The sequence below is a fragment of the Odocoileus virginianus genome, chromosome 3, assembly GCF_023699985.2.
Source record: "Odocoileus virginianus isolate 20LAN1187 ecotype Illinois chromosome 3, Ovbor_1.2, whole genome shotgun sequence".
Taxonomy (NCBI): domain Eukaryota; kingdom Metazoa; phylum Chordata; class Mammalia; order Artiodactyla; family Cervidae; genus Odocoileus; species Odocoileus virginianus.
Genome location: NC_069676.1, coordinates 59,829,030 through 59,901,118, shown reverse-complemented (window position 1 = coordinate 59,901,118; position 72,089 = coordinate 59,829,030). Strand labels below are relative to the sequence as shown.

At 39.4% G+C, this 72,089-nt stretch overlaps 1 protein-coding gene and 1 non-coding gene across 2 annotated transcripts; one reads left to right on the top strand and one right to left on the bottom strand.

Moving 5' to 3' along the window:
- Positions 1–21,912: 21,912 nt before the first annotated feature.
- On the bottom strand, positions 21,913–21,984 carry TRNAC-GCA (transfer RNA cysteine (anticodon GCA)). The gene has a single exon. It is a non-coding gene; the product is annotated as a tRNA-Cys (tRNA).
- Positions 21,985–32,605: 10,621 nt separating this feature from the next.
- On the top strand, positions 32,606–47,771 carry NMUR2 (neuromedin U receptor 2). Its single transcript, XM_020916291.2, is given in 5 exon segments — positions 32,606–33,422; positions 40,343–40,427; positions 42,503–42,628; positions 46,303–46,335; positions 46,338–47,771. Coding segments are annotated over 5 exon segments (1,221 nt in total). The 5' UTR covers positions 32,606–32,705; the 3' UTR covers positions 46,598–47,771.
- Positions 47,772–72,089: the final 24,318 nt, after the last annotated feature.

Genomic DNA, 72,089 nt, shown 5'->3' with positions numbered 1-72,089 from the left:
TATTGAACTTCCAGCTCTTGTTCTCACCTCGACATTAATGGTTTTTTATAGCAGCACTCTTCTCAAGGCTGCAGCCAGTTCCTTCCCAACTCTTATTGCTGTCAGCTGCTATTCAATCTCTCAGCAGAAGCTTGGGTGGGGGGATGCTGGGGGTGGGGGGTGTGGATATTCTAATGCAAGGGGCACTAGCTGGGATCTGGCAAGTAGTGAAGTCTACCATTGCAAGTATTGGGTGGGGCAAAAAGATCTGAACCAGGATCTGAAGGTGGGTAAGAACTAAATTGTTCTGAACAGGCATGGTCTATTTGAGATACTGACACTGGCAAATGCACCACTAGGCACTTGCTCTGCTGCTCTTAACTTCTGATTCTGCCACCACCCAAACTGTACTTGCATGTCTGTGTTACTCTCTCAAAATTTCCCATTTGGCAGGAGCACTAAGCTAGCAGTCTGAAATCCTATGCCCATACTCAGAGAGCAGGGAACAGTCCTAGCACCTTTAGGAAGAAATATGTCCTACTTTCCACCAACAACCCCTAAAGAGGAATTCTCCCATAACATGAAGAAGGCTGAGTGGCCAAAAATAATAAACATATTTGTAACACAGTAATTGACTTGACTATACCTCTGAGCAGATTTTGAGCCTCATGAGAGCAGGAGTTGGACTTTTCTGGTTGCTGAAGGATGCCTAACTCCTAATCTAAATTCTGTGTCATAAAAGCTACCCAAGGACTTTCATTAAAAAATCCACAAACAATAAAGGCTGGAAAGGAAAAGGAAAAAAGGGTAATAAATTCTTACTGTTGGTGGGAATTTAACTTGGTACAGCCACTATGGAAAACAGTATGGAGGTTCCTGAAAAAGCTAAAAATAGAGCTGGTAAAGAATCTGCCACAATGCAGGAGACCTGGGTTCAACCCCTGGGTTGGGAAGATCCCCTGGAGAAGGGAAAGGCTACCCACTCCAGTATTCTGGCCTGGAGAAGTCCATGGACGGTATAGCCCATGGGGTCGCAAAGAGTCAGACATTACTGAGCAACTTTCACTTTCAGAGCTAATATATGATCCTGTAATCCCACTCCTGGGCATACATCCAGAGAAAAGCAGGGTTCAAAAGGATACATACACCCCAAACACTTTAGCATGGTTTACAATAGCCAAGACATGGAAGCAACCCAAATATCCATCAAAAGAGGAGTGGATAAAGCAGACATGGTACATACACACAATGAAATATTACTAAGCCATTAAAAAGAATGAAATAATGTCATTTACAGCATCATAGATGGACCTAGAGATTGTCATACTGAGTGAAGTGAGTCAGGGAAGGAGAAATATCATATGACATCCCTTATATGTGGAATCTAAAAATAAATGATACACATGAACTTATTTAAAAAACAGATACAGACTCACAGGCCTAGAGAAGCAATTTATGGTTTCCGGGGGAAGGATGGGTGGAAGGGATAGGTAGGGAGTTTGTGATCTACATACAGACTGCTACATTTAAAATGAATAACCAACAAAGTCCTACTGTATAGCATAGGGAACTCTGCTCAATGTTATGTGGCAGCCTGGATGGGAGGGGAATTTGTGTGAGAATGGATACATATTATATGTGTGGTTGAGTTCCTTGCTGTCCACCTGAATTACCATAATATTGTTAATCAGCTATACTCCAATATACAATAAAAAGTTAACAAAATAAAATTACAAATATGAGAAAAAAAGTACCCAAGAACGTATGATTAATGAACAAAAGAAGTGTTTTGGGGGTGGTCTCTAGAAAGGGGTATATTTGTCAGGATAAGAAAGAAGTAGGTCTTACACTCAGGGGTAACACCATGACCAGAGAGGCAGAAAGGCAGGAGCTCACAGGGGAAGGGAGGAAGAAAATGGTCTCAGTGAGCAGAAGGTTCAGTAACAGATGAGGCTAATCAGTAAGACAGGATCAAATTAAGGAGAGTCTTCCAGCCTCAGAAGCATTGGAAAGGCAGTGAAGGCGGCAGCCACCATGCGTTCTTTTCTGTTAACAGCTTTTTAATGGTATCATCGACCACTATGCTTAATGTTTAAATTTTGATAAGTTTAACAAATGTATACACCTGTAAAACTATTACTATAAGAAACATAATCAAGATAATGAACATATTTATTGTCCTAAAAATTTCCCCATATCCCTCTCTAATTCCTCTGTCCTGCCTTTTCTTATTGTCTTATTACCACATTCACAGGCAACACTGATGTGCTTTTGGTCACTACAGCCTGCACTTTATAGAATTTCATATAAATGGAATACACAATAAGTGCATTTTTTGGTCTGGCTTCTTTTACTCAGCACAATTATGTTGAGATGCATCTATCCTGGTGTGTGTATCAGTAAATTAAATTCCTTTCATTGTTGATTAGTATTACATTGTATGGATATACTACAATATGTTTATCCATTAAACTATTGGGAATTTGGGTTGTTCACAATGTTTGGCTATTATAAATGAACATATGCATGTTTGTATATAAAGCACTATTTGGACATACATTTTAGTTCTCTTGGGTAAATACCTAGGAGAAGCAAGTTTGGGTTATGTGGTAGTGGTATCTTTAGCTTTTAAGAAAGTGCCAGATTCTTTTCTAAAGTGGCTTTACAATGTGCATTCCCATCAAAAGTATATGAGAACTCCAGTTGCTCCATATCTTTGCCAATACTTACTATAGTCATTAGTACTGTTAATTGGTATTACAATTTTAGCCATTCTGAGAGGTATGAAGTGGTACCTCTACATATAAGTTATGCAGAATACATATAACTTATATGCAGAGTACATTATGTGAAATGCTGGATGGGATGAAGCACGAGCTGGAATCAAGATTGCCAGGAGAAATATCAATAACCTCAGATATGGAGATGACACCATCCTTATGGCAGAAAGTGAAGAAGAACTAAAGAGCCTCTTGATGAAAGTGAAAGAGGAGAGTGAAAAGGTTGGCTTAAAGCTCAACATTCAGAAAACTAAGATCACGGCATCTGGTGCCATCACTTCATGGCAAATAGATGAGGAAACAGTGGCTGACTTTATTTTGGGGGGCTCCAAAGTCACTGCAGATGGTGATTGCAGCCATGAAATTAAAAGACGCTTGCTCCTTGGAAGGAAAGTTATGACCAACCTAAAGAGCATACTAAAAAGCAGATTTTTTTTATACAGCATATAAAAAGCAGATTAAAAAGCAAAGTAATGTTGACATTACTTTGTCAACAAAGGTCCACCTAGTCAAGGCTATGGTTTTTCCAGTAGTCACATATGGATGTGAGAGTTGGACTATAAGGAAAGTTGAGTGCTGAAGAATTGATGCTTTTGAACTGTGGTGTTGGAGAAGACTCTTGAGAGTCCCTTAGACTGCAAGGAGATCAAACCAGTCAATCCTAAAGGAAATCAGTCCTGAATATTCATTGGAAGGACTGATGCTGAAGCTCAAACTCCAATACTTTGGCCACCTGATAAGAGCTGACTCACCGAAAAGACCCAGATACTGGGAAAGATTGAAGGTGGGAGGAGAAGGGGACGACACAGGATGAAATGGCTGGATGGCATCACCAACTCAATGAATGTGAATCTGAGTAAACTCCGGGAGTTGGTGATGGATAGGGAGGTCTGGCGTACTATAATCCATGGGGTCTCAAAGAGTTGGACATGACTGAATGACTGAACTAAACTGAAACTGGTACTTCATTATGGTTTTTATCTGCATTTCCTTAATGAATAATAATGTCGAGCATCTTTTTTGTATGCCTGTTTTCCATCTGTACACCTTATAAAGTCTTTTTAAATCTTTCATCCATCTTAATTGGGTTGTTTTTTTGTTTTGTTTTTAACCACTGAATATAGACAATTTTTAATAAATACTGGAATCAAGCCCTACATCCAGGTTTTTTTTTTTTTAACAGTAGTTGTAGTAATAGTACAAGAACTAACAGTAACCAAGAACTAATATTTATTTAGGACTAATGCTATGTTACTTACTTCAAACACATTGTCTCAACATTTCCAACAATCCTATAAGGAAGATACCACAACTATTCCAGTCTGGCATGTGAGAATCCCAAGCCTTGCAGAGATTAGGTAATGTTCAAGATCTCACTACTAATAAGAGGTGGAACCAGAACTTGAACTCCAAAATCCTTGCTTTTTATCTCTTCTCCAGAGACACAGGAAAACCAATCCTTGCTTAAGCAAGCTCTCCAAGGCGTGGGGGGTGGGGAGGGGGGGACAATATACTTCTATCATGAGAGAACAAACTGTTTGTATGTTTGTATTTTCCCATATACCTAGGAAGTCTTTTCCTAAAATATCTAGTAGGTCTTTGAAGAACTTTGGACCTGAGTGCCCAAAATCCATTTTAGAACAGAGAGTTCTGTTCCAGAACCAAACGGGTAAGGTTAATCATAGCTTGGCTGTGCTCAACCTTGTTCCCTAGCTGAGGACATCTGCATGAATCAATCATCAGTCAGCAGCAATGCTGATGAAAGGTATAATCTTAAAAGGAAGACGACATAAGAAACTGTGATGAGGGCGCTTTAAAATTTAGGGAACAAAAACTGACATCTTAATGCTTCCTGGTAAAAGTGACTTAACTGTCCTTAGAAACAACTCATTTCACAGACTTTTGAAATTACCTTCATTTGCACTCAGCGTGCCCTGGGGTAGATGTTCATATATCTACCCACCTTTAATTCAACCACAACTATTTCATGCCCATTTTTCTGCTAGCACTGTAAAGAGACACAGCATATAATAAGAATTATGAAACATAATATTCAAGATAATAAATAATAAATTTATTTAAATAAATAAATAAATAATAATACTTTCAATAAATAAAATTTATTTTATTTAATACATTTCTATTAAAAATATTTAAACACTGGTATAGCAATGTGCACTGATCAATCAGACCAGTGACTACCAGAATGCCATGCTGATACATACCAGAGAAACACAAGCCTTGTAGTAAGCATTATCATATTACTATATTGTTTTACAGGTCACAAAGACTTTTTTATATCAAGCATCTCATTTGAATTTCATAAAAGGCAGTTAGGCATGATTATCCCCACTTCACATATAAAAATGATCAGAAAGGTAAATGATTTTTTCCATTGCTTTTTTTAGAGCTAGTAAATGGTATAGATGGGAATTGTCACGTGTTATGTATGACTCAATGATCCACAAATGTTCTACTATTCCCCACAGTCTTTGGCTCTAAGGAATGATCCTGTTGGAATAATACACACGTACCTAAGAAACAAAGATAATACACGGAGTGGGACAAACGTATGTTAAAAACAGGTGCTTTGGGCTCAGAGAAGGAACAAAGAGGATCGAAGATTAAAAACTGACCTTCCAAAAATGGTGGGAACTACTAAATAGTTCTGGAGGATATTCAGAGCTCCAAACATCCTTGGTCAAATGAACCTCTGACATCCCCTCCCAACCTTGATGCTCTCACACTCACACTAGTCCAAGCCTACAGAGCCTCACTCCTCAAAGTGCAGTCCTCAAGCCAGCAGCCTCAGCATCAGCTTGCCTCATGTTTGAAAAGCAGAATCTCAACCCCTGTCTCCTCTTCTCCCTAAGACATACTCAGTCTGAATTTTCACAATATCCCAAGGAGACTTGTAGGTGCCTTGAAGTTTGAGAAGTATTATTCTGGATCAACAATCATTACTCAGATAAGCTATGGACCTCCTCTAATATGATTTCACAGCCATTATTCACCACCACCACCATCCATCTGAGCTTTTCTAGAACTCATAGTCTATGAGTTCTCTAGAACGCATAGTCTATCCCAGAAAACCCTGGTTCTTCCAAGTTCTTTTTAGCTTCTCCATCACATAATCATGCGTGTGCTCCTTGTGAAACCAGGTTCCTTCCTGCAGAACTCCTGCCCCCTGCAGGGCTCTCAGGTGAAGGGTGTTTTTCCTTCCACATTGCACAGAACCTGAAAGTGAGACTGGGCACTCTCCATGTTCCTCACGATCATTCATAGTCAAATTATTTCCTCCTTCTTTCTTTAAAAACCCACCATTTTTAAAGCATCTACCAGCCATCAAGCTCTACCAGTCATCATCCTGCTTTGTTGCAGTCACAAGCCACCTCCTTAGCTTCCTTAGTCACTGCAGACCTAACCTCAATGCACTGTCTTACTCTGCACCCTTTCAGACTACTCCCTCACAGCTGTATCACTACTCTTCACCTCCTCCACTCTATAACTACATCTACAGTTTTGATATTTTCCACATAAATGTCAATGTCACCATTTAACTCCTGAGCTTCTCCACCCTTTACTATCTCATCTCTAGTTTTATCCTTCATCTCTATGGCCACCCAATACCAAGGCCATAGTTTGTCGTTGTTACTAGACTTTGTTGTTACTAATAACTGCATTGCTTGTGAAATATTTTTTCAAACATCTGCTCTTATTTTTTCAACTATGTTAATTTTATACCCTCCCTTATTCTCCTTCACAAATCATTGACCTACATCAGGGCCTCCAGCCCACTGGACCCACCACTTTTCATTGTCCATCACCTGTCTCATGTCCCCAGTTCCTTCCTTATTTTTCTCCAATTCAATGATCAGTCTCTACAACCACTCCTTTTATATCTTCCCCAAATTCCTGTCTCTCTCTCCTCTTTTACCCTAGCTTGGCAAAACCCCAAGTTTAGTTTAACTCAATCCTCCCCCTAGTTTGCAACAACATTCAAGCAGCAGAAAGGGGCTGGAGAAAAACTCACTAACAGTCTAACTTGTCTCTCAGTAAATGTATGACCAATACATCAAAGTGGGCTTCTGGTACTACCCAGCAATTTCACTCTATGTCCCTAACCAACCCACTCTTTCAGCCTCTGAGATGGATGTTCACATGTTCTCATCTCTTCTGAAATCTTCCGCACTCTCTCCTTTTTCTCTCTCTCAGCTTCTGACATTTTATTTCCGTATGAAAACCAAAGAAAACAAGAGAACCACTGCGTCTTTCTACCACCTAGTTTCTCAAGCCACCTGCCTCTTCTCTCATAAACTCTGCTTTCACACCTGTATAAAACCAAATCCTCTCTGCGTGTACCGGATCACATCCCTCTCACAGACCCAAGAGTTTGCCCTTGTGGCCCACATTTCCTTCTCCTCAGAATCAATTTCCTCCTAAATATGGGCTCATTCCCAAGAGCACACAAGTAGACTGTGCTTTAATCTGTATTTTGAAAGATCCCTTCATTGGCCGCATGTCTTTCTCTAGCTATTTCATTTCTCTACTCATCTTAGGGAAAAATTCTATGAAATGTCAGTATTCTTTCACTTCCTCACATCCTATACTCTTTTTAACCCACTTTGGAGAGGTTTTCCTTCCCCATCACACAGAAGCTACTATAATCAGAATCACTAACAAATCCCATCTTGCCAAACCCAGGGCTAGTTCACAGCTCCAGTCTGTGCTCTGCACTCCTTCCCCCACTTTCTGGTCCCTCTTGTGCCTCAGGCATCTTGGTAGGCCTTGGTGTGACCTCAATAACAACTGATTCTCAACGAACCTGAATGAAGTATTAATATTTCCAATTTAGCACACTCCTTATCCTAGAGAAAAGCAAATTTAATAACAGGCTTTTATTAAAAACAAAAACAGATAATAAAAAAGCAGCATGCTCCAAGGAATGTATCATATAATGATATTTTGGGTATTATTACAGAAAGCTTTGTCATTTATTCACTGTGGAGACATAAAGAATTTCATGTCATCTCTCCAGGCCTCCATTTATCCATTAGTAAAATGAGAATGTTAGAACAATTCTAAGATAGTTGAAGTGTGAGAGAGAAATTTTCTAGGCATCCCTGAAAATGAAACGTGTCATTGGTCAGTGGCTAAAGTCAGAACCAGTTACATGTGAAGAGTAAAGAACTGGTCATATCACTGGTGTGAGGGGGTGTGTCCTAATTCCTTGTCAAATATGAAAAATATGAGAGCCACCAATCTAGATTTATATCAGGGCCCTGGAAATTATGGTCCAATCACAGAACTTCATGGAAATACGCTCCCTCCTCACTTCTAAGAGCATGAAATTTATTTAGTAGGAAACAAGAGCTCTCATTTCACAGTTAGAGAGAAGGTGTGTGACTCAGAGATCCAGGCCCGTGGGAGAAGAGAGAAGGAGAGTGGGTGAAGGAGGCTAGAAATGCAGGAGAGACATCTCAGGAAGGATGAAGAGTGGGAAGGTCTGAGTTTCCAAAAAATGCTACCTACTTCATAGTTTACGGTTTACTCACTTTCTGACTTCTATATTGTAACTGAGAAAGCATAGCTATCTTTCACCAGGGCTCAAGAGTTCTTAAATATTTTAGGAAAAAAAAGTCAATTGTTTATCTTCTTACAATGCCACATATGCCTTATTCTATTCACTTTAGCATTTCAGAGCAGGAAGGATCTTAAAGATTACAATCCAAGCATCAGCTTTACAGATGAGGACACAGAAGGTCAATATATCAAAAACAGATAAAGCAAAGACTCTCGATGGAGCTGAAAATTCTCCAGTTTTTACTCAAACAACAAATAAAAACTGTAAATAATGGCTATCTCTTATGGATGCATAACTAAAATGTTAGTAGTAGTTACCTCCTGGCAGAAGGGGAAAAAGGGTGATATTTTTCCTTCAAATTTTCTGCAAAGTCTGCAGTAACTCTTTCTAATTAGAAAATATGACATGGTTGTTAAGATTTTCATTAAGATAGTTTAATGAAATAAGTAATAAATAAACTCATCCTTTTAGGTATTGACTTAAATACCTTATTTTGTTAGTGTCAGTATAGAAGTTTTCCAGTTTCCAGTGACTTCATCATTTTTTGTACTTGTAACTCCCTCCAAAACTGAATTTACTCACTGTAGATAATTTTATTTCAAACTATATGCATCACTTGGGAGTTGACAACATATTTAAATGACTGAAATTTGAAAACAAAACACAAAATCTCCAAGTAATGCATACCGATTGCTTATCATGGGCCAAGTATATTAGGCCCTGAATACTCTAAAATTTTAGTATTTTTAGATAGGCTAGTATTTTACACGATTATTTCATTTAACCTTGTCAACAACTTATGACTTTGTTACTATTATTTTGCTTCTCTCATAGACAAGGTAACTTATCCTAGAATGATTAAGTCTTGTCAAACTCAAATCCAGGCTTCTGGTTCCATAGCTTCACCTCTTAAACAAGACCATACCTTCTCTATTTTGCCACTGGATGCAGGGTAGGTAATGAGTACTGAAACCTGAATCTATGTCAAACATTTCCACTATTTCCAAAACTGGCTCTAAATGAGGACCTCCCTGCAAGGGCTGAGATGTGTGTAATCTAGGATGAAATGGGAAATTTGGAGCAGTTTTGCTGGGAAAATTCTGGTGGACCTACAAATAGAACAGATGGAGAACAACGTGAGGACATAATACTATTCCCTTCTATTGGGCCACCATTCTTGGCTCCCAGTGTACTCTTGAAGAGATACATCATGCATCATGGGCAGAGAATATTTTGTTCACTGGCAAGACATTCGGAAACTTGATCTCCCCTCAGGGATTATAAATTTTATGGTGTGAATAATAATTGATTAATGGCAATTCTATTTCAACCAATATACCCGGACATGACTCCAGATGACCACTGCTATTTTAACAGTAATTGCCTTTTGAGGCTGTCCACATGAATTGATGGAAGGGAAGCCAACAATCTAGGTTAGATTTAAACAATGTTCCAGGTGGAAAAAGATCTTTTTGGCTCCTCTGGTCCAATCTTCTCATTATAATCATGGGAGAAATTAAAGGGCCAAAGTAGGCACCTAACTTATCCAATATCATATTGTAAGCAGAAGCCTTTCTAAGTCTAGAATTCAGATTTCCAGACTTCCAGCCTTCTGTTCTCATGACTACAACTTTTGGTTTAGTAAATTCAGTATGCCAAACTGAACACATAGCTCAAGCAAGCAAAGGAAAATATAAGAGAAAAAACAAAGTAGTAGTAGGTCTGAGAGACTAGGAAGTGACAGGCTCAGAAGGGAAGAGGCACATTTCCTCTCCTATTTGTAGCTGAGAGAGTAACTAGGAGAGGTGCTGTTAGAGCATATGTTCATCTATAATGAACCAAAAACTCAGAGAGTGATGTATAGATTCACTCACTTGTCATGTAGCAAATCTTACTGAGTGCTTGCTAGGTGCCAGCCATTGTGCCAGATGCTGGAAACACAGCCATAAGTGGAATATGGTTCTGACTTTCATGAAGCTTACATTCCAAAGGAGTAGACAGACCAAAAAAGATAAAGCCAGCAAACACAATAGAAGAAAGTGATTACTACAAAAGAAATACAAATTGAGATTGCTACAAAGATAAGAAATCAAAGGTTATAACAGAAAACAATATGGTACACTTGTTTTTAGGAAAGGTATTCAGGGAAAATCTCTGAGCAAGGGACATTTAAGCTGAGAACTGAAATAGGAGAAAGGGGCAGTCTCCAAGGGAAGGAACATTAGAGGCTGAAATAGATGCATAGGCAAGACCTGGAGGCAGGAAAGGAAGGTGGATTGGGTGAAATAAAAGAAGTCTTTTGTTGCTGAAATTCATTGAGAAAGAGTGAGAAAGGAGAAAGATGAGGGAGAAGTGGGGAGAGGCCAAACGGTGTGAGATCTTGTAGAACAAGTTGATGGTGTTGGGATTTATTCTAACAGCAAAGGGTAGCTAATGAAGGATTTCAAGTTGGGGAAATTCATGATTCATTTTGCAGTTTATGAAGATGACTTCTTCAAGATCAGATGGGCTACCTTAAACTCCAGTCAGAAAAAAACAAATATCATATATTAACACATATATGGAATGAAATTTAGGAAATCAAATATAGGAAAAATGTATAGATGATCTTATTTACAAAGCAGAAGTAGAGAACTCAGATATAGAAAACAAATGTATGAATACCAAGGGGGAAAGAAGGGGTGGGATGAACTGGGAGATTGGGATTGACATATATACACTATTGATACTATGTATAAACTAGATAGCTAATGAGAACCTACTGTATTGCACAGAGAAATATAGTCAGTGCTCTGTGGTGACAAAGAGGGGACATATGCATACATATAGCTGATTCACATTGCTGTACAGTAGAAATTAATGCAACGTAGTAAAGCAACTCTACTCCAATAAAAATTAATTTAAAAAAAACAAATATATCAATTCCAAATAAATAAATAAAACCCAGCCAGGACTAAAACTCTGGAGTCCCAACTCTGCCTGGCGATGAACATGTCAGTTTTCTCCCCCATGTTCACCTCTCATCATTGGTGTCAACATTAAGTAAACCAACGGATATGAGATCCCTTTGAAGAAGCAATCTGAGTCAAATGGCCCCCAAGAGTAAAGAGGCGCCTTGTATCTTTCCTCACACAGTGCCAGTACACATGGGGTGCTGAGTACAAGCTGGAGACAGTGATAACCCTAATCCAGTTCTCTTGCACGTCCTCATCTTTTCCCCACAACAATCCTGACAGGATATGCAATTCTGAGCCTGATTCATATATGAGGGAACTGAGGCTGAGAGAGGTTAAAATAACTTTTCCATCAACAGAAAGTCAGCATTTGTTTCTAAGATTCTTGACATCTATCCCAAATCTCAATTAATTATATCCATTATTATGTCTCTTCTCAAGCAGAAAGTTCTTAAGATCATCAGCTTTTGACAATGGTAAAAAGGTCATACAAAGTCCCAAATTAACCTTAACATTAATAAAATAGATACACATTTCTACCAAGGTTCACCAATGTCTCCAAGAGACCCACGTGTTTTGGTCTAAACTATAATTGTCACAGTAATACTCTGATATCATCCAATGATGTGAGGTCACCAAGACTTATCACAAATAGCAACGGAGCTCTAGAAGGAACAGACAGAAATATATCAAAGGATGCCTAGGCTAATGGGCTTGGAGACTAAGAAACCAGAGATAAAAGAGTCTTGCTGTCAGATATCTTGAGACATGTACTGAGAAGCCTGTTTTGACCAATGATACTGCTCATCTCCTCAAGGTTTCAGGTCCATTAGTAATAACTTCCAAGTGAGCTAGGCTCTATTAGGAGGCTAGGTCAGTGGCTTTAAATGCCTAAATCAGTCTTAACGTTGAGCAAGATCTCTGGATTTATTTTTATCCCCATCAACTTTCTTTCCAACAAGGAAGAAAAGATTTGTTCCCTGAAAGTCTTTGGTTAAAGAAGAATTTAGTGGAAGAGCACATCAGAAAGAGAGAAAGAGGGGGAAAAAAATGCTTTCCATTCTAAATTAATCAATCTGCCTCTTGGTTACTGAGTATCTTAAACCGTACCCATCTCTCCCCACCTCTAGCCCTTGTTTCCCAACCTACAAGTCAAAAATTCAGCTTAGGTTATATTTAAGGGTTGTACTGCTCTAAAGGTCCTTGATCTTGATTTAAACACCCAAATTAACTACTCTCAATAAGTCGTGAATCTCAGCTATTTAGAGTCAGTAAAGTGCTTATAAGAAGCCATCCACATACTCCTAGTTCCATTTGTTAACAGCGGTGAATCTTTGTGATACTTGGAACATAGGAGAACAGCCTATGCCTATGCAACAGAGAAGAGGGAAATACTGTCCATTCTTCAAGGTACTATGTCTTTGCTAACCTTCAAATTTTCATGAAATAGCTATGTGAGGACCCATATCCATCCCATTAGCTGCCAAGGGCTCCTCTCCAGTAACTCAAATATCCCTTCATTGAAGAAGATCATACATAAGGAAGAAAGGATATGGATTTACAACACCTTACTGATCCACTGCCTCTCACTTGGGATAAGTTCATGATGGTCTGTATTCAGGCCTATATTCCAGGATCACCATAGCAACACTTCCCATTAGTAAAAAAATGAGATGGTAATGAAGACAGCTGCTGTATAATAACCACACATAAACAAGGGCAGAGCTTCTAGAGGGTAAAGGGGAAGGAATACATACTTGTATTCTAAGCTTTATCAGAAGAGTTACTCTGGAAAAGGTAAATTGATTATATGCAGTTCTTACGTCGAGACTTGGAGTTGAATGCCACATTTCTGTTCCTGATTTGTGGCATTCTCATCAGGCTTATCCCACTGTGGTCTACTATAAATTGCACCTTGATCATCCAGATATTTGTTTCCAACTCATATTATAAATGGGCGAGTATAGGGGAGCTCATTTGGTGGTATATGGAGCTTTATTTCTTTTCAGGGTCCAAGTCTATCTTTCCCTCACTTGCAATAAATAAAAAGCAATCAAAGAGCTGAAAATCTGGGAGTGCAGAAGGGAGTATCAAATGGGGAAACCCAAGAGTCATACTTCATCTTTCTATCTCCCTCATGTAGCACAAAGCCTTGCACTTGGTAGGCACTGGCCAGTGTTTACCAGATGCATGAATAGACAGACAGATGGATATTAGGTTTCCCTTGCTGATATTCCTATTACACGGTTCTCTGCCTGCCCCAAAAAGTATTGTCTAGTTTCTCTGTTCCTGACACCTCTAACGGGGTGATTTGCTGCATGTTGCAGCACCTCTAGGAATGGGATATAACTTAGCCACTGCTGCTGCTGCTGCTAAATCACTTCACTTGTGTCTGACTCTGTGCGACCCCCTAGACGGCAGCCCACCAGGCTCCCCCGTCCCTGGGATTCTCCAGGCAAGAACACTGGAGTGGGTTGCCATTTCCTTCTCCAATGCATGAAAGTGAAAAGTGAAAGTGACGTCGCTCAGTCATGTCGGACTCTTACCGACCCCACGGAAATGCAGCCTACCAGGCTCCTCCGTCCATGGGATTTTCCAGGCAAGAGCACTGGAGCGGGGTGCCTAGGTTAATATAATCAGAGTCTTGGCCAAAAATAACAGCTCTGCAATGTCTCATGTTCATCTTGCTGCCTTTCTGCCTGAACTGCAGAAACGGCCACTCCCTCACTCTCATACTCCGTTCAGTTCAGTTGCAGTTGCTCAGTTGTGTCCAACTCTTTGCAACCCCATGGACTGCAGCACGCCAGGCTTCCCTGTCCATCACCAGCTCCCGGAGCTTGCGCAAACTCATGTCCATCGAGTCAGTGATGCCGTCCAACCACCTCATCCTCTGTCGTCCCCTTCTCCTCCCGCCTTCAATCTTTCCCAGCATCAGGTTCTTTTCCAATGAGTCAGTTCACCACATCAGGTGGCCAAAGGATTGGAGTTTCAGCTTCAGCATTAGTCCTTCCAATGAAACATCAGGGTAGATTTCCCTTAGGATTGACTGGTTTGATCTCCTTGCAGGCCAAGGGACCCTCAAGAGTCTTCTCCAACACCAGTTCAAAAGCATCTACTCTCTGGTGCTCTGCCTTCTTTACGGTCCTATTCTCACATCCATACATGACTACTGGAAAAACCATAGATTTGACGAGACGGACCTTTGTTGGCAAAGTAGTGTCTCTGCTTTTTAATATGCTGTCTAGGTTGGCCATAGCTTTTCTTCCAAGGAGCAAGTGTCTTTTAATTTCAGGGCTGCAGTTACCATCTCAGTGATTTTGGAGCCCAGGAAAATAAAGTCTCTCACTATTTCCACTGTTGCCCTATCTATTTGCCATGAAGTGATGGGACCAGATGTCATGATCTTTGTTTTTTGAATATTGAGCTTTAAGCCAGCTTTTTCACTCTCCTCTTTCACTTTCATCAAGAGGGTCTTCAGTTCCTCTTCGCTTTCTGCCATAAGGGTGGTGTCGTCTGAATATCTGAGGTTATTGATATTTCTCCCAGCAATTTTGATTCCACCTTGTACTTCATCCATTCTGGCATTTCACATGATGAACTCTGCATGTAAGTTAAATAAGCAGGGTGACAATATACAGCCTTGACGTACTCCTTTCCCAATTTGGAACAGTCCACTGTTCTATGTGTGGTTCTAACTGTTGCTTCTTGACCTGCATACAGATTTCTTAGGAGGCAGGTAAGGTGGTCTGGTATTCCCATCTCTTGAAGAATCGTCCAGAGTTTGTTGTGATCCACACAGTCAAAGGCTTTCGTGTAGTCAATAAGGCAGAAATAGATGTTTTTCTAGAACTCTCTTGCTTTTTCTATGATCCAATGGATGTTGGCAATTTGATCTCTGGTTCCTTTGCCTTTTCTAAAACCAGCTTGAGAAAGGAGAACCAGGTTCAATCCCTGGGTAAGGAAGACAAAAAATAAAAATAAAAAATAAAACCAGCTTGAACATCTGGAAGTTCTTGTTCACATAATGTTGAAGCCTAGCTTGAAGAATTTTGAGCATTACTTTGCTGGCATGTGAGATGAGTGCAACTATGTGGTAGTTTGAACATTACTTGGCATCGCCTTTCTTTGGGATTAGAATGAAAACCGATCTTCTCCAGTCCTATGGCCACTGCTGAGTTTTCCAAATTTGCTGGCATATTGAGTGCAGCATTTTAACAGCATCATCTCTTAGAACTTGAAATAGCTCAGCTGGAATTCCATCATCTTCACTAGCTTTTTGTCCCAAGAAAAGGAAATGCAAAAAGGCAAAATGGTTGTCTGAGGAGGCCTTATAAACAGCTGAGAAAAGAAGAGAAGCTAAAAGCAAAGGAGAAAAAGGAAAGATATACCAATCTGAAAGCAGAGTTCTAAAGAATAGCAAGGAGAAATAAGAAAGCCTTCCTCGGTGATCACTGCAAAGAAATAGAGGAAAACAACAGAATGGGAAAGACTAGAGATCTCCTCAAGAAAATTAGAGATACCAAGGGAACATTTCATGCAAAGACAGGCACAATAAAGGACAGAAATGGTATGGACCTAACAGAAGCAGAAGATATTAAGAAAAGGTGGCAAGAATACACAGAAGAACTATACAAAAAAAGATCTTCAGGACCCAGATAACCACGATGGTGTGATCACTCACCTAGAGTCAGACATCCTGGAGTCCAAAGTCAGGTGGGCCTTAGGAAGCATCACTATGAACAAAGCTAGTGGAGGTGATGGAATTCCAGCTGAGCTATTCTCATACAACACACTACTCCGTACCAGAACCCTTACACAAGTCGCCTGATAGCAATTCAACTTGCTGCTGTCTACTTCCAGCATGTTCTGTCTTCCAGACAACGGTCTTTCAGAGCACCATGGAACATCTCGTTTCCTTCCAGTGGATGTGACCACATTCAGTCAGCTCAAACGGCTCATCAGAAGTCTTGTGGGAGACAGGAAGAGCTTCCCTGTCTGCTGATCTGCTTTATCCAAGGCCTGCTGTGCATGGACCTGCTTGGAGTGCTTCTGTCAGACTCTCTCACCATGAAGAGCCAGTAGGACAATTCAAAAACCACTACTTCCTCAGCTGAAAAGCTAAAACCTGGAGCTTCAAAAATTCCTACCAGACAGCCCTGGGTTCTCATCTCAGTTCTGCCAATTATTAATTCTATAGCCTGAAGGAACCAAATCTCTGAGAATCAGCTTCCCCGTCTGTAAATGAGGTAACAGTAATGAGAATATCCTGAAGAACAAATAATATGTAAAATGCTTAGGAATGACGGACACCCTGAGAAGGAACAAAAGCCCTGCTGAGAATCATGAGATCAGATACACCATCCTGTCTCCTCACTCACTGCTGTTAGAACTAACGTTCCAGGCATGTATTTCATTCCTCAAAGACTCTGGTACCTGGTTTAGAGCACCTCTTTCCACAAAGCCCATCATCATGTTGGTGCTTCACCTTCACATGTATAAATCCATTCGACACTCTGACCATTCAGTTTCATGACCATCTCATCTGTAGTGGCCCCCTCGACTCCATCAAGCCAATCTGTCTTGCACTATACTCTAGATTTCTTCTTTAACCATAATTATTCTATCTCTAAAACCACATATCTATGAATCCCACTCAAACCATATCCCCTATTCTTCCAGTTTGCCTCTTCAGCTATCCCCAAGGCAACTAGCAGTTCATGAATTCATTACTCTTCTTTAAATTTCTATTATTTTGTCTCTATGATCAATTATATAAAATATGCTTAATGATACTCAAACTCCATTGTTTCTCTGCTTTTTTAAAAAAATTTACACTTTTCAGGCAAATCCCTATCCTATTTGTAAAACTTTATCTACTGTATTTATGACTATAATCCAACAGTCAAGCATGATTGGTTAAAACCATAGACTAGAGAAGAGTAGTTTAGTAACATGTCCACACTTTGAAGAAAAACAAGTCTTCTTGTGGAGCCAAGAAGCCTCCATTGCTTACCACCCTGTCACTAACAAGTAGGTTCCTCAACAGGAGACAGTTTTCCCTCTCACTCACTACTACATCCTGAGGACACTGCAATATCTGGCTCAACAAATATATGCTGACTGATGGACTGCCAGTCTAACATGGACCTTCACTAACCCAGCAACCTTACAACTTTTACTGATTAACTCAGTTTTCTGCTTGCTGATAAGCCTAAATGAGTCATTCTCTACTGTCCCCAAACTTCCACCTGACCTCTGACTTTTTGCCACCCACTTCCCTCTCCCAGTCACCTCTTTGATACCTCAGTAGAAGTCATTTCTTTGTGCTTCACAAAGGAACTAGAATCCCTCAGACACAGGCCAGAGTCACTCAATTTTCTGCTACAAAATCTAAAAACCATCTTCTCTTCTCTCACAATAGAGGAGCTGTCTTTTCCACTTTGTCAAGGTCAATTCTCCTAACTCTGGAGGTGTATGCCCCATTTCCTACCTACTAACGAATCTTACACATATATAGTGTACTTTTGCTCTTTTTAAGTTCTCTCTCTTCTATCTATCTTCCATTTTTTTCTCTCTCTCAAAGGGATTCTTTCTGCTTTTAAATAAATCTCTTCTGTTAAAAATAGTAATAATCCCATAACCCAAAATTTACTCTCTAGTCTTAATCTCATCTCTCTTCTCCCTCTTCACAGCCAAACTTCTCAAAATAACTTCTACAACTGCTGTCTATTCAAAAGTCCTCATTTCCTTACTTCCCTCAGTCTCCTCAGATCGGTGCAATCCACATTCCCCACCATTACAATTATACACTTTTCGTAGAGTCAAGAATGATTGTCTTGACTTCTTAGAGAATCTCTCAGGCTCCTGGGTGAGGTTCATCTTCTGTCTTGAAATTAAATGTTGGAATTCCTCAGGGATCCAATCTAGACCCCCTCTCATTTGTACTCTTTCCACAGGCAACCTCACCCACACCAAGAGCTTTAATTATCCTCTACCAACAAATCCTCACACACTTAATGTATAGTTAAGATTTTCTTTGTGAGTTCTAGTTACATATATCCAACCACTTCTGGATTTTTACGAATAGCTGTCATCAAGATGTATCAAAGCCAACATGTCTAAAATGAAACATAATCCCCCCTAAGTTCAGACTTATTTCCACCTTTTTTATTAATGTGAACTTACCTATATTTTGGCTGGTATGATTGATTAGATCACCATCCATTCAATTACACCAGGCCAAAGGTAGGAATCATGGTGGACACTCTCTTCTCCTTCTCTCTATATCCAAATCACCAAATTTGTCTGTTTTGCTCCTTAAATATCTTCCAAATCTAATTCTCTTTATCTCTGCTCCACAAATCTAGTGTAAGCCCTCCTCATTAATCTCATCTACTCCTACAATTATCTCCTGATATACTCTATATTGACTCCTAACCCCTCACACTATTCATACAGTAATTGGAGGTATTATTTTAAAATGTAAACTTGGTCATGTCACTTCTATGCTTATGATCCAATAGATTTTTATTATCTTAGGCTAAACACCAGAATACTTAAAATGATCCATTAAGTCCCACATGACTGCACCACACTCCCCAGGATGCTTTCATTTGTTCTCTGCATTTCAAGCACATGATCTTTCATTCCATTTCTCAAATAAATCATGCTTCTGCTAGGCATGGACACTTTCCATACTCATCTCTGTAGAAATTTTTATCCCTGAGCTCCCATCACTTGGTTAATTTCTACACATCCTCTGATATCCTTATTTGCTCTGAAACTTCCTTGCCCTGCCAGGTAAGACCAAGTCTCCATATTACATTCTCTCTATGACTAATGAATTTCTCTTTCATCATAGTTACTCCAAATACAACCATACATCATTTTATATGTTCATTTCACTAAATGACTGTCTTGCCACCAGATTCTAAGTACCATGGGGGCAGAATTATATTCAGTATGCTGCTGCTGCTGCTAAGTCACTTCAGTCGTGTCCGACTCTGTGCAATCCCACAGACGGCAGACTACCAGGCTCCCCCGTCCCTGGGATTCTCCAGGCAAGAACACTGGAGTGGGGTGCCATTGCCTTCTCCGATATTCAGCATAGTGTTTAATAAATAGCTTAAATATTAATACTGAACAAATTACTCAATAAATTGTACAGGTGGTTGTGATAATAGTAAGTATAAGGGTGGTATTATAACACTCTTTCTATGGAGACAAACAAGTCTAGGGAAAGAGAATATGCTGAACTCAAGTTTAGTCATGTTCTCTTATGTGGCGAACTATGTTCTCATTTTCTTGGGTCCTAAATACACCAATGGCTGAATCTGGCAGATCAAAGAGGAAACAGTGAGATGAATATATAAAGACATGACTTTTCACAGGTTAGGTAATGAACCTCTGTTGTTATGCCTCTCTGGTTCTCTCCTCCCATCTTTTAGTGGGGAACCGGACCTCCTCTGTGATTCACAGAATTAGGCAAGAAACCTAAGCTAAGTCAATCTCATTATTCCTTTGGAGAATGTGATTCTTAAGCAGAGATCCTAAGGGAGAGAATATAGTTGGAATCAGGTATCAAACAACAGTGTCCCAAAGATGCTGCTCATAAGCATCTAATGCCTGACTCTTCAGATTTAACCTGGTTCCTCTCCTGCTTGAGGCTAGGTTGTTTAATCCTGTGAATTACCCTAAATTCTGTGAATTACAGAGTAGGCTACAACTAAACGAGTTGTGTTTGTTTGTTTGCTTCTACAGCATCATTGGTGCTCTCCATCAAAAAAAGCTACCTGATAAGATGAAATTATATAGAATAGATTTTCTCATATCAAAAATACATTTCCTCTTCAAGTTTTAATACATTTATAAAAATGAATCATACATTAGAACTAAAGAAAAATTTCAGTAATTTCAAAAGGCAGAAGTTGAATCAATATTTTAACATAAAAGATTTAAAAAATTCAATCATGTAAAAAAATCACAGACTTATAAATTGCCTTCAACTGAAATGTGATTGAAGACAAAAATCAATATTATATTTATGCATTCTACTTTAAACCATTTATTGGATGCCTGCTTGGTACCAGTATAATGATCATTGATCAAATCTTTTTATTAGTAGATCAAGCTCCTTGAACTGTTAGTACAGGAAAACAGAATTTATTGAATGCTTGCTGTGACCAACCTAGACAGCATATTAAAAAGCAGAGACATTACTTTGCCAACAAAGGTCCATCTAGTCAAGGCTATGGTTTTTCCAGTAGTCATGCATGGGTGTGAGAGTTGAACTATAAAGAAAGCTGAGCACTGAAGAATTGATGCTTTTGAACTATGATGTTGGAGAAGACTCTTGAGAGTCCCTTGGACTGCAAGGGGATCCAAGCTGTCCATCCTAAAGGAAACCAGTCCTGAATATTCACTGGAAGGACTGATGCTGAAGCTGAAACTCCAATACTTTGGCCACCTGATGTGAAGAAACGACTCATTGGAAAAGACCCTGATGCTGTGAAAGATTGAAGGCAGAAGAAGGAGACAACAGAGGATGAGATGGTTGGATGGCATCACCAACTCTATGGACATGAGTCTGAGTAAGCTCTAGGAGTTGGTGATGGACAAAGAAGCCTAGTGTGCTGCAGTCCATGGGGTCTCAAAGAGCTGGATGTGACTGAGAGACTAAACTGAACTGCTGTACACCAAACACTATGCTTAACTATTATACCCATTTTGCCATTTAATCCTCACAACAATGGTAATGATTCAGGAATTGTTAATTCCATTTTGGTCTTCCCTGGTGTCTCAGTGGTAAAGAATTTGCCTGTCAAGGAGGAGATGTGGGGTTTAATCCCTGGGTTGGGAAGATTCCCTGGAAAAGGAAATGGCAACCCACTCCAGTATTCTTGCCTGAGAAATCCCATGGACAGAGGATACTGGTGGGCTACAGTTCATGGGATCACAAAAGAGTTGGACATGACTTAGCAAATGATCACACATGCAATCCTATCTTACTGATATGAAATTGATGTTTACATAGGGTACGTAACTTGCCCAATGTAATACAGATTCAAGCAACAAAATTAAATCTAGGTCTACCTGACCACAGAACCCTGGTTCTTCTTCTCACTATACAACTGATCAGTTCAGTATCATCTATGAAAAAGCAAAACCTATGAAAGAAATGTGAGACCAGAAGACCAGAAAGAAACTTGGAGAAAACCTGGTCATCATAAATAAGACTCTAGTGTCACACAAGCTGCCAGCTTCCTATCCTTCCAGCTTTCTTCCCTCTTCCTTCCTTCCTTCAGGCATGTATCCATCCATTTAACCAGGCCTGATTGAGTGCTCTTTGTGTTTTTATGTGGCAATGCTGTCCTAACCACAGAAGTGGAATAATGAGTAAGAAAGAGTGCCCTGCTATTATTAATCTTAATGCATTTATTGGGAAGACTGACAGCTTCTTTATTACTGACGTGTGTGTGTGTGTGTGTGTGTTAGTTGCTCAGTCGTGTCCAACTCTTTGTGATCCCATGGACTGTAGCCTGCCAGGCTCTTCTGTCCATGAAATTCTCCAGGCAAGAATACTGGAGTGGGTTGCCATTTCCTTCTCCAGGGGATCTTCCCAACCCAGGGATTGAACCTGGGCCTCCTGCATTGCAGGCAGATGCTTTACCATCTGAGCTACTAGGGAAGCCCAGTAGCTGACAAGTAATAAACTACAAAAATCTCTTGGGAGCTACAAAGTATTTTCCCAAAGTATTGTGAGAACTACAAAACCCTTGTGAATAGGTGATATAAGAATAATCCATATTTTTCTGCATAAGGACATGGAAATACACATATATAAAATAACTTGGCCAAGGACCCATTACGCTAAACATCCTTGAGATGGTGGAACTGGGGTTATATACAGGTCTTCAGGTCACTGGGATTAGAACTGCTAATCAACATTTAACCTTCAAACAACTAAGATTATGGCATCCAGTCCCATCACTTCATGGCAAATAGATGGGGAAACAATGAAAACAGTAACAGACTTTATTTTCTTGGGTTCCAAAATCACTGCAGATGGTGACTGCAGCCACAAAATAAAAAGATGTTTGCTCCTTGGAAGAAAAGCTATGACAAACCTAGACAGTGTATTAAAACATAGAGACATCACTTAGCCAACAAAGGTCTTACAGTCAGAGATATAGTTTCCTAGTAGTCATGTATGGAAGTGAGAATTGAACCATAAAGAAGGCTGAGTGCCAAAGAATTGATGCTTTTGAATTCTAGAGCTAGAGAAGACTCTTGTGAGTCCCCTGGACTGCAAGGAAATCAAACCAGTCAGCCCTAAAGGAAATCAGTGCTGAATATTCACTGGAAGGACTGATGCTGAAGCTGAAGCTCCAATACTTTGGACATCTGATGGAAAGAGTCAACTCATTAGAAAAGACCCTGGTGCTTGGAAAGAGTGAGAGCAAGAGGACAAGGGGGCAACAGAGGATATGGTTAGATGTGATCACTGACTCAATGTACATGAGTTTGAGTGGACTCTGAGAGATAGTGGAGGACAGCAAAGCCTGGTGTGCTGCATTGCATGGAGTTGCAAAGAGTTGGACTTGACTTAGTGACTGAATAACAACTTAACTCTTCCCCATTTTCTTCTCTGGTCTAGATCAAGACTTTTTATTGAAATGAATGGCAAACCTCAACTGGAGAGCCTGAGGGCAAACTAATAAAGAGTAAATATTATGCTGAAAAGTTCTGGCATTCTTAGTTTACATTCCTTTCACTTTCAACTGCTGTTCATACTGCTCTTCACAGCCTGCTCTGTTAAGCCTGGAAAAGACTCCTTCTGAGGTATAACAATCCCCTATCACCTTGGTTTTGGTATTTGGCCCTGAGGACAGGCACCAGATTAATTGAAAAAGGAGGTTAACCTGCGAATTGTGTGTATATTAGAGGTGCAGAGGGAAAGAGATGGAGGAGCAGAGGGATAGCAAGCTAGGGATAGAACAAACTTAGTTAGAAGTTGAAGTACAAAGAAACTATCAGTTTTAATTTTAAATTGGGCAAGTGACTCCCCCTTTCTGCTCTTCAGTCCTTTCTGCATAAAATAAAGCTATGGGAAAAAACAACAACAACAACAACTATAAACCAGATAATCCTCAAGTGTCTTTCACTCTGAGAGTCAACTGTTCAATATTCACTCTGTAAGAAACAACCCACTTCTTCCTGTATCACCACAGGCACTGCTAATAACTTGGTGCAGAAATGCATGGAGAAGTTAGAAAAACCCAACAAGCCCTGCCAGCTCAATGGGACCTCCTCCACCATCCTTATACCATGCCCCAAATCTTCCTCCAGAGATCATGCCTAAGTTCACAGGATCATTCCAATTAAAAAAGAACTATCGAAGTTATTTAGTCCAGTGTTCCTCACACTTTAATATACTCCTGGGAGTCCTGCTGAAATGCACTCTCTGATTGAGGAAGTCTGAGCTGGAACCTGAATTCTGCAAGTTTAATAAGCTCCCATGTGACACTCATGCTGCTGGTCTGTGGAGGACACTCTGAAAAGTAAGAAACTTATTCATCCTTGTCTGATTTATAATATTTTCCAGCACATCTGAGAGGTCTCCAGACACCCTTGAATGTCTTCTCTGCTAGGAAAGTCCCTGACTCTCAGACAGCTTCCTTTATTTGCATTCAGAGAACCATTAGAAATCTCTTCCTTATTTAACTTACTACATACCTGCTTGTAGCATCATTATTTGGTTCAGAGAAGCACCATGGGAAATGTTTATCTTCCACATGACAATCTTCCAAAGTGCTCCAAAACCAATCTTCCTGGGGGCTTTATACAAAGATCACTTTGAAGATTTCTAATCTCCTTACTAGTTTGGTTGCCCTCATCTGACTCCTCAAAATCCTAACTATTTACTGGAATGTTGCCTTTTAATCTATTTCTATGTTGTTATCAAAAGTCTTCTTTGCTATTTATTATTTATGTTGGGCAAGTTGTGTGAAAAGGTGTTTCAAGGAAAAAAAAATGGAAACCATTAGACATGAAAAGATAGTCAAATTTAAACTAAAAATTAAATAATACTGTACCCCTAAAAGGAAACTTGGCTGATGTTTAGTGTTGGCAAGGTTGGGGGGTGGCATATGGACTTCCAGTCTCCTCAGTGGGACTATAACTCTCAAGAGCTTTGCAGAAGGATGAAAATGTGAAAGTTAAATTTTTTTAGTCTCTCTAATACCAGGCTTTACAAAGAAGTCACAAAAAGAAGTTACAAAGAAGTATATTTTCAGGTTAATTACTTTTAATTATATCTTTTTGACCCAGGAATTTTATTTATCCAGTTATTGCAAATGCTTTCACCCTACTCAGTTCTTCTCCTGCATTTGGTAATATAACTATTATTACTGTGATGACGTCTTCTACAACAAATATAACAACTAACACTCACTTAGCATTTACCATGTGCCAGGTACCCATGTCAACTCACAATAACCTTGAAGTAGATACTATTATGGTTTGAATTTCTACAGAGGTGTAGACACTGACTCCAAAAAAAAGGTTAAGGATTTTCTTAAGGTCACACAGACAGGAAGAGGTGGCCACTTAGTCCTATTGACATTCTTCTCTATGTATATCTCCTCCCATCATCTCCACTGCCATCATCTAAATCCAAGTGAATGTGATCTCTTACTTGTATTACAAGAAACAGGAAAAGCCTGTATCCCCTCATATTCCTCATCTCCATCCATTTTCCTACTACAGTCAAAAGAGATCTTTCTGAAGATCATGTCATTCTCCTGCTTAAATCTGCCACTGGCTCCTTCAGTAGCAAACTGAAATAAAATCAAAGAAAGTCCTTGGCATGGTCTACACTTGTCCCTGCATGGTCCCATCTCACAGCATGACTCTCCTGAATCAGAGATCCCTCTTACCCCCTCCTCATGTACTAGACTGCTCCCCTCCCACCACAGGATATTTGCACATGCTCTTTGCTTGGCTTGGCATGCTCTTCTCCAACTCCCACCCTCAACACTTCCTTCCAGTTGGTTTTCATCTCTCAGGTCTTAGATCTAGATCGCATCTTATAGTTTTCTTAATAAAGCACCTCTTTTATGCAACCCTGCAATGATTTTGCACTATTTATGAGATTACTTGATTAGTCTGTCTCTTCAACTGGATCACAAAAAAAACCCTGCATACTTTTATTCAAAATACTTCCCACAGTGACAAGGACACTGAATGGTGTGATCTACAAGTGCGTGCTTGCATGTTTAACAGTGTGCAACTCTTTGCAACCCTATGGACTGTGTAGCCTGCCAGATTCTTCTGTCCATGGGATTCTCCAGGCAAGAATACTGGACTGGGTTGCCATCTCCTTTTCCAAGGGATCTTCCAGACCCAGGGATTGAACCCATGTCTTCTGCATCTCCTGCATTGTCAGGTGGATTATTTACCACTGATCCACCTGGGAAGCTGTATCTACAAGTAGCCCTGTTATACAAAGAGCACTAATATGGAAAATTGCTATTTACTTTAATTTGTGAGCCAATTTATAACAGAAAATCTAGATATGCTTCTATGTGAAAGTTTGACAGATTCTAATAACTTGAGTGCTTAAAATATAATGTTTTAACTTAAACCAGAGGTCCTTTAAAATATGAATCTCAGAACTGAGTATATGTCAGCTATGGACTGACCTCCATATGAATATGTTGGGTCCATAGGAATACCCTGTTTGAAAGTAGATATCCCAGAAATACATGGCTCAGTAGTTCACATGAGAATAAAATAGCATTTGTTGCATGATAATTCTGACTCATAAATAAAGCAAAAAAGCAATGGGTTAGGTCCCGTTCAGGTCCTGGCACTAATGATAGTTAACTATGTGAGTTCATGAGGCATTTAACCTCTCTAAATCCTGGATTTTCTTGCCTGTAAAATGGGAGGAATAAAAATACCTCCTCGTTGGGTTGTCTCAAGGATCGTATTAGAGGATTCAAGTAAAGCTCTTAGCTCAGTTCCTGGCACCTCGTTAACATTCTATCATGGAAGCTGGCACTGCTGCTGATGCTGCTGCTGTTCCCAATAAGGAGGATGAGGCTGAGGAGAAGGATATTTTCCCTCAAAAAGATGAGAAACTTAAAGAAATGATATGATTTTAGCAATGTCAGGGCAGGACATTTAGCCAGTAGGACTTTTCTCTACTTGTGAATCACACCACATAATCTGAGGTTGACTTTCATTGAGTCCCCTTCTGATTTACAGAGGAAACTATTCTGGGTGACACCTTCATAAAGAGGCAATTATTAAACCCTCCATTTGTTAGTAGTTTAAGCACTCTCAGTCATTTTCTCTTTCCAAATATTATAAGTCATTGAGACTGAAGCTGAAATTAACTTTATTTCCATCAGATAGTTTAGAAAGAAATCAACAGCTACCATGATTCTTTTCCTGGATATATAGCATCTCCTACCACAGAAGCCCCTACTGACCTTCCAGGAAATTATGAACCCAGAGAAGCCTTTGTGAAAATTAGGGTAAATCAAAGTCCTCTTCTTCTCTCTGTCCTATAAACCTACCAAAGTGCAGACCCACTGTGCTTCGTAAACAAAGGACAAGATTAGTCACCAAAGATAAAAGGACTACCATATTTGCAAAATGCCATCAGTATTCTAGAATATTAGGGCTTTAGGGGTCTTAGCCTTGGTGATAAGGAAACTCACACCTTGAGAGATTTAGTAATTTATTTATAGATAACTGAAGACTGAGTCAAGACCATGATGAAAACATTCAGACATCTAGAAGGAATTATGAAATAGACAATAATTATATAAGGCAGCATAGATATGGCAAAAAATGAGATGCCAGGTCACCAGGTGGAATCTCAAAATCATTTCTTAACTGAGTGAGTATTTATTGAGTGATTAGTCTGTCCAAAGCATTAGGCTAAATACTATCATTAGTTAAGACCTGGGTCTTGCCCTTTGGGATATATGGTTAAATATAACACTGTAAACCTGGGGTTTTCTATAAAAAGCCTGTTACAGACTGAGTTTTGTCCATTCCAAAATCCATATGTTGAATTCCTACCCCAGTACCTCTCACTGTCATCTTATTTAGATATGAGGTCTTATAGAGGTAATCAACTTAAAATAAGGTCAACATGGTAAACCCCAATTAAATATGACTGGTGTTCTTATAAAAGGAGGACATTTTGAAACAGAATAGGACACAGGGAAAACGCCATGTGACCATCAAGACAGAGACTAGGGTGATGTGTCTATAAGCCAATGAATACTAAAAATTGCTGGCAAACCATCAGAAGAAGGAAAAGGCATGGGACAGATTCATTGTCACAACCCTCAGTAGGAACCTACCCTGCCAATTTGATTTTGGACCTCAAGCCTCCAGAACTGGGAAACAATAAACTTCCGTTGCTGAACAATGTGTGGTTCTCTGATGTGGCAGCCCTAGCAAATTAATATACAACCCAATAGTAATTATTTGAGGTTTGGTGAACAACTCAGTCTTTTCAACTCTGTCCTGTGTCACACAAAAGCAGCCATAGACAAAGCATAAACAAATAAATGTGGTATTCTAATAATGCTTTATTTACCAAAAGATGTGATAGGAGGTATTTGGTCTGTGGACTGATTTTCTGATCCTGCTGTAAAGAGTCAAGGTGAAGGCATACAAAAAGTAACAGCAGCACACAAGAAGGACACCTCACCCAGGCTGGAAATACAGGCGATGTCTTCCCATAAAGTGTGCTGAGTAAGCTGAATTCTGGATAGTGAAGACCTGCTAACAGAGGGAAGGGAGATGAAGGAGGAGGGCAGATGACCTCAAGAAGAGGGACAACATACACAGAGGTCTGCAGATCTTTGTGGGGGAACTGCCAGCAACATACTCTGGCAAGAGCATGTTTATAAAGGAGACTTGGGAACTAAAGTAACAGAAGAGAAGGAAACAGATTGTGAATGACTTTATGAGTCATATTAAGGCAATGGAGACCCTAGAAGGATTTGAAGTAGAAGAGATATATGGTCATAGACGCATTTTAGAAACATTATTCTAGCTACAAGATAAGACGGGACAGCAGACAGAGCAAAGTAGAAGTGGGGAACCAGCTAGAAATCCAGTGGAGAGATGATGGTGGCCTGGAAGAGGGCAGAGGTAGTGAGAATGGAGACTAGTAGATGATATATATATATATACACACACACACACATTCACGTGCATATATATTTGAGATAGAAAAGTATAATGGACAGGAAAGATCTGCATATAAATCAGATGATAGTGAGTAAATGAGAGGGTGGAGTGAGTATAATACACATCTCTCTAGCTTGGACAGCTAAGCACATGGTAATTCACTCACTGAACAGAGAATATAGGAGAAGCACTTTTTTAAGGGGGAAAATGATGCATAAACTTGGTTTTAGACATGTTAGCTTTGAGGTGCACATTGGATACCAAGAGGAGATACTGAGTAAGCAATAGCACATAAAATATTAACAGATGGCCAGTCAGCCTTAGTTGAGTGACTTTAGTGACATGGGTGGTCCATTGCCATTGTAATCTACTCCAAATGCTCAAAATCTTCCTCTTTATATTGACAAGCTATTGCTCTCTGTTCTGCCCCAGGAAGTGAATTAGGATAAATCAAATTCTTCTTCCATTAAAAATGTACATTTTAAAATAGGTGAAGGCAGGAATAATGCCTAAGCCAGGCTTCCTCTTTCCTAGAACAGTAACTCCAAATCCCTCGACCATTCCAACTGTCCTCAGTAAACAATGTCAACTTACTAAATCCCTTTTTAAGAGCAGGAGTCAAGACCAGAGCCAATACTCTTGGTCTGGCTTAGTGAGTGTGTAACAGAATTGATGATAACCTTCCTTGTTTTACACACTACATTTTTGTCAATGTTAGCCAAGGTCATGAGCTCTTCCTGACCCATGAGAAAGCCAAAGTTAAAAACTGGGAATGTTATGTCTCTTTCTAAACCAAGCTTCTGTTCTCACTCCAGAGTCTCTGAGAAATGTGTTCAAATTGCTCACATCTATAACAGAAGCACCTTCTTATGAGATGGTGAGCAATTTTCCTAATTACTCCTTCATCAAGTATGATTGCTTCATAGACAATCTAGTTTCTACACCTCTTTATTTATAATCCATTTGCTGAGTACATTCTCAATATCCAGAGCACTGCCAGATGTTAAAAGATGAAGAAAAGTCCCCCAGAAGGAAGGGACTGAGAAGCTGCACCCTCATGTCAGGTCTTCCCAACAGTCTTACCACTGTGTTTTCAACGGTAGACTTTCTCGTATTATCCTGGATAAAGAGACTATTTACAAAGCTTTTTCACCCCAGCCCCGTCAATGCATAGCACACACACAAAAAAGAAATAAGCTTTTGTTGTTTAAAGTTACTTAGAGTTTGTGTTGTTTGTTACTGCAGCATAATGTAGTCCAATTTATTAACTCAAAACTGGATGTGGAAGCACAGCACTGCTTAACAAAAACTCTAAAATACATTGCATTAAACAAAAACTACAATGAGCTACCAAAGAACAAATGTTGGAAAAGGTATGGAAAAAATGGAACCTTCCTATGCTATTGGTGGGAATATAAGTTGGTGTAGTCACTGTGGAAAATAGTATGAAGGCTCCTCAGAAAACTAAATATAGAATTACCATGTGACACAGCAATCCTGCTCCTGGGCATCTATCTGAACAAAATTATAACTTAAAAATATGCATGCACCCTTAAGTTCATAGCAACACTATTCATAGTAGTGAAGACACAGAAACGACCTAAATGTCCATCAAGATAAAGAAGATTTGGTTCATGTATATAATGGAATACTACTCAGCCACAAAAAAGAATGAAATAATGCCATTTGCAGCAGCATGGATGCAACTAGAGATTATCATACTAAATGAAGTAAATCAGAAAGAGAAAAACAAATACCATATGATACCACTTAAATGTGGAGTCCAAATTAGGACACAAATGAACCTATCTATGAAACAGAAACGGAATCATGGACACAGAGCACAGACTAGTGACTGCCAAGGGGGAGGAGTTTTGTGGAGGGATGGAGTGGGAGTTTGGGGGCAGCAAATGTCAGCTTTTATATTCAGAATGGATAAACAACAAGGTCCCCTGTATAACACAGAACTATATTCAATAGCCTATGATGAACCATAATATTTTAAAAAGAATATATGTATATATATAACTGAGTCACTGTGCTATACAGCAGAAATTAACACAACATTGCAAATCAACTATACTTCAATAAAAAATATTTTTTTAATGCATCACATTAGTTTAAGGATGAGATGGTGGCAATTAGAAAGATGTTATTAGGAGCTGGAAGAATCCATAGGGGAGGCTGATAAGTTGTCCTTTAATTTATAGGTCTCTGGAACCAAAGGAGCCACATATAGATCTGATGGTGAGAAAACCATGTGTGTACATAATGTTCATAATAGTGCCTAGGAAGAATAAGTGCTCAATAAATATTAGCAACTGTATTTTTTTGAAAGCTCTACATAGATGCCACTTGTACCCCCACATCACATCCCCTTGGCCCCCTGATTTTTACTCCTATTCAGACACAACTGTAAAAGTCCAGGAACTCTGAGTGGTACATGGTTTTCTATCCATCACATCTGCATGTGTCTCCTCCTGTTCCAGGTACCTGTAAACTAAAGAACAAATTATCAGCCCCCACCCCCACCCCATGAATCCTTCCAGCCACTGATAGCATCTTTGTCATTGCCCACTATCACCACTAGACGAATGCCATGTATTTTATTTTGGCCCATAGCTACAGAGAGTAGCCCTTTGCTTGTTCAGATTTACCTCTGTTGATAGAGGTACACTGAGAATTCATTCTGCACTTCTATTTTCTTACCCATAATATGGAAGCCCGTTCAGTCCATGGGCAAGAACAGTCCAGAGACATAAGGGAATTATTGCTCCCAGGAGCAACCCTACTGCTCAAAACCATCCAAAGATTTCTCTGTGTCTTGAACCAGATCCAAAGTCCCTGCAGTTTAAATAAGATCCAAACTTATTATCAGATCCTAGAAAAATGTATATAATCTGGTCCCTTCCAGTCATTTCAATCTCAAACTCTCATATTCTCCTGTCCACTCATTAAGTTCCAGCTGCACTGGCCTTCTTAATGTTTTTGAAACATATCAGGCTTGTTACTGCCTCAAGACCTTTGTACTTGCTATTACTTTTTCTGGGAATACACTTCCCTTAGCTCTTTTATGATTGACCTTTCATCAGTCAGAACTCAGCCCAAATGACATCTGAGATAAGTCTTCTTTGACCATTCTTGATTAAAAAAAAAAAAAAAGGAATGCCTATAGCCTTATGTTAGTATGGTCCCTTTTCTTCACAGCACAGATTATGATCTGCAACTCTATTAGTTCACTCATTAGTTTGCTTGGACATTTTCAGAAATCTCTACTAGAAGAAAAGTTCACATAGGCAGAGACTTGGTCTTGTTGGTTCACTGATGTTTCTTCAAAGCCTAGAACACTCCTTAGTACACAGTAAGTCCTCAAGAAGTATTTATTGAATACAATAACATGACTCTCCAGTTTACAGATAAGAAAATGTGGATCTGAGAGTCTGAGTTACTTTCCCAAAGTTTTACAGAATTTCTTACAGATGTGCCTGATTCTAAATCCTACTGCCTTTTGCTTCAGCAAGGTGCTGTTAAAAATGAAGTGTCAGACAGCAGGCAGGGCTAGGTGATGAGCAGCTGTTGGATTCTATCATGGAGGCAATCAAAACCAAAAAGGCATACTGATCACACTTTCCCCCAGGAGCCCTGAATTTTCAATGGAACAAGGTACTTGAGAAATCTATTGATCTCACATTTTTGTTATGCTGTACAGGTGACGAGGATCAACAGAGATTTGTACTTTTCTACGCACGACCTTGCAACCTCAATTTGTATCTCCACCCAGATTCCCACAACTTTGCAGAATGCACTGCTCTGAGTGCCCACACCTTGCGTAATTCAGTGCCACCGTTTGTGACAGTTCTGCTTTCCCAGCTCCTTCCAATTCAGAGAAACGTCTCCCCTCCTCTCCTGCTCCCTGCTCAGGAAACCCGCACGCCCCGCCCAGCTGTCCTCTCCCTGAACGTCTGACAAGTACATTGGCCCACAGCCCGCGAAGGGGCGGGGCTTCTGTGTCGGGGGCTCTTCAAAAGGGATCTGAGATCTGAGCAGTTTTCGAAGCACTATCCCTCTCCGGGCCTCCTTCCCCAAGCCTGTGCTTTCCTGCCTGCTTTCTTTTTTTTCCTTTCTGGCTCAGCTTGGGACAGAAGCTCATTCCAGACGGGGCTCAGGTCTTGTATTTTAATAGCAGTGATGGAAAAACATGAGAATGTGTCCTGGATCTACCAACAGGAGCTGGAAGATCCCCTCAAGAAATACCTGAACAATACGGATGACTACCTAGCTTTGCTCTGCGGGCCTCGTCGCAGCCACCTCTTCCTCCCGGTGACTGCGGTGTATGCTCTGATTTTTGTGGTGGGGGTCGTTGGCAATCTCCTGGTATGCCTGGTGATTCTCCGGCACCAGACGATGAAGACCCCCACCAATTATTACCTCTTCAGCTTGGCTGTCTCCGACCTCCTAGTCCTGCTTCTCGGGATGCCCCTGGAAGTCTATGAGATGTGGCGCAACTACCCCTTCCTGTTTGGGCCGGTGGGCTGCTACTTCAAGACGGCCCTCTTCGAGACCGTGTGCTTCGCCTCCATCCTCAGCGTCACCACCGTCAGCGTGGAGCGCTACGTGGCTGTCCTCCACCCGTTCCGCGCCAAACTCAAGAGCACCCGGCGCCGGGCCCTCCGCATCCTTGGCATCGTCTGGGGCCTCTCTGTTCTCTTTTCTCTGCCCAACACCAGCATCCATGGCATCAAGCTCCACTACTTCCCCAACGGGTCCTTCATCCCGGGCTCTGCCACCTGTACGGTCATCAAGCCCATGTGGATCTATAATTTCATTATCCAGGTCACCTCCTTCCTCTTCTACATCCTCCCCATGATGGTCATCAGTGTCCTCTACTACCTCATGGGGCTCAAGGTGAGTATCCAAGCTGGCTGCAACCCGCAGGGTGGCGTGCCTTCTCTTTCCTCTGACTCAAAGTTCGGAGAAACACTTAGAACTGGAGAAATTCAGAACTGAAAGGGACCTTAGAGAAAAACAGGGTGGACTCAGAGGGGAAACTCAGAAGTTAACAGACTGGCTTTCAGTTGGACAGACAGTAACCGCAGCTATAAATCATTTCCTTTAACTCACCTTTCATCATTCTTCCCTCTGTAACTGTAGTTCTCAAACCTAGGTATTCCTACAAATCACCTTGAAACTTTACCATAGGAACTGATGTATGAGTCCCTTCCTACAGAGAAGTCTGATTCAATAGGTCTGGGACAGAGCTTCATTTTAAATAGCACAAGGCAGCCACCCCTGGAGAGACTGTTTCATATCCTGTGGTCTCTTTCCTGCCCTCACCTGCTTTGCCTGCACTGAAATTTTCCTCTGCACCAACTCGGTCTGAATATAAAATAAACTATTCCTGTGTACTTTATACTCCAAGACAGATATATAGTTTTAAACTCAGACACTTCCTTGTGGTGGTTGCTTTGATCCTTTCGTGGAAATATCAGATTAAAATGCAAAAATATGGCCTGAGTGAGATCAATCTGGACAAGTGGAGTTTGAAGGACAAAGAGGTAAACAGAGTGCCTAAAATAGATTAGAAGACAGTGTGAATAATATATAGCTGGAATTAATAGAATATTATTATTTAGTTTGCAACATTTTATAATTAGAGTTTACCTTCATGTGCTCATGGTGATAAACTGATTTTTTTTTTCCTGGATCTAAATTATCTGAAACTGTTGTTTTGTTTTTAATGAAAGAAGAAGTGAGTCTATATGATTCCTTTCCTGGTATATTCTGCATCCAAAATCACAGAGAGGAAAGCTAAACATGACAGTTTTATACCCATTTAAGGAGGTAGTTATGCAGGAAATAGTCATGAGACCATTTAGACTCCCAGGTATGAAGCTCACATATAAGATGCCTTTAGGCAATGTCACACAATTCTCTCCTGGAATTAGTTTTTGTATTTATAAAATGAGAAGTTTACATCAGATCTTATGTATTAGCACTCCTGATCGCTCTAACAGTCTGTGGTTCCTTAAGAAAAGGAAAAGGAAATCTTTGAGTGGAAGCAATGTGAGTTATAAATGAAAGGAAAACAAAACAGGCATCACATTCACATCCTATGTTGTAAGATGGCTCTGGTACCATGTATTATGTGATAATTCATATACTCCCATCTCAATGCATCTCTGAGAAAATTGTGTGTCAAAAATGAGTGTTCCACAGGTGGTCCTTTCGAATAAATACTGTGCCTAAAGTGAATGGCAAAGTCGGAGGAGGAAGAACAGGTTTTAAGTACACAGGAGTAAATCTAATCAGGCAGAGAACTGTGCCTCCTGGTGGACTGGCCCCTGTAATTCCAGAGACATGTGTCAAACCAGACTAGCTCACAGTCACCATGTCTTTAGCAAGCCCTGTGCATCGCACTGTGTGGAAAGGACTTCTGCATGATTCCATGAGCCCCATGAGAAATATGCACCCCAAATGTACCAATACAATCTCTACTAACAGTGAACAATCACTTGTCTCCAGTCAGTTTGGAGGAACTGTCTAACTCTGAATAGGAAACACATGATTCCTCTTCCAAGCAATTACTTTAAGTGTCACTTTGCTGTGTTGTCATGAATCTACTGCTCCCTGGTTCTCAGGAACTAGGTGATAGATAACAGCTAAGAAACCACACTAGTTTGCTTTGTGTATGCAACATCCTATTCTCAGGAAGGATGAGTTGTTACCCAGAGGACACTGGAAAGGAACTATCTGCTTAGAATGTCTCTTCTATAGGAATTTAAAGATTTCTAGACTGGGGGTCAAAAGTAGACCCTAGTCTGTGGCATTGGTCTCAAGCCCTTTGCACCTTTTGCTGTATTTTTGCCGGAAACATCCCTACTGCCCACCACCACAATCCTTTTTGCCTTTCTAATTCTCACTTATCCTTTAGTCATACTTGACTCACACTTCCTCCAGGAAGTTCTCCCTGATTCCCTAACTGCCTGGTTCCCCTGTAGGTGCTCATGATTCCTAGTGATTTCCCACAATTGCATTTATCACAATTTATAATTCTATACTGTGGGTTCCTTAACTTCTTCCTCTCCAACTAGACTGCAAGCTCAGTGAATGAATGAATGAGCCAAAATTCTTTCCTTTATTGTTGGACTTCAGCTTCTCTAACTTCAAAATAGGAGACGTGGAAATATTACCTCAGAGGGCCTTTTTGATCTGAAAGATTTTAAAAAGATTTGATCAACTCTGATGAGTACTGATTCTCATGGCAAGTCTAAAGAGATGACTGAGTCTGGACAAATGCCTTCAGAAGGCAGAAAACCAAGACTGATGAAATCCCAGGAGCAAGAAAGAAGGAAGGGAGCCATATGTGTGCTCAAAATTGACCACTCAGAGCTGCTTCATCATTCTGGGACTCAAGTCTCCAATGAACTGCTGTCTATGGTTCTAACATGATGGAGATGGAAAATAGCCAATCCCAGGGCAAGTCCCTTCCCATCTCCTGCTTGCAGCATTAATGCTTGAACTGGAGAGGATGTATTATGAATAGTAGCAGAATTCAGCCAGGGCAAACAGGGTTAGACTGATTTTTTTTTTAATAAACAGATTTTGTTCAGATTGTGGAGATACTTACACAAAAGCTATAATTATATCTTGGTATTCTAAAATTATATAAATGAACTCATAAACTATATAAATGAATCACTGGTAAAATGATTTTAATCAATATAAAAAACTGATTGGGATTATCTGATTGATAGTCAATCCCATGTCTCCCTTCGCTTTTTATCATACATAGCTAAAAGGAGTGGAGTAGCAAGACTTCTGAACTTCCTACAGAGTGATGACAATTTTCCTTTCCTCTTTTTGTAAGCTCACTTTTAAAATAAATGTTTAGTGGTAGGTGGGAATAATCAATAGGTAAATATATATTTTGTTAAACATCTGAAGGGAAATGAAATTATTCAACAAGAAATAATGCATCATTTAATATTGGCTAAACAAGTTGTTTGGATTCTATTCTGCTATGTTAACCCCTTCAAATTCTGTTGAAACCATGTGTAACATGTATAAATATTCTGTTTCTTAATCTTCTTCTAGTTGAATAGTTGTGTCACTGTAACCTAAGAAAGCCAAAATGTAAGTAATGATTGATACACACATGAATTTTCTTTTCAGTGCAAACTACACTGAAAAAGAAGCCTGTTCCTAAAAGGATTGTGTGAGGCATTTGCCAGCTGTTTGATTTAAGGAAACTGTTCCCTGGAGTAGAAAAATTTCTAATGAGAACTGTTCAATGCACCCAGGGAAGTGACTAACAGATCTTAATAATCTTTCATTGTTCTTGATTATAGACTGGAATCAAATAATGGAATAACTATCTTGTAATAAGGACAAATGTTTTAAATGGTATGAAATAATCAGAGACTTTAGTAGATTTAATTGAAGGTGAGTTAGAAAGATTTGTAGCTTGATTTATTGCTCTATACTTAAACACAAGTGTTTCTCTTCTCAATGTATCTGGATCATTATTTGTGTCAATACAGGTATAGCTTGTGGGCGAGTGGTACCATGAGAAGAATTTCTAGAAGGGACTCCATAATACAGATGAGTGGACCCACAGCTATAAATAAATATTTCATGAAAATGTATTATGCCTTTTGAGTAAACTCAGAACAATAATCAGAATCACAATACATGATTTTTTTTTTTTCTTTTGGCCACACCACATGGCTTGCAGGATCTCAGTTCCCTGACCAGGGATTGAACCCTGGCCACAGCAGTGAAAGCCCAAGAATCCTAACCATGAGGCCACCAGGGAACTCCCAGAATCACAATATATAATTTACTGAGGATCATGTGCCAGCCATTGAGTTAAGAACTCTACCTGCATTATTTTGTTTTACTCTTATATTCCTGGGAAGCCCTTATTCTTATATAAATAACATCTTATCATCTTTAGTTCCTTCTCATTTATTCCTAATAACTTCACAATATTTCCCCCTATTTCTTTCCAAGTTCTAGATGACTGCAAAGGGTCAAATCTCATGGAACCTTAGTCCCCTACTTTCTGAAGGCACAGGAATATGTAGAGAACACCAATATATTCAAGATGGCCAGATTTATTAATCATCCATGCAGATAATTCAGGGCAATGCAGCGTGGAGAGCTACCTGACTTTGAGGAGCATATCTGTCTTTTAGGAAGACAGGATATTGATTTGTTGAACTTTGGAGGCAACTTTTAATGATCCTTTCTTCCAAGTCTTATTTAATTTTAAATACCTTCTCTAAAATACTTTGTAAAAACACCATCTAGCCCAGGAAGGTCACTGATTATTATAGAAGTCTAAGTCTGTTCCATTGTTACACAGACCACACTAATTTCTTCTTTAGCTGGAACTGAAATATGTCTCCTTATAACTCAATCAATTGATCCTAATCTACACAGGTTATAAAACAGGTTGAATTTTCCTCCCACTGATGGCCTCAGTTTGTCAGGACTTTCAACACTGCGAAGAGGAAACTCCAACTCAATCTGACTGAATACAAGATGGAGCACAGACCTGAAAAATCCAGAGGGAGAGCTGGCTCTTGGGGAAGATTAATCTAGTAGGACACACAGTGACAGCAAGGATCTAGCTTTATTTCTGTTTCTTTGCTCTTCTGTCTGTGGTGTTGGTTTCAACCTTGAAATCTGCATAGCAGCCCACTGGTGGCCCCAAGCACATTCCTCGTGGTGAGGAGGAAAAAAAACAAACAAGCAAACAACTCTCCCTGGCAGTTCCAATAAAAGAGGAATGAAACTTTCATTCCTAAAAGTATAAGGAAGTATCTGAAATCTCACTGGTCTCAATCATCTAACCACTCTGACTGAAGGATGACACCTAAGTTATATAGGGACTGAACGTGGTTCTGGGATTTCCCTGGTGGCTCAGTGGTAAAGAACCTGTCTACCAATGCAGGAGACATGGGTTCTATCCCTGGAGAAATGGTCATCCAATTCAGTATTCTTGCTGGGAAATCCCATGGACAGAGGAGCCTGGCAGGCTATAGTCTATGGGTAGCAAAAGAGTCGAACATGACTGAGCAACTAAACAAAAACAACAAAAGCAAATCTGTATCCAGAGATGGGATCATTCAGATCCAAATTAATGACTATGATCTGGAGGATGAATATATTCCCTAAAGGAAAATCAGGGCACTATTTTTAAGAGAAGGGAGAATAACCGCTATACTATCTTCTAGATATTTGATAGTAGTTTATTATGAGTCCTTAAAGCTTCTTTTAGCTGGCTGAACATCCCCACAAACTTGAAATACAGAAAGAGAAAAAAAATTCACAACTAGACAAATGATGTAGATCTTCGGTGCTATTGAGGTTCAGAGGAAGAAAGTGGTAATGGTCTACAGTTGCCACAAAAGTCTCCCAGGAATAGGTGGCACTTAACTGGGTGAGAGAGGCTGTATGTACAGGAAATGTTAATATTTGAAATTTTCAGATGCCACTTTACAGATCACCGTATCTGCCAGTAAGGAGAAGTTATTTTAACATCTAAACTCAGAAACATATGAGCCTTTATGGATAGTTATTTGTAAAACAGAGTTTGCCAAATTGTGCTTCTCAAGATGGTACCAGGTATTCCACTGAAAAGGGTTGGAAAGGGTATTGTTTAGTCTAAGAAGCACTGTTCCCTGAGAGGATAAGAGATGTGGGATGTGGAAGGTGGAGGTGGAAGAAAGATGATACACTCTCTCCCGTGAGGATGAGTCATACCTATTAACATTTTGAGGCTCAAAGAAAACCCACAATAAAGACTATAAAGATCATAAAGCAGAAATAATACCTGTTTCTGTTTTCTACTGCCTATCCATCTCATAGCAGAGGGGTTTCATTCTAATAGATGTCTAATAAGTATATAATAAATGAATGAATGAATGGAAAAGTCTAACTTTTTAACTTTAGGAATTTTTTTTCATGGAATGTCTATCAATAAACTACAAAACAACGGTTTTACAGAATAGTATAGATTAAATGAATGTGAAAGTATTAGTCACTCAGTCATGCCTGACTCTTATAGATCCCATGGACTGTAGTCCACCAGGCTTCTCTGTCCATAGAATTCTCCAGGTAAGAATACTGGAGTGGGTTGCCATTCTCTTCTCCAGAGGATCTTCCCGACCCAGGGATTAAACCCAGGTCTCCTGCATTGCAGGCAGATGCTTTACCCTCTGAGCCACCAGGGAAGCCCATAGGATAAATGGTTGCCTGTAACTTGGCCACAACCATCTATACAGTTGAGTTAGGTGACCTGAGTCCAGTTCCACCTACAACTTATTCTTAAACATTTAGCTAATTCTTAACATTTCTCTGGGGCTTCCCTGGTAGCTCAGCTGGTAAAGAATCCACCTGCAAAGCAGGAGACCCCAATTCAATTTCTCGGTCAGGAAGATCCTCTAGAGAAGGAAGGGATAGGCTGCCCACTCCAGTATTCTTGGGCTGCCCTGGTGGTTTAGACAGTAAAGAATCCACTTGCAATGCAGGAGACCTGGGTTCCATCCCTGGATGGGAAGATCCCCTGGAGAAGGAATAGGCTATCCACTCCAGTATTTTGGCCTGGAGAATTCCGTGGACAGAGGAGCCTGGCAGGTTACAGTCCATGGAGTTGTAAAGAACTGCACATGACTGAGTGACTTTCACTTTCACTTTATATTTCTTTTAGTTTTTTTTTTTTTAATTTACAAAATGAGTGTTAGACTCCTATTTCTTAAATCTTAACGGGAGGAAAAACCATTTCCCTTTCTTTATATCTCTTTGCATTTCCCTTGCAGCTGAAGAAAGACCAACACCTTGAGGCAGATAAAGTGACTGCAAATATTCAAAGACCATCCAGAAAATCAGTCACTAAAATGCTGTGTGAGTCCTCTGTTTTGTAACTGTTTGTTTGTTGAAGGAAAACAGTTATATTTGGTATGACTAAGTGTTGCTGGTATCAGATCAAAATTCTCTTCAAGAAAAATATCATGTCCTGTTCTTCCATGGCTTACTCAAGCATCTGGGGCCTGCCTATTTTGTTCTGTTTTAAAGACCTCAGAACAACACACTAAACTGCATCCATTATAATACACCCTGTTCAGTTTTTGGTAAATCATACCCACTTTCAGAGCCTTCGAGTATCTCTTTTCCCTTTTAAAATGAGCAGGTGGTTCTTAACCTATTTTGTATTATGAGTTTCTTTAAAAGTATTATGGAAACAGTGAGTTTTCCACTCAGAAGATATTACATGAAAACTTTTATTTCCAGAATAAGAACAACTGGTTAAGAATATTCTAAGCAGTCATTCCTCCTATGACATTGCATGATTTTATATAAACAGTACTCTCTCTCTCATATAGATAAGATTTTAAAACAAAATCCAGGCATTGATCCACAATCTCCCAAAAGAATGTTAGAAAAATAAAAGATCCCGCACTAGTCTAACAAGATACTGATCAACTAAAGAAAGGAGGTTTGTGATATACTTTCCAACTCAAAATATGAGGTTTAGAAGAAAAAAATCTTCCAGGATAATATGCATATGAAACATTCACTGCAACTATGTGATATATATGAACAACAACAACAAAACCTGTGAGGTCACTAAAATATGTCTTTTCAGCTCTACTAATCATCTTCTTGGAAATTGTTTACCATCTGTTAGCACCTGACCTTCTCTACCAAGCAATCTAGTCCCTTCAGTATTTCTCTCCCTTCCTTTTTGAACATAATCTTTCACTAGGAGACTTGAAGTGTACTCACATTAAAGTTACAATGATAAAATACAGTTAACCCTTTGCCTTTTGCAAGTAGAGGGTTTAATTTTAACAGGAATTAAAATTTTTAACTAGAGGAAATTGTAGACAGTAGTAAGCAGATTAGGGACATTTTCTTCAAGGGTAAATTCAGACGAATCTTTCAAACAGTCCTGAAACCACATAAAGCAGGCAGACAACTTACTCTGAATATGTTTAGTACCAATGGGAAACATATGTACTGTTTACTATGAAACACATCAAATATGCTCATGAGTTCAGAGAACTGTAAAGTGAACTCCAAAGTACCCATCATCCAGCTTTAAAAGTTATCAGTGCATAGCTAATCTTGCTTCCTCTACATCTCTCTCTCTCCTTTAGCCCCTACAAGATTATTTTGAAGTAGATCTCAAAAGAAAAGGAAGGAAAAGTATTTTACAACTCCAGGAGAGAAGAAAAATCATACATATTTATATTATGGAGATTAAATGCCCTATAGAGAAACTCTGGTAGCACCAATCTCTGTCTGGGGAGCTGAAAATAAGAAACTAGAAGGTGCAACTTCCTGTGAATCTGTAATGATTTAAAAACAAAAAGTAAAAACAAACATAAAGCAACTGGAAGGAATTCTGTGCCCTAGCAATTTATATAGACACATCCCCATTCCAGTCCAGAGATGCTTATAGTATGTTCATGGTTGTTCAATCTTTCTCTTTTCCCTGACTTCTTGCAGAATTTTAAATGATTAAAATCATAAAAGCTTCTATTTTTTCTAGAATAACAATATAAATTCATACTGCACTTCATAGTTTATTAATCTATAACTTCAAAGAACATGGCGCAATCATTTTACTTATATATCCAGTTTATGTGGTTACAACAGTCTACTGGCAATAATTTATGTTCCATAGTAGAATGTTTTCAGAACTTTGAATGCATTCAATACTATTTTAATACCGTAAAGGAAACTTACATTATACAAGAAATCTTGTACAACCATTTGGGAAACTGATTCTCAATCCTATAAAATTCATTCTTATGTTTACATATTCTGTGTAGAAGTTCTGTAGGATCTAGTGACCTTTAGGAAGTATAACTTAACAAAGATGCAGGGCAAATGCTAGCAGGAACTCAGAGGGAGTTGTATACCTCTTCTTGCTCTGACTGCCTTCTACTCTCCCCTTCATCCTCCTTTTCCAGTTGTCTTGGTGTTAGTGTTTGCTATCTGCTGGGCCCCATTCCACATCGATCGGCTCTTCTTCAGCTTTGTGGAGGAGTGGACTGAACCTCTGGCTGCTGTGTTTAATCTCATCCATGTGGTGTCAGGTAAAAGTATAGATCCTTTGCGTGCATCACAAGTGTTCAGGTAGTTGCAGCTTTTTCATCTTGCTTAGAGCAAGTAGGTTCTATCTGTATATACCAATGTATCATGGAGATTTGCCATGCATATATACATATAATGAAGACATTTGATTTTTATTGTATTTAAACATTAAATAATACTTAAATATTATTAAGTATTAAATATTGATTAAATAGGTTACTGACTCAAAAGAAATATACCATACTACTACTTTAGACACTATTTTATGAAAACCCTCAACTCTAAACATGATGATCACAGGAGGAAAATGGTCTGAGGAATGATTCCTTTGGTTTTTCTGCCAATGGCCATGGGATTTAATTGTTTCTATTTTATTAAACATCCATGTGTCCCTGAAACCTGGTATTGTCTTCAGCAAGTGTTACATCCTCCTTCTAGCCAGCCAAAGGGCGTTCATGGGGCATCAATTTCTGCTTTTAGGCCACTTTAAGGCTGCTTATTAAGGACATCATAGACTATGGTGGAGAGTGGTGGAAAGGTTGCTGAATCAGAGGGCCTGGATTTGGATCTCAGTACCATTAATATTCTTAGCAATATGCAAAACATGGATTCCTTCTTTCCCAAGTTTCCTCAACTATAATACGGCAATAATGCCTATTCTATACACACCATAGACTGATGCATGCTAAGTCACTTCAGTCATGTCCAACTCTTTGCGACCCCATGGACTGTAGCCTTTCAGGCTCCTCTGTCCATGGAATTTTCCAGGTAAGAAAACTGGAGCGGATTGCCATTTCCTACTCCAGGGGATCTTCCCAATCTAGGGATCAAACTGTATCTCTTACATTTCCTGCATTGGCAGGTGGGTTCTTAACCACTAGCACCACCTGGAAAGCCCACAGGCTGATGGTAAGAAGCAAATAAAATAATAGCTATTAAAGAACTTTTAAAACTATAGTATATCTGTCTATGACTATCACAAATTTGTAAAGTAAACATTATCATCAACATTTTATTGTTAAAGAAACAGTTCTACAAAAAAGAAATGACTTGTCCAAAGATAATGCGCAAATAGTAAAATTAAGATTCAGGCTTGAGTCACCTAACTTCAAGTTCAGGGTTCCTTCCTCTCAAATGGGGTGAAGGATGGCCCCCCAAGTCTTTCTTTCTCAGTTAGTGTAACTGTTAGCCTTAAGTTCAGACCACTTTTATCCCTCTACCTCCTCTAGTCACTGGCTGGTTCTATAAGCTCTTTATCAAAGACAAAGACATCATTATGGAGGAAAGATAAGAGCAATTTGTAAAAATTAAAGTCCAGATGTGCAGAGAGCAATAACATTCATACATATACTGAATACCATATATATTATCTGTTTTCTATCACCACTTTTTTTTATTCAGCAGGGCTTGTGTACAGCCTATACCTGAACATTAGGACCTTCCTCCATGTTAAACTATTTATTATTCTGGACAATATCTCAAAAATGTTTATAGCTCTGATCTTTGTGGTTTGTCTGAGAAATAGAAGTGTTTAAATAATAAACACACTACTAAAGATATAATAGATAACTAATAAAGACCTACTGTGTAGCACAGGGATTCTATGGAATACTCTGTATAGGTGTATATGGGAATAGAATTTTTTAAAAAAGGATATATGTATATGCATAATTGATTTGCTTTGCTCTACACCTGAAACCAACACAAGATTGTAAATCAACTATACTTCAATAAAATGTGTTTTAAATAAGATAAATTATTCTTTAAAAAAAATTGGAAAACACACAAGATCACATGAGGCTTCACTAGTTGATTACACTTCTCCAGAGGCATCAAGACAACCACTTTAAGATTCCCAAGTTGTGGCATTTACAACACAATAACATTTTCCTATTAAAATATAATTTTTCCCCCCCGACCCTACCAACCAGATGATATCTAAACCTCTTAAAATGCTATGCCCAAAACGCCCCCAACTTGCCTTCCGACCCTCAGATTATAGTCTTTTCAATTCATAAGCCATATACTTCCAAGTCGGTGAATTAGGGGTTTCTGCCATCCTGCATTATTCTTGCACAATAACTGCTCCCGCCTCAGCACAGTGGTGCACGCTGCGCCTTCTCTCCCACTCCTCTCTTGAGACCCCTTCCTCCCTGCCCCAATGTCTCCTACCCATTGCATGGTCTGGTTAGAGTCCAGTCACCCCGAGTATTATGGAGGTGATCTGTCATGATCACTAGAATTCTTGTGCTTACGTGAATTTCCATAACATGACTCTTAGTATCACAAATTTTGCTCTTTTCTTAACAGATATTGTTAGGTATCATCCTCTTGTTAATTACTGAAATCAGGCATAAATCTTGGAGAACAAAGTCTAAATCCACTACCTTCCAGTGTGCCTCAAAGTCACATAATAAAAGTTCAATCAGTATTTCTTTATTGAACAAATTAACAGTGTACAGAAATGCACCCCCCTCCCCCACAGGTCCACAGACATTCCTCCCTGGGTTTCCTAGATGGCTCAGTGGTAAACAATTCCCTGCAATGCAGGAAACTTGGGTTAGATCTCTGGGTCAGGAAGATCCTATAGAGGAGGGCATGGCAACCCACTCCAGTATTTTTGCCTGGGAAATCCCATGGACAGGGGAAACTGGCGGGCTGTAGTCCATACAGTCTCAAAAGAGTCAGACAGGACTTTGCGACTAGACAACAACATTTCTCTGTGCCCAATTCTGTCCACAGGCAAATGGCCCTCTATGTGTCCTGGACTATATAAATGAGAATGACAATGAATATATTGAGGATAGCATCTATCACTTGTTTTATATTCTTATTCTCAACCCTTTTGTGGACAGTACCTCAATTTTATCCTCACAATAAACCAGGGAGGTGGGTTAAAATAGTATTATCATCCCCATTTTACAAAGAACAAGAAATTGAAGTGCCAGTTCTGTCCAGGGTCACAGAATAAGCAAGGGCCAAGATCAAAAACTTAAGTCCTCTGATTCTTCAGGCTCCCATGGGCCTTGGGGAAATAAAATAGGATATGGTGATAAATGAAAAGTGTGTATCAACCAAGAAAATGGCAATGTGTAAGGCATTTGGTGGAGAAAACAAATGGGAAAAAATACAAGAATTCATTAAGGTTGGAAATAAGGTGGGAAGGGCCATCAAGGGGAAGGAATTGGCAGGAAAAGGACACTGGGGAATGCTTCTTTGAAGAGCTATTTGGCATCATAAGGAGTCTTAACAGAGATTACGCCTTGACTGATTTACTATTCCTCCATTACTTTCAGTTTCAAATGATAGATTGAAGCATAAGATAAAAACATCTCTTTCCTCTGATACTTAAGCATCTCTCGTTAATGCTATGGGAACATGTTCTTTAATTAAACAAGTGGGGATCAAAGGAAGTTGCTGAACATCTCAGAGAGATCCCATGCCAGCTTAAATTTTTCCAAGACTCTTTAATCTTCCTAGGTTTGGTTCCTAAAGTACACAGGTGGTAGATCTGTTCAGAGCATTTTGTATTCTCAATTAGAGTCTTGTATATATTATCACTTCCAAAACAGGCAATCAAAGGGACCTGAGACCTTTATTAAATATTTATGCTTCTCCATGTGGTGCCTCCGCCTCAGTTTTTCCTCAGCCTGTCTCTTAACCCTCTGCATTCCAGGTGTCTTCTTCTACCTGAGCTCAGCGGTCAACCCATTATCTACAACCTGCTCTCTCGCCGCTTCCAAGCAGCATTCCGGACTGTGATCCCTCCTTCCTGCCAACAGCAGCACTCCCATAACCACTCATCAGGGCCATCTGTGCAGCGGAACATCTTCCTGACAGAATGTCACCTTGTGGAGCTGACTGAGGATGCAGGTCCCCAGTTCCCTTGTCAGCTGTCCGTCTTCAGCTCTCACCTTCCCACAGCCCTCTGTACTGGACAGGCGCTGAGAAAGGAACTCTCAAAGAGTTGACATCCCTGGGTGGTTCTGTACTCTGGAGGTGTGGGGGGATATCCCATAATTTATGCCTTCTTATATGATATTAAAGAGGTAAAATGACTCTTGGAACTTAGATATTCAATTCTAGCTTTTCCCCCAACAAATGTGAAAATTGCTACTTAAATCTTGATTTAAAACCCAGAACCTCTTGATTTTTAGTTAGCTTTCCACTGTCTTAATTGCTTCATGTCCTTCACTAGTCCATGAAAAGAGCATGACTAACAAGTCATAGCACCTATACTTTGATTCATTCTCACAATTGGGAATGATTTGTCTTGCTATTCACACTCTGAGTCAGGCTGTCATTCTTACAACCAGTGGTCCCTATGAGCCACAGAGGGAGACATGGAAATGCTATTAATGTAATTTGAGGGGCCCATGCCAGTTCTTCCACAGCAATCTGTCTACCCTGCTTCATACTGTTCAATTACAATGTGATTCCTTGGAGTCCTGAAGCCTTTGACTTAAAGAGTCCTGGTAACATAAGAATGCTCTTCAGAATTATTATTCCCACCATTCTATTAATGATCCACAAGTCATTATCAGTCATTCCTCACCAGGGATGAAATCAGATACAAGTTCCACTTGGAGAAGAAAGGGAAGAAAGAGAATATGGTGGAAGGTCCAAAGAGTCAACCTATACTACTTGTTTTCATCATTTGGTCTAGACCTGGATTTTTATTAACTTGTGTCATAAAGAGATGTATGTCTACTGTCTCATAAAAAGGACAAGTCAAGTGATAACTACTGGTCTCAAACTTATGACTTTTCCTACTCAGTCCTTCATTGCCTCTATAGCCCTCATCACTCCTATAGTGGCTGCCATTGCATCATCACAACTACTATGCATTTCTACTCAAGTTCATTTATTTGCTCTTATGAAGTCACACCCCAGTTTCCCTAGCTGCATATGTTTGCTTACAGAATGCTCTCTATACCTCCAATCTTCGTCAGATGTGATCCTATCCATTCTTCAATATCTAGCTCATTGTGGTACCTCTTCCATGAAGCCTTGCTTGATTTATTCAAATAGGAGTATAATCTGACTTTTCTATCAGTTTATGTATCTTAAGCTTTTCCTTCAGCCTGCTTTGTATTTCCATGATTTATATTCTTCCTTTGCTAGAATGTAAATTTGTCAAAGAAATGAAGTATCCTGTGTTCCTTTTTGCTGTTACTGGAGTCCTGACGATATTACAATCACAATAAAAATGTAGTAAATAAGTTGACCTCACATTCCAATGTAGTGAGCCAAAAAATGGCTCCACAGGAAACCATGAGAAAGAGCTGAAAGACCAAGATTCTGTTTCTGACAGGGACATCTGACCTTCATTGGCCATTTAATCAGCTGTGATTATAATGGCATGCCTGCTGTCAGGAGACTCTTCTCTGCCCCAGGCCTTACTGATGCTGAAACATGCAAGCTCCAGCTTTCAGTCTGAATTTTCCCCAAATTGAATGGACCATTCTACTAATAAATGAGGATATTGGTCTCTGACATTATTTTCTAACTGAACAGTCATCTTCAAAGTAATTCAATATATTTATTTTTTAAATCTCTTAGCTAATTATAAGCCAACTTCAATGAATCTGAATTCTTAGTGATGGTTTATGTTGGTGAGCAAAAATTCTCTGGCCATTTAGGAATTAATTTGAAAAGACTCGACCAAAGAAAAACCTCAAAAAAACAGACAATTGAGTTTCTTTCTTGACTTCTGAAGGTCTAGTACAATTACTATCTTTAACATCAACTCCAAAGGAAACAATACTAAAACTGAAGCTAGTAATCTGGTTGTTTGATTAAAACTTTAGTCTCTTTTAAAATCAGCATTTTTCTTTCTTCTCTTAAAGATGTAAAAATCAAAAAATGATTGATAATTCTTTCATTCAACAAATTTTCAGAGCCCATTAGGTAATGTGCATTGTGGCATCACCTGATCTTTAAATTATTTACCTAGTAGAAGAAATGATTATTTTTGAAAATCATCACAAAATTGTTTAAATCTAATTATGAAATGTGCCACAAAATCCAAATATAATCACTGTGGAACTATATATAAAAAAACAGTGTTTGATCAAGTCAGAGAGCAATAGGTTTAACTAAGCGTTACACTAAAAAGGAGGGGAAAGTGTTAAGGTTTTGTCTATAGAGACATACATACATATGCACATATATACATGCAGGAAGCTTATATTTCCTATAATATAAGGAATAGTTCCTTCAATGAAAGTTGAAGTCCTAGAGTTACCTTATATAATAGTTGACACAAAATTAGTAGAATAAAGGGAGAAACTAAAACTTAAATTGTTCAGTGTTACTCAGTAGTGCACCTCATCATCTCTCGAGTTCCTTGTGATCCCTGAATTTTAGGATAATGATAGAAGAGGCCAGATAGTAAACACAGTTAACAAAGTATTGGCAATTCAACTCTACTGGAATGACATAGTGATTTCTGAGCTCTCTAGTGATTTACAAACTTAGTGAACAGAAGCAAAGATATTCAGAATGTTGCTTGCCAAATTAGTTTGGCCCAAAGAGATAGCAGCGATTATTAATCTGAGACCCACGGAAAAGTTTCAGGAGGTACAAGAATCCCCTGAAATCACAGTCATAATTCTTAGAGTGTACTTTTTTACTTGTAGAGAAAATGTATAGCTTTGATTTGCTCTTCAAAGTAGTCTATGACTTAAATGATTATAATCTCTGTTCTAAAGGGTCCTTAACAGACTTACATAAAGATTCTCTCTTAATGGATGAGTTGCAGTTGAGTGAAGGTACTGCAGGATAATTAACAAGTATCATTATTCCAACATAATTGTCCAGTATGTAAGAATTAGCAGTTTATTTGTGTGCTGGGTTGAACCTGCTTACAGAAGTTTATTGTTACCTATTTAGAATTCTGAGAGGAAGCTGTCAAAGGATGGGTAGCTTGACATCAGCCACAGTGGAAATATTTATGCCATAGAAACTGGCCAACACTGCCCATCAAAGACCTGGCTTATAAGCACACCATTATCAATATGCTGGCAACCCTCCATCTTGCTACAATTTATGTGGTTTGTTTGTAGAATAGATCCCCAATAGCACCGCTATAATTACAGACTAATTAAAGTTGCAGTTAACTCATTGAAAAAAAAAAAAAAGCCAATGGACCAGATTTTGACCAAAGAGGTAGAGATAAAAATAAGCTAAAGCATACTAATTATGACATGAAAGGCTCATCAGCATTTTATAATTAACCTAGAGTGGAAGAATTACCCTTGGATGCTATCCATTAAAATTAGTGCAGAAAAAAGCAACAGATCAAATTTTCTTCCCTATACATCTGTTTTTTAAATACCCCATAGGATTCATTGCATAAAGATGCAAAATTAAAAAAAAAAAAAGATGCAAAATTTCTACATTCTCTCTCCTTGGCTTGAGACCTCATTTTTAAATATGTGGAAAGTGCAAGCCAAGCAAAAGGTTCAGTTCATCTAAACAATCTATTTCCTCTCTTTTTATTCTTTTAAATCATTAAACCATATTTAGACTCTACATTAGATATGCATATGTTATACTTTGGAAATATTTTCCAGGTTATGTCAATGTTTGAAAGTTTTAACTAACATAGCCTAGAAATTGTTGCATATAGCCAAATTACACAAGAGAAATAAACACAGTGTGAAAAAATATACATATGAATTTAGGAGGCTAAAATGGTTAGACTGAGCTGGTTAAAATAAAATTAAAAGCCCATTCTAAAAGAAAAGCACTTTATTAATTTCAAATACATGAAAGTACTTGTATATTAAGAACCCCATGTTAATGCATAGATAAGAACATATTGTTAGAAAAAAAAGAAATTTTGAAACGATCTTAATAGGGCTTGGGTAAATATTGCTTATTTGAATATTATAGTAACACATAGTATACCATAATTTCATACTTCCCTTTATAAACACTGAAATGTTTAATACTGGCCCTGACTTGATTATCAATTATTTAACAATAGAAACTGAAGTAAGTTTTACTTCATAACATTCATCTGTACTCTTAGCTCAGTAAGAGGGAGGTATTGTATTCCCCCTTAAGAGTTGACAAAATCTGACTTAGTCTCACTTTACACTCAGGGAAATAGACAAGCAAGCACCAGGTGTGAGTGAGACATACAGTGGTGAGTATTTACGCCTCACTCAGACACCCACAGGTTGTAGCTGGGCTGGCTCCACTCCAACTGAGGCAGGGCACTGATGAAGACCAGCGGCCACCTGGACTACCTGCTTCTCGTGGCCAGCAAGTCACATGGTCAACCCCAAAGTTGGGGTCTGAGGCCCTGGCCCCACCAAGGGTGGGAGATATAGCACTGCCACAGGGACTGAAATGATGGATCAAGGACACACATCCAGGAAGCAGTACAGTGAGTTTGAACCCAGAACTGTCTGACTCCAGTATCTGTGGTCCCCCACATCACTACACTGATTGCAAGTGAGACTCTTACCTCATCAAAAAACCTCTCGGTTTAATGTCATCCCCAAGTATTACCTCTCCACTGACTTTCCATTAGATCATTAATACAGACAAGACAGCAGACCCAGAATTCAAGTGCATGGACACAAGAGTCTGAGGCCTGCGTTCATGTTTTGGCTGTGAGATGATTAGTCGTGTGACCTTGGGCATGTTACCTGATCTCCCTGTGGCTCAGTTTCCCTGTCTATAAAATGGACATAATGACAGTATCTATATCTGAGTCATGACATGAGGATTAAATAAGTTATATACGATTTGTAACATTCTTAGGACATTGACACCTAGGAAGTGCTATAATAAGTGTGGGAAAACGACACATGGGAATCAGAACATTTGTTTCATGAAGATATATTTTTTAAAACCATTTTATTTTGTTTACAGTTTTTAGGAACTGTAAACTCTTTGACAGTATTCAAACGTAAGGTGATTTGAATAAGTGCTATACCAAGAACTGTGTCAGGCATTTTTGTTTTTGTTTTGTAGCCATTTTCACCACATAAACAAGCTGCCCAAGATGCTATCACCAACTGCTAAGGCTTCATGAATAATGAAGGCACAAATATGTATTAAAGACTGTTTCTCTATTACATAAAAGATTAATCAATATTTTGATATATGGCAGTCAGCAGAACTACAAGGTATCAGGCTGCTAAAGAACAGCCATGCATATTAATTGCTTCTGAAGCCCTTCAGCCTATCTTCATCTAGGGAATTAAATGTCTGATTTTTGACTTTCCAAATGAGAAGACAGGGATAAGGCTCCAATTAACGTGGTCACTCAAGTATAAACACCAAGCTCAGAGATAAGTAACAAGGAGAAAAGCCACTGGTACACTATTAACTGGTACACTATTTCCAGTACATGTAGAAAAGGATATTTAGCTGCATCCCTAAAACTCAGTATCAAGTTTATATCATATGTGGCTATTTTACTGGACACTTAATAGGAGGCAGATCCTGGACCGTGTGCTTGACATCTTCATCAGGTAAATCTTAAAACAATCCCCATTTGAAAGGTGGGATAACTAAGGCTTGACAAGGATAACTGAGCTGCGATTCATACAAACAAATAAATGAAAGGGCCAGGAGCCAAAGGCAAGAAGTAGGGCTGGAAATTTATTCATTGCTGTGCATCTATATTCTATTCAGTGCACCACCGCAGCAAATACTAAATACACGTCAAGTAGCAGACATTGAGCTTGATCTAAAGACACAGAGAATGGGGACTTCCCTGGTGGTTTGGTGGCTAAGATTCCATGCTCCCAAAACAGAAGGACCACGTTCAACCCCTGATCAGGGAACTAGATCTCTCATGTCACACTGAGAATTCATGTCACAACTAAAGATCCCACATGCCATAACTGAGAGCTGAGACAAGTCAAATAAATAATAAATATTTTAAAAATAAAAACACAGAATGAATGACAAATAAGCCCTTATCCTTAGCCTACTGAATCTATAGTTATTCAAATTTACTGATTGAAAGGAAATTTATATTCATTTTTTTCATTATGTATTCTTAACTCTGACCCTGACTGAATGGAGACAAGTAACTTATTTTAAACTCCTATATAACTTATGAAACTCATAGAGATTTAGAGAATGGAGTCTTCAAGATCATCTAACCTAAGATTTCTTCCATACATCCATAATAGTTATTGATACTTTTCCAGCTACTGTACTAAGAGCTTTATATTTACCATCTGATTTAATCATCCCCAAATCCTAAGAGATGAGCATTATTATAATCCTCATTCCATAGAAGAAAGATACATTTAAACACAGAGGTTATGGAACTCACCCAAGGTCACACAGCTAATAACTGTTGAAGATAAAGTTTAACTCACTGCTAAGTACAGATCCCTAGCTCTGAGTTACAAATATATACAACACACCTAAAGCAAAAACAGAAAGGTGCCTTGTCTGAGATAAAACCGTGAGTGCCAAGGCCAGCATCAGGACTGATTTCCTCCCTCTCTTGTTCATAACTCCTCTTATATCTCACTACGTCTGAATGAATGGCAAGAAGCAAGAGCCTGGATAGTTCAGAAGATAAAGTATATCTTTAAAAAAAGCATAATTCTTAAACCTATAATATTGGTCTTTGTACCTCAAGAAAGAAAATTTCATCAATGGGTTTATGTCTATTTGATTAGCTATAAAATTAGTTTCTATTCCCTACACACAGACCAATTCTTGATAGAAGGTTGCAGCTTTAAAACATGCCTAGGTAATTGTTACATGGTTCACATTAAGAGCTTAAAAAATCTAAATCATACTTTGACTCAAATTGAAAAAATGTCTAAGAATCTAGGTTTAATCTGTCTACTGAAAATTTTATTTACTGGAGCTGTCATTGCACTGTGGTGTGAAATGAAATAAAAATTGCACCAGGCACATTAAAAATAGTAAGGAAGACTTTTTCAAGACTATTGTAATAAAGAATAGAGGCTATTACAATGGAGAGAAGAGATCAGCTCATATATAACAGGACCACATGGGGATTTATGGACATAGGCCTAGGTGAGGAAGTGGATATAAAATTACCAAGAGAAACATGGTTAGGCATCAAGGGTGGGGGAAGGGAAGAGCAACTTGATTAATAAAGGGTATAAATAGGAAAAGAGCTTGATTGGCTATCAGTGATAACAAGGATAATCTATAAACTGACTTAGCAGGTTTCTTTGCTACAGCTAGACTCAGACAAAGATGGGGATACATGTACACCTATGGCTGATTCGGACTTCCCTGGTGGCTCAGAGGGTAAAGCGTCTGTCTACAATGCGGAAAACCTGGATTTGATCCCTGGGTCAGGAAGATTCCCTGGAGAAGGAAATGGCAACCCACTCCAGTGCTCTTGCCTAGAAAATCCCATGCACAGAGGAGCTTGGTGTCCATGGGGTTGCAAAGAGCCAGGCATGACTGAGCGACTTCACTTCACTTCATGGCTGATTCATGCTGAGGTTTGACAGAAAACAACGAAATTCTGTAAAGCAATTATCCTTCAATAAAAAAGTTTAAAAAAAAAATGGGGACCAAAGAGAGGCCTCGGCAGAAAGAGGGCTCCAAGGAGGCTGACGAAAGTCTGACCGAAGAGAACAGCATTGCCAACGGCTTTCGGGAGTTGAGAATGGCAGCAGGAGAACCCTGTGGCGGACAGAGAAATGTCCCAAGTGCTACATAGTGCTGGGCCCTGGAATATGATGCTTAGAAAAGTTGTGACTTGCCTGAAATTCTTCCATCCATCTTAAGAGAGACAGAGGCAGAAAGAGATTAATCATAAGGAACTGGTTCATGTGATGATGAACTCAGAGAAGAGCCAGGATCTTAAGCAAGCTGGAGACCCAGTCCCAGAGAACTGGTAGTGTAGTCACAGAGTATGCATCTCAAAGCCTGAGAATCAGGAAAGGCAGGTCCATCATATAATTTCCAGCCCAAGGACAGGAGAAGGCCAGTAGCCTGGCTTTATCAGCCAAGCAGGCAAAGTTCCCTCTAACTCAGCCTTTTTGTCCTATTCAGGTCTTTAGTTGACTGGATGAGGTCTACTTGCATTAGAGAGGGCAATTTGCTTTACTCATTCTTCTAATTCAGATGAACTCAAATGTTAACCTCATTCAGAAACACCCTCATAGGAACACCCAGAAAGCAGTCTGACCAAATGTTTGGACCCCACCCCATGATCCTGTCAAGTTGACACATAAAATTAACCATCACAGATGTGTACTTTCACACAATCACTTCTGTGAAGCCTGGAAAATATTCTCCAATAGTTTCATTATTTTCTGTGGAATAAGTATTTTTCATGATTAAGATGAATAGTGTCTCACCTCTACCCCACTCCCTGACAGTGTCACTGAAAACAGCAACACTGTTTTCTCTAGGCCTTGAATTTCTGCCTCCAAAGATCCTTTCTCTTTTAAACTACAAATACTTGTTAAGTTAGTAACTCTTGTGTATTTATTAATTTATAGAGTTTTTTCTTAATGGAAAATATAAAAATATTGCAGAAAGTAACTCAAAATAATACAGAAATTAACTCTTGTGTATTTGTTAGTTTGTAGTTTTTTTTTTTTTTTTTTGTTTTCTTAGTGGAGAAAAATCAAAGTATTGCAGAAAAGGAAAGCATTTTTGTTGCTAGATTAAGTATAGCTCTGCCTAGATCTGTGGTCCTCACAGTCCCGAGACATTTTGATTGGCACAAATTTCAGACATCAAGTGAGACCAGGGATCTACTCATCACCCTACAAGGTGCAAGGCAACCTTCACCATCCAACAACCACAAAGAATTATCCACCTCAAATGTCAACAGTGCTGAGGCTAAGAAATTCTTGTCTAAAGGAAAGAGAGTTGAACAGAACAGAACCTTTCTTGTTGGAAAACAATATCCAAACTAGAAGGGATCTTATTAATAAAGAGTGCAACCCCAAACTCCAAATTTGAGATTAACATATACACACAACTATATAAAAAACAGATAATCCACAAAGAATTATTGCGTAGCACAGGGAACTGTACTCAATATTCTGGGATAACCTATATGAAAAAAGGATCTAAAAAGAATGAATATACACATATGTATAACTGAATCAGTTTGTTGTACACCTAAAACTAACATGACATTGTAAATCAACTATACTCTAATATAAAATAAAAATTAAATTCTAAAAAACAGAATAATCAAATTGCCTCTCTTTATTGATAAGGAAGCCAAGATTCAGGACTTAAACCTGGGGTGATACAGCTGGTTAGCACAGAGGAAAGGCCAGAATCCACGTTGGCTGACTCCAGGGCAAGACAGGTTCTGGTTATTCCACCCATAAAGTGGAAATCTGATTAAGTGCTGAACACTGTTTTAGCAATAATTCAAAAGAGAAATAACTCAAAATTACATAACTGTGAAATCTGTCTAGTGGTAGGCAGCCTATAAAATGCCGCCCCCCCCACCCCCTGCAATAATCCCGATCCCTTGGCACGCATGTCCTTTGTAATTCCCTCCGCTTAAGTCTGGGCGAGATGATACTGACTTGCTTCTAACAAACAGCATATGATGGCATGTCACTTTTTAGATTAAATTACAGAAAAGACTGGCTTCTCTCCTGGCATGCCCTCCTTTTCCCTCTCTCTTAGCTAGCTTTCTCCAGAGGAGCTAGTTGCCAGTGAGCTTGAAAGCAGATTGTCTCCCAGTCAAGCCCTGAAAAGACAACAGGCCTGTGGACACCTTGATGGTAGCCTCCTGAGAAATTCTGAGCCAAGCTTACATAGCTAAACTGCACCCAAGCTCCTGACCCACAGAAACTGTGCGATAATAAAGGTTCATTGTTTTAAGCCACTGAGTTTCATAGTAATTTGTTATTATGGTTAAAAAAAAAAAACAGTAAAAATTCTGAAACAGTTTAAGAGGAGAATAATTCAAGTGTTGGCCGATCTTTACAACTCAGGCATTTTCAAACCATCTTGGGACTATCTTAGTGAACTGAATATAATGAAACTACCATTATAGAGTTAACTCAAATATCATTCAGCTTCTGGGCATATCTGTTGCTGATAAAAGAGTTTTAATCTGTATGTTTTTTTTTTTAAATCTCTGGACATTACAGGGGGAAAAAAGGAAATGAAATCTGTTTGCCTGTAATTCCTATCGTGTTTGTTTATGCACTAGAAGAAACTGTCACTTATAAAATAAAAGAAATAACACAACTAGTCGCTGCTATTTTCACTTACATCTAATGTATTTGCAGAGAAAACACTGAAAGCTCCCTGGAGATACTGAAAAATACTTTACTACCCCCAAGTGGACATATAATTTATTTTTATAGAAATAAAGTGCAAAATTGGCATTGTCTTAGAAAAACAACAACAACAAATGGTATGCAATGCTTATACATCAGACTCAGAATCTCAGAGCTGGTTGGGACTATAAAACTTAGAACTTCTCGGCCTTTTGGCTAAGATCAAGTGTAAAATTTAGAATCCTAGAATGAGTGAGATATCTGAATTCCCTCTACAATGTATCTCATGCTTGAACTTTTTTTAGTTATGTAAGTTTGCTGCCTACCCAGGCAGCTCATTCTCTTTGCAGACAGCTCCATATAGTTATTCTAGTAAGTCTTCATTTTCCTTGTGAACTGTCTGCAATCCATGCAAGATCGCTAACGTAACCTACACTATTCTTAATGTTCTTAGTGATTTCCAGAAAAGGAGATGGTAAAACTCTCCGGAAAGCATATTCAAATAAGGCAGAGAACTAGGTTTTAACATTTCTGGGGCCTTCACCTAAAAACCCATCCAAATATTGCTTCCCTTGTGAAAAAGACTCAACTGTCCCTAACATACAAAGAATTCCTGTAAAAAAAATTAATAAACAGAAATCTTAATTAAATAGAATTGGGATACCAGAAAGGGGAGTTCCCAGGCCCTCCAGTGACAGTAGAACCCTTCAAGAAGAAGAAAAATTCCTCTCCCTTCCTGACAAGGACTCAGCCAATGAAAAGCCATGGACTGTTTGTTAACTACAGCCCTCCCAACTTCCTTTTTCCTCTATAAGAGCTTTCTCCTTCCTTTGTTATATGAGACTCATATGCACTTGCAGATCCTGAATTGCGATTCCCTGCTGATCCCAGATAAACCCATTTTGGTTGGAGAAATACCTGGTAATCTATTTATTCTAGGTCAATATTTTGATGCCCCATACAGGGACAAGAGAAGACCACCAACCCCACCCACCCCCCACTCCAAAAAAAAGGCCGCACAGCTGGTGAGCAAGCAGGTCAGGTACCCAAAATTGAACCCATTGAGTTCATTGCTTTTCTTGCTGATCCCTGGAGTTTAAATGTGTTTCTTTCTCCTGGATCCAAGCTCACACTCTCTTTGCTTTTGAAGCTCCCCAGTCCCTTTAGGGATCCCTTTTAAGATTTCATCTTACTGGTTAAGGCTTTCTTCTGTATGCAAGTAGTCATTTGACACGTCAGTCTGATTTTGAGATCAGACTGTTTCAGCTGAAGCTGGTTGAAATGCCAGCAGCTCATTCCTTCAGAAACAAGGGCTGCTTCACTGAATCTGTGCCAGTTCAGTCATTGGCCCATTCTTTTAAAATAGGGGCTGTCAGAGACTAAGCTGCCTCCTTAGGATTGGCAGGTGTTAGGCCTGCAGGCTGTATGAGCTGCAAGCTGTCTACATTGAGCTGTGTGAGCTACTTGAAAACTGCTCTTTTACTCTAGAGAAAAATCTCCAAGAAATGGGATGCCAGTTATCTGAATATCTTGAAGGTGCCTCCCCCCACCCCCACTCCACAGGGACTCTGGCAGATTTTGTGTTTAAAAAACTGCCTTCCTTCCTCATGTGCGTTTTTAACTAATTGCACCAACCTGACCAAAGGTAATTTACAGTATCAATGGTCATTATGGGGAACTTTTGAAATCCTCAAATGTAATTTTGTTAAAGCTGAACTGGATTAGAATAGCTCAAAAATGTCCAGAATTGAATGGAAAGCTTATTTCAACTGGTATCTTGAAGTTTTCTGACATTTTCAGGAGTCTAAACTCTCCCCTCTGCAAAGTAAGATTTTAAAGTAACGGAGACAAACAAATCACTGAAGAAAGAAAAACTGGCTCTTGAAGCCTCAGTCTAGTATTCCTTGGCTCCTTTGTCTCAGGCTTGCCTCTGGTGCCATCTTGTTTCTCTCCATTAGTTCCTCAAGATTAGACTCTACCTCTGGCACAATCATTTTCATTCCTTTCTATGCCACTATCCTCTGGAGAAGGGAAAGACTACCCACTCCAGTTTCTGGCCTGGAGAACTCCATGGACTGTATAGTCCATGGGGTCGCAAAGAGTCGGACATGACTGAGCGACTTTCACTTCACTTCACTGCCACCTATGACCCTTCGACGCCCTCAGTTCTCCCATACCAATTCTCCTGCTAAACTTCCCCTTTCCTCTGAAACTCTCCCTACTCCCTTTTTCTCTGAACATCTCAGAACCTGTCCCTTTAAAATCAAGCTTTTTAAGTATCCAGAAGCTAAACACCTAATCTCATATTCCCTGGACTAAACCTGATATGTCAACCATAGGTAAAGTCTTTCCTAAAGTAACCAAAGATCCTCACAGGTTGGCTGAGGAATGTTATATAGTCATTCAAATTTATCAGTCTGGTTTCTCTGACTTGTATCAGGTAGCTCACATGCTTGTCAGTGAAGGCAAGCCCAGCACTGGATGAAAACTCCTGACGGAAAATCCTGAAAGGTCTCTAGAATTACAACTGGAAAACCAGCCCCCCAACTTGTTATATGATCAGGCAAGGCAACTTCATTGAGCAGTTCTTAGGGCTTTACCAAACCTGGAGCTTTGCATGCAAAAACATGATGAATCTATTCACGACTATTACAACTGACTTCAGATTATTTTTAAATAAAATTTTAGTTTTCATTCAGATGTTAATTCCAACTAGGTACTTTTTAACACTTTATTAATGGACTAAACTGGAACCCTTCTAGTAAAAAGGACCAGGATGGAATGAGAAACTAAGTCCACTCCAGATTCAGTTAATCTGGCAAAACCAGCTCTCTCATACTGTAAATGAGCCATCTCAAAGGAAGGCAGCCAAAACTCTTCAACTCCAACCAATGAAAACTCCTATACAAAAGGAAAACCATCTAGTTTCTGCTAGTATTGCAAACACAGGACATTGGAAGCAATATTCTTACAAATTTAAGCACTTCAGGTGGCCTCAGCCCTCCAAAGCCCTCCCAATTCTCAGTGATGGGGCTCCAAAGAGCTACAGGGGCTTGTCCCATTCCTTCCTCTTAACCAGCTTGAAAAACATTTTCACAGACTAGGGAAGAATATCTTCCATTCCTAACTGGCACCAGAACCACACTCTTGGTGCTCAACTGCAGTAGCATAAAACAGCCTCTGCTGAGAGCAAATTGTTCAAATACTGGCATCTTTAACAGACCTCAAGAGGTTTCAGTCTCTGAATATAATTCCTTTGTTTAGGCCCTTTGAGAGAGATGCACATTTTTCTCCTTAGTTCCTCTATGCCTGTCTATCCATTTTATTAGTCAAGACTTCTTAGAGAAGCAAGACAGAATTTCTTATTCACAAAAGGAGGAAATAATTCTAGAAATTGACAGTAATGATCAAAGTAACAAACTAGGAAATTTAATGACCCTTTAACATCTTTTTTTTTTTTTTTTGGTCCCATCTCTGATGACACTACAGCTGATTCTGGAAACCGATCATTTGTCCCTGTTGAATCAGCTACTACCCTCCTTATGAGCAAAAGCTCCAAGTGAGCGAAAATTCACAGTGCACCTCCCATCAAGATTCAAACAGATCTCTCAAAACCTCTACCCAGAATTAATCAGTACCTTATAAGTAAACAAGTCCTTCAAGGCACAGAGCCCATAATAGAATATTACAAAGCACAAGGCCTCATTTATTCCCTGTACTAGTCCCTGCGGCACTCCCATTTTGCTGGTGAGAAAACCTAAGGGCTGAAGGTGGAGATTTGCCAGGAATCCCCACCTAATAAATAGCACTGTTATCCCGCACACCCTCTGGTTCCTAACCCTTGTACATTACTGATACCCATTCCTACTGGAAGCAAATTCCTTAACAGTAATTGATACATGCAGTGCACTCTTTAGTATTCTGGCTGATGAAGCTAGCCAGTACCTTTTGGTCTTCACTTGGGCCTTCACAATCCTCCTGGACAGTAACACTCCAGGGTTTTAGTGAGAGTCCTTATTTCTCACAAATCCTGGAGGCTGATCCATCTGGATGATGTAAGGTTCAATAGAGGTTCAACATTGTTGCAGTATGTGGATGATTTGCTTCTTTGTTCTCCTTCTCAAACCTCTTCACAGGGAGACAGTATCCACTAGCTAAAGCTTTTAACCTTAAAGAAACAAAAGGTCACCAAAGAAAAACTGTATTTGCCCAAATCCAGTATTGATATTTAGAGAATTTGATATCAGAACTACAGCTGAAACTAGATCCAGATATATTTCATGGTGTCCAAAAGAGGAACTGTACAAAAAAGATCTTCACGACCCAGATAATCACAATGGTGTGATCACTCACCTAGAGCCAGACATCCTGGAAGGTGAAGTCAAGTGGGCCTTAGGAAGCATCACTACAAACAAAGCTAGTGGAGGTGATGGAATTCCAGTTGAGCTATTTCAAATCCTGAAAGATGATGCTGTGAAAGTGCTACACTCAATATGCCAGCAAATTTGGAAAACCCAGCAGCGGCCACAGGACTGGAAAAGGTCAGTTTTCATTCCAGTCAGAAAGAAAGGCAATCCCAAAGAATCCTCAAACTACCGCACAATTGCGCTCATCTCACATGCTAGTAAAGTAATGTTCAAAATTCTCCAAGCCAGGCTTCAGCAATACGTGAACCATGAACTTCCAGGTGTTCAAGCTAGTTTTAGAAAACGCAGAGGAACCAGAGATCAAATTGCCAACATCTGTTGGATCATCAAAAAAGCAAGAGAGTTCCAGAAAAACATCTATTTCTGCTTTATTGATGATGCCAAAGCCTTTGACTGTGTGGATCACAATAAACTGTGGAAAATTCTGAAAGAGATGGGAATAACAGACCACCTGACCTGCCTCTTGAGAAGCCTGTATCCAGGTCAGGAAGCAACAGTTAGAACTGGACATGGAACAGCAGACTGGTTCCAGATAGGAAAAGGAGTACATCAAGGTTGTATATTGTCGCCTGCTTATTTAACTTATATGCAGAGTACATCATGAGAAACGCTGGGTTGGAGGAAGTACAAGTTGGAATCAAGATTGCCGGGAGAAATATCAATAACCTCAGATATGCAGATGATACCACCCTTATGGCAGAAAGTGAAGAACTAAAGAGCCTCTTGATGAAAGTGAAAGAAGAAAGTGAAAAAGTTGGCTTAAAGCTCAACATTCAGAAAACTAAGACCATGGCATCTGGTCCCATCACTTCATGGCAAATAGATGGGGAAACAGTGGAAACAGTGCCTGACTTTATTTTTCTGGGCTCCAAAATCACTGCAGATGGTGATTGCAGTCATGAAATTAAAAGATGCTTACTACTTGGAAGGAAAGTTATGGCCAACCTAGACAGCATATTAAAAAGCAAAGACATTACTTTGCCAACAAAGGTCCACCTAGTCAAGGCTATGGTTTCTCAAGTAGTCAGGTATGGATGTGAGAGTTGGACTATAAAGAAAGCTGAGTACCGAAGAATTGATGCTTTTGAACTATGGTGTTGGAGAAGACTTGAGAGTCCCTTGGACTGCAAGGAGATCCATTCAGTCCATCCTAAAGGAGATCAGTCCTGGGTGTTCATTGGAAGGACTAATGTTGAAGCTGAAACCCCAATACTTTGGCCACCTGATGCGAAGAGCTGACTCATTTGAAAAGACCCTGATGCTGGGAAAGATTGAGGGCAGGAGGAGAAGGGGACGACAGAGGATGAGATGGTTGGATGGCATCACCAACTGGATGGACATGAGTCTGGGCAAGCTCCAGGAGTTGGTGATGAACAGGGAAACCTGGTGTGCTGCAGTCCATGGGGTCGCAGAGTTGGACAGGACTGAGGGACTGAACTGAACTGAGTTACTGAATAAATAGAACTTGAAGACCAGTAGGGGGAGCTCTCATGCTCTGTAAGAAAGCAGAGCCCAAGAGGAGAAGAAAGACTCCTTTCCTGGCAAGGACTCATCCCCTGGAAGCCATGAACTTTTTTTAATATATAGCCCTGCCAACTTGCTTTTCTCCCTTTCTTTCCTTGTTTCCCTTGCTGCATGGGGACTTGGATGTGGCTCACTACAATTGTAGACCTCAATTTTTGATTCTCTACTGATCTTGAATAAACCTATCTTGGCTACAAAAATACCTGGCATGTAACTTTCTGTTCATTTCCTTCAACTTCCTTTATCCATTGCCTGACATGAGACAGTAATATTCCAAGATTTAAGTCGGGGGAGGATAGGAAGTCTCTTGTGTAGTCTTAAATGATAAATTGTGTGTTTCACTATGGCTTTTTACAGGAGAGCCCGGTATTGGAGTTTTGGACACTTGAGCAGCTACTGATAAAGTGGCAGTGTTCTCACTTAAATTTATGGAAAGAAGAGGCACCTTTCAGCCAAGAATTTGGGCATTTTTTTAGGAATCAGAATCATCATACCATCCTATTAATAATAACTCTAAAACTTCATTCTTAAACCTGCAAAGCATGTTTTATCCCCCTTTTAGGGACTCATGGTCATAGAGGCATTTTAAGGCTCTGTGAAGTCCTACAGTGAAAGATTTGTTTAACCTTATTTACCTTGGAGTTTTCTTGCCTGTGTGTTCACTGTATCCCACTGTGGTAATGTTACTGAGAGCACATTTTGGGAAACAGTAGTAGAGACTTGTGGGTCAGCAAACTTTTTCTATAAAGGGTCATGGCAGAAAGTGAAGAGGAACTAAAAAACTCTTGATGAAAGTGAAAGAGGAGAGTGAAAAAGTCCACTTATAGCTCAACATTCAGAAAACTAAGATCATGGCATCTGGTTCCATCACTTCATGGGAAATAGATGGGGAAACAGTGGAAACAGTGTCAGACTTTATTTTTTGGGGCTCCAACATCACTGCAGATGGTGATTGCAGCCATGAAATTAAAAGACATTTACTCCTTGGAAGGAAAGTTATGACCAACCTAGACAGCATATTAAAAAGCAGAGACGTTACTTTGCCAACAAAGGTCCGTCTAATCAAGGCTATGGTTTTTCCAGTGGTCATGTATGGATGTGAGAGTAAGACTCTTGAGGGTCCCTTGGGCTGCAAGGAGATCCAACCAGTCCATCCTAAAGGAGATCAGTCCTGGGTGTTCATTGGAGGGACTGATGCTAAAGCTGAAACTCCAATACTTTGGCCACCTGATGTGAAGAGTTGACTCATTGGAAAAGACCCTGATGCTGGGAAGGATTGAGGGAGGAGAAGGGGATGACGGAGGATGAGATGGCTGGATGGCATCACCAACTCAATGGACATGAGTTTGAGTGGACTCCGGAAGTTGGTGAGGGAGGCCTGGCGTGCTGTGATTCATGGGGTCGCAAAGAGTTGTACACGACTGACTGAACTGAACTAAGTAAGTATCAGATCTGTACAACCATCCACTCTCAAAACTACTCAGTACTGTGGTGTAGCATAAAAGGAATCACTGACATCATGTACATCAATTAGCATAGCTGTGATTCAATAAACCATTATTTACAGGAAACAGATAATAAGCCAGATTTGGTCTATGGGTTGTAGTTTGCTGATCCTAGTATAGTCTCAATATAAGCAAATTTTTTTTTTTTTTGGCATTTTCTCCTAGGTTCACCTAATGCTATTTTTTAAGGTCTTATTTCTTTGATAGGGAAAAATATTGGAAGAAAAAGAAAAAAGTTGATTCATCATTTTGAGCTAGACCAATTAGAGTTAGTTTTTGCCTTGAATTTTACTGTTTTGATTTTTCTGTTGTTCTCTTTTTTAATCTGCAATTAAGAGTTCTGGCCAGGACAACTTGCTTTCTGGAAAGTGAAATTCAAAAGCACTGGGCAGAAACCCAAAACAGGGAAAACGAGTATCATGGCCAAGAAAAAATGAGAACAAGCGAGAGAGATCCTAAAAGGGACAAGAGAGCCTTTGCCCAGTACAGAGCTGCAGTTTCCCGCTTTATGTTTTCCTCTAGAACCTTTGCCACTAGCAAGCTAGCCTGGCTGGTCCTCAGAGTCCATTTCATCCCTGATCTGTAGGCAGTCTTTCTCCTCCCTGGGGATAGCGAGAGGTGAAAGGAGGAAACAGAGAAGACAGTCTCGTGTGAGTAAGTATTATTGTAGGAACTAGGCAGTCTCAAGGCTACATTTAAGATTAGAGTAAGTGCCCAATAATTATAAATAAATCCATTCCCCTTCCTTGACTGTGTTTTTTAAAACTTTTGATCCTCTAAACAAGCATTTTTATGCACACTATATACTTTCCCTCTGTTTATTTGCTTCTCTTTTATAGCAAAATTCCATCAGAGTGTATATTCTCTATCTCTACTTTCTCAGCTTCCACCTTTTCTTGAAATCACTATAGTAAGGCTCTTTTTCTCCGCTCCTCCCAGGAAAGCACATTTATTAAGCCCACCAGTGACTCCAGGGGTCAATTGCCAAGACTCTTTTTGCTCATCATTGCCACAGAATTGGTTGAATTCATCTTCCTCCCTATTGGATTCTTTATTCACTTGGCTCCGTGGACACTACACTCACCCTCCGTCCACTTCTCAAACATTTCTTCACTACCACTTTAATCCAAGCCCTCCTCCCTTACCTTATCAATAAACTTCTTAGCTACTTTTCTTGATTCCACTTTTGTTTCACATACACAGGAGATGGAGTGATAGTTGATTTAATGCTTTAAGAAGTCTCAATCTGTTCAAAATTCACTAAGGACACGCCAACACACTTAGAACAAAACCCCAAACTACCTCATGGCCTAGAGAGGCCACAGAATGCATAGAATGTGATCCTAACAGCTCTCTGACTTGCACTCAGTCGTACTCCACCCACATGGAGAAATGAAAACATATACTATTCCATGCAAAAAATAAATCTAACTACTATTATCTGTTCTTTATAGATCAGCAGAGGGGCTCTGCTTATTGTAATTATTCAGGGACCTAGGATGATGAAGTGACCATTGTTCCTAGCAACAAATGTTAGTTATTCTATCAATTATTCTCAGCTCATTCCCATTTCATAGCATGTGTGCTTGCTGTCCTATCTCTCTGTAATACACTTCTCCCAGATGTTTTGCCAGCTTTCATATTACTTTATGTCGATGTCTATTCAAATGTCACATCTAGGAAAAGCTTTCCCTAACCAATACTCCATCTTCATTGTCTATCATCCATATCTTACTTTAATTTTATGTGAAATACTTATCACATCTTAATTATGTCATATATTTATTTCTTGGGTGGTCTGTCTGTCCCTTTAGAAAATGAACCCCATGAGAACAGAGACTCTAAGCTGTTCATAATTCTATTTACAGCACTTAGAATATTGCCTGGAATAGAGATGTTCACTAAATATATGTTGACTGAGTTGGGCACTAGAATATGAAATACTTATAATACTTGGCCTTAAAAAGACTCTGTAAATTGAATTAAGTATGGATTAGGAAGCAAAGGAGAATCATACATGCAACTGGAAAGATACAAGGCAGACTGTTAGCTATTAATAAAAAAGTTAAATTTTATGAAAGTGTGGTTGAGCTAGACTCTACCTCTAACTAGGGGAAGACTCTACAGAGCATGCCACATTTCCCTGTCCATCACCAACATCCGGAGTCCACCCAAACACATGTCCATTGAGTCGGTGGATCACCTTGCAGTTAAAGGGACTCTCAAGAGTCCACTCCAACACCACAGTTCAAAAGCATCAGCTCTTCGGTGCTCAACTTTCTTTATAGTCCAACTCTCACATCCATACATGACTACTGGAAAAACCACTGCCTTGACTAGATGGACCTTTGTTGGCAAAGTAATGTCTCTGCTTTTTAAAATGCTGTCGAGGTTGGTCATAACTTTCCTTCCAAGGAGTAAGCGTATTATGATGTCATGGCTGCAGTCACCATCTGCAGTGATTTTGGAGCCCCCCAAAATAAAGTCAGCCACTGTTTCTACTGTTTCCCCATCTATTTCCCATGAAGTGATGGGACTGGATGCCATGATCTTAGTTTTCTGAATGCTGAAAACTTTTTCACTCTCCTCTTTCATCAAGAGGCTCTTCAGTTCTTCTTCTCTTTAGTTCTTCTTCGCTTTCTGCCACAAGAGTGGTGTCATCTGCATATCTGAGGTTATCGATATTTCTCCTCACAATCTTAACTACAGCTTGTGCCTCATCCAGCCCAGCGTTTCTCATGATGTACTCTGCATATAAGTTAAGTAAGCAGGGTGACAATATACAGCCTTGACGTACTGCTTTTCCTATTTGGAACCAGTCTGTTGTTCCATGTCCAAACTGTTGCTTCCTGACCTGCATATAGGTTTCTCAAGAGGCAGGTCAGGTGGTCTGGTATCCCTATCTCTTTCAGAATTTTCCACAGTTTATTGTGATTCACATAGTCAAAGGCTTTGGCATAGTCAATAGTCAATAGACGTTTAGCAGAAATAGACGTTTTTCTGGAACTCTCTTGCTTTTTTGATGATCCAGTGGATATTGGTAATATGATCTCTGATTCCTCTGCTTTTTCTAAATCCAGCTTGAACATCTGGAAGTTCGTGGTTCACGTACTGTTGAAGCCTGGCTTGGAGAATTTTGAGCATTACTTTACTAGCGTGTGAGATGAGTGCAACTGTGTGGTAGTTTGAGCATTCTTTGGCATTATCTTTCTATGGGATTGGAATGAAAACTAACCTTTTCCAGCCCTGTGGCCACTACTGAGCATTCCACATTTACTGGCATACTGGGTGTAGCTCTTTCACAGCATCATCTTTTAGGATTTGAAATAGCTCAACTGGAATTCCATCACCTCCACTAGCTTAGATCCTAGCGATGCTTCCTAAGGCCTACTTGATTTCACATTACAGGGTGTCTGCCTCTAGGTGATGAGTGATCACAGCATCGTGATCATCTAGGTCATGAAGATCTTTTTTGTACAGTTCTTCTGTGTATTCTTGCCACCTCTTCTTAATATCTTCTGTTTCTGTTAAGTCCATACCATTTCTGTCCTTTATTGAGCCCATCTTTGCATGAAATGTTCCCTTGATATCTCTAATTTTCTTGAAGAGATCTCTAGTCTTTTCCATTCTATTGTTTTCCTCTATTTCTTTGCATTGATCACTGAGGAAGGCTTTATTATCTCTCCTTGCTATTCTTTGGAACTCTGCATTCAAATGGGTTTATCTTTCCTTTTCTCATTTGCTTTTCACTTCTCTCCTTTTCATAGCCATTTGTAAGGCCTCCTCAGACAGCCATTTTGCTTTTTTGCATTTCTTTTTCTCAGGTTTCTTGCATTTCTTTTGCACTTTTTTTCTTGGATTTTTTGCATTTCTTTTTCTTTCTAATCACAGGGAACACAGCCTTGTCTAACTCAATGAAACTATGAGCCATGCTGTGTAGGGCCACTCAAGATGGAAGGGTCATGGTGGAGAATTCTGACAAAATGTGGTCCACTGGAGAAGGGAAGGACAAACCTCTTCAGTATTCTTGCCTTGAGAACTCCATGAACAGTATGAAAAGGCAAAAAGATAGGACACTGAAAGATGAACTGCCCAGGTCGGTAGGTGCCCAATATGCTACTGGAAATCAGTGGAGAAATAACCCCAGAAAGAATGAAGAGATGGAGCCAAAGCAGAAACAATACACAGTTGTGGTTGTGACTGGTGATAGAAGCAATGTCCGATGCTGTAAAGAGCAGTATTGCATGGGAACCTGGAATGTTCGGTCCATGAATCAAGGCAAATTGGACGTGGTCAAACAGGAGATGGCAAGAGTGAATATCAACATTCTAGGAATCAGTGAACTAAAATGGACTGGAAATGGGTGAATTGAACTCAGATGACCATTATATCTACTACTGTGGGCAGGAATCCCCTAGAAGAAATGGAGTAGCCATTATAGTCAACAGAAGAGTCCAAAATGCAGTACCTGGATGCAATCTCAAAAACGACAGAATGATCTCTGTTTGTTTCCAAGGCAAACCATTCAATATCACAATAATCCAAGTCTAACCCCGACCAGTAATGCTGAAGAAGCTGAAGTTAAACAGTTTTATGAAGACCTACAAGACCTTTTAGAACTAACACCCAAAAAAGATGTCCTTTTCATTATAGGGGACTGGAATGCAAAAGTAGGAAGTCAAGAAACACCTGGAGTAACAGGCAAATTTGGCCTTGGAGTATGGAATGAAGCAGGGCAAAGGCTAATAGAGTTTTGCCAAGAGAATTCACTGGTCATAGCAAACACCCTCTTCCAACAACACAAGAGAAGACCCTACATATGGACACCACCAGATGTCCAACACTGAAATCGGACTGATTATATTCTTTGCAGCCGAAGATGGAGAAACTCTATACAGTCAGCAAAAACAAGACCGGGAGTTGACTGTGGCTCAGATCTTGGGTTCCTTATTGCCAAATTCAGACTTAAATTGAAGAAAGTAGGGAAAACCACTAGACTATTCAGATATGACCTAAATCAAATCCCTTACAGTTATACAGTGGACATGAGAAATAGATTTAAGGGACTAGATCTGATAGACAGAGAGCCTGATGAACTATGGACGCAGGTCCATGATGTTGTACAGGAGACAGGGATCAAGACCATCCCCATGAAAAAGATGAACATTAGAGAATATATAGTGTTTTGCTTGAAAGAAGAGTAAGAAGGAATAGCATGAAAATGCTAGAGAAGCAGGAAAGGATGTCCATTCATTCATTTAATGAATATTTATTGATTTTTCTATTATGAGTTTGCTAAGCATTGTTCTAAATGCCGGGGATTTGGGAATGAATAAAGCAGAGAAGAATACGAATTACAGCCTCAAAAAGTTTATGTTCAAGTGGGAAGAGTTAGTCAAATAGGAAAACAAACACAGAAATATACCCAACAATTTCAGATCATGAAATAAGCAGGGTCATAAAACATTAGAAGATGGGATAAACAGCTCAAAAGGACTGTGCAAGAGATAGAGACACTGCTTGGGACAGACTTTTCACAGAAGTTCTCTCAGGGAAGTCCTGCAAGCTAAAAGGTGAGAAGGACCCAGCTCTGCACATAGATAAAAGAAAATCATATCAAGTCAAGGAAACAGCAAGGACCCAGGCAAAGAATTTATTAGTATGCTTGCTGACGAATTCTGGTTCTCCACCTCCCAGACACATGCAGAATTGCATTTCCTTGTTCTTGTATTAGATGGGGTCTCATGGTTAATTCCAGCCTCTAAATTGTGAACAGAAGTAATCTGTATGACTTAATTGCTTATGTGAGATCTGCCAGAGTTATGTTTTCCTTCTAGAATAGCAACTAAAAACTGTTGGTAGGAATCCTGGCCACTTCATCATCATAGGTCCTCAAGTAACTTCAATAAGTAGAATCCCTCTGCTGATCTATAGTGAAAAGATAACATTAATTAGTTCATATTTTGTGTGGCCAAATGTGTTCATTTCTCTTGCGTAGATAAATCTAGGAAAGGAATTGCTTGGTCATATCATAATTCAATATTTAATATTTAAAATAGTTGGCAAACAGTTTTCCAAAGCAGGTGTACCATTTTACATCTCTAACATCAATGTATGAAGGTTCCCACTTCTCTGCATCCTCACTGACACTTGCTATTGTCTGTCTTTTTAATCATAATTATAGCCATTCCAATGTATATGAAATGGTAGGCTGTAGTTTGGACTTAATGATTTCCTTAATGATTAAAGAACAACTGACTTAATTGACACAAGGCAAGGAATTATACAAGGAAATCACTGAAGAAGCTCTTTCAAAAGTCCAATAATAAATGACGGTCAAGGTGTTAACAGTAAGGAGGCTGTGAACACTGAACTCCCAGGGCACAAACACTGTGTTGAGGAAACTGACTTAACTATAGACTGTTTTCCACCCGCACTAGGTCATGTCCCTAAAGGTGACTCCAGCCCAGTGCTGAGTCTTTGCTCAAGAAAATGCAACTCTGCCAAGCTGCAAAATGTGCATTGTTCCAACTCTCACTGCCAAACCATTTTCGGTAATTCTCTACTCTCTGTAATTTTCCATTTTCCTATAGTCCCTAATTCCTTTTTGTCCCCCCTTTTCTCTCTCCCATAGCCCCTTTGTGATCCTTCTCTGCTTTCCCTTTAAAAACCTCAGTTATCTTTGTCTTAGTTGGAGTTGAGTTCAGTTTATGCTAGAGTCTCTCTCCCTTACTGCATCAGTCTGAATAAAATCTGTCTGGTCATCTTTAACAAGTTTTTGGAGTTGCTGATCTTTGACCAGGTAAAGAAAACATATTTTAGAACTAGAATGAAACATTGTGATGAGGGATTATAAATAGGTAATGAAAGTAAGGAACAAATCAAGGTTGACTCCTGGGATTTCAACCTGAAGAGTCTCTGAGTGGGTTCTGAGATAGATGAAGGACCCATTTAATGATATAAAATTGTCTTGGTGGAAGTGCAGAGTATAGAAGAAGAGGGAGAAAATTTTTTAAATTCTGTTTTGAAAATGATAATTTGACATGCCTATCATATATTCAGTTATAAATAGTACAGAGATGGATATATAAATCTGGAACACAGGAAAGAATACAGGATGCAGATACACATTTGGGAGCCATTTTCATCCATTTGGTATTTAAAGCCATGAGGTAGATGAGATCACTGTGGGAAAATGTGCAGACTGAGAACTGATATGGGACCAATTAGTGGAGAACTCAAACAATTAAAGGCAGGATTGTGAAGGGAAAATGTGGGAGTGGGGAAGAAAGGAGGACATAAAAAGGCAACTAAAATATTATGAGAGGATGGTATCCTAGATACCAAGATGAGAATTTTAAGAAGTAAAGTGTGATCAACAGTAAATAATGAGTAAGAAGTTTGAAGGTGTGTTCATTAGTTTTGGCAATATGATGATCATGGATAGGAAAGGCTTTAGAGAAGTAATGATAGTGAAAGCTAGACTGAAGCAGATTAAAGAAATAGTGAAAGGTAAGGACAAGGATCCAGTGAGTGTAGACCAATTCTTCAAGATTTACTGTGAAGGAGAACAGAGAAATATGACAGTAGTAGAAGTAGAATTCAGATCACGAGAAGGCAAACTGTGAGCAACTGAAATATATTTATATGCAGTGGGAATGATTTGGATAAAAGGAAACAATTGTGATGCAGGAGATGGGGAAACTACAGAAACAAACACATAAGGATGTTATAAGGGCTGGAATAGACAGCACAGGGGGAGACTGGCCC